General features: G+C 51.1%; 1 protein-coding gene and 1 long non-coding RNA gene across 3 annotated transcripts; one reads left to right on the forward strand and one right to left on the reverse strand.

The window, feature by feature from the left end:
* Positions 1-5,525: 5,525 nt before the first annotated feature.
* Positions 5,526-36,878, reverse strand: VIPR1 (vasoactive intestinal peptide receptor 1). Of its 2 annotated transcripts, none has more exons than XM_019727544.2 (13): positions 36,667-36,878; positions 25,916-26,024; positions 21,006-21,104; positions 16,698-16,804; positions 15,362-15,465; positions 14,766-14,898; positions 12,253-12,406; positions 11,657-11,717; positions 11,381-11,450; positions 10,908-10,999; positions 8,357-8,486; positions 8,075-8,116; positions 5,526-7,282 (listed from the first exon to the last, which is right to left on the reverse strand). In XM_019727544.2, exons 1-13 carry the CDS (start codon positions 36,742-36,744, stop codon positions 7,091-7,093), a joined length of 1,371 nt encoding a protein of 456 aa, XP_019583103.2. In that variant the 5' UTR covers positions 36,745-36,878; the 3' UTR covers positions 5,526-7,090. The 2 variants fall into 2 exon arrangements, with proteins under 2 accessions (XP_019583103.2, XP_019583101.2); XM_019727542.2 differs by having other exon boundaries at positions 15,362-15,468.
* Positions 36,879-44,977: 8,099 nt separating this feature from the next.
* On the forward strand, positions 44,978-48,202 carry LOC141567173 (uncharacterized). The gene is made up of 3 exons (XR_012489609.1): positions 44,978-45,137; positions 46,946-47,022; positions 48,063-48,202. It is a non-coding gene; the product is annotated as an uncharacterized LOC141567173 (long non-coding RNA).
* The last annotated feature ends 22,286 nt before the right edge of the window (positions 48,203-70,488 follow it).

The following is a 70,488-nucleotide window of genomic DNA, read 5'->3' on the forward strand; positions in this document are numbered from 1 at the left end:
GGTGACAGGCGGGGTCTCTGCTCCCACTCCTCACACAAGAATGCAGGATATGGCTAGGCCAAAAAGGAACACCCACGGAGCCATAGGTAGGGGAGTCACACCACTATAGTCTCACTGGCGGCTGGGTTGGAGACACAGGAAGCAGGAGCCGCACAATTCTCAACCCTCACTGTGCTGCTTGCAGGCTCAACCACCATCTTCTTGCTAGCCCCCATTTTCCACTAGCGAGGCCATGGCAGTTATATTAGTGCCCAATGTCTCACTGGTTACAGCTGATGGCCAACTAGCCACAGCTGATGGCCAGCCAATCACAGTTGATGGCCATTTACTACCTGAGCCAGCACTTTTCTATGTGAGGCCGAGAGCCTGGAAACTGCTTTCTGGGGCTCTGTCCCCACACTGCACCCCTACAGGCTCTCGCCTCACAATCTACGCGACAAGCGTCTTCCGCGAGGGGCCCTGTGCGAGGAGCCTGGAGGTGAATGCAATATCCTGGACACAGCCAAGCTCTCTGGGCACAGCCAGGGTTTCTCAGGGCACCACCAGTGCTTCTGGGCACAGCAAGACTTCCTGGGCTTCTTAGGGTACCACCAGTCTCCCCAGACACAGCCAGGGTTTCTCAGGGCACTGCCACTCTCTCTGGGCACAGCCAGACTTCCTGGACTCAGCCAGGGCTCTCAGGGCACTGCCACTCTCTCTGGGCCGCTCAGGGTACCCTGCTGGAACAACAGGGGCTCACAGTCAAGGTGCTTACATATTCTCAATGGAGGCTGGTCAAACCACAAGAGCAAACATCTGCCAGTTCCACTACATGGTGTACGTTCCCAACCAAACAGTCAAGAGGTCCATTAAATTAGGGATGGAAGGCAATTCCCCATTGTCCATAGTCATTTGCCAGGGCTGTCCTGGGGGTGAGGGACGACCTTGACCTCACCAGCATCTCCCACGGAGGACTCAGCAAGCGTTTCCTCCTGGGACTACAAGTCCTGCATCCGGGCTGCCTCAGCAAGCACTTCCCAGCCCACAGGGCCACAATGTCCTTGGCTTTCTCCGGCCTCTGCTGGTTGGGGAACCGTCCACGTCTTCCCACCCCTCCACGGGGGTCCAGCTCTCTGGCAGCTGCTCCTCCTGGTCTTCCTGAGACTGAGTGTTTATACACACAAACTGCTCCACCACCCTTTCGGAGAGCTTTGGCCGGCACCGTACCCTGCTCGCTGTGCCATTTGTCAGTGCAGGGTGACAGGCGGGGTCTTTGTTCCCGCTCCCCACACAAGAACGCAGGATATGGATAGGCCAAAAAGGAACACCCACGGGGCCATAGATGGGGGAGTTATACCACTATACTCTCGCTGGCGGCTGGGTTGGAGAAACAGGAAACAGGAGCCACACAATTCGCAACCCTCACTGAGCCGCTTGCAGGCTCAACCACCATCTTCTTGCTAGCCCCCATTTTTTCTGCTAGCGTAGCCACAGCAGTTATATTAGTGGCCAATGGCTCACTGGTTACAGCTGACAGCCAACTAGCCACAGCTGATGGCTATGCAATCACAGTTGATGGCCATTTACTACCTGAGCCAGGCACCTGTCTATGTGAGGCCGAGAGCCTGGAAACTGCTTTTTGGGGTTCTGTCCCCACATTCCACTCCTACAGGCTCTCGCCTCACAATCTACGCGACAAGCATCTTCCGCGAGGGGCCCTGTGCGAGGAGCCTGGAGGTGAATGCAATACCCTGGACACAGCTAGGCTCTCTGGGCACAGCCAGGGTTTCTCAGGGCACCACCAGTACTTCTGGGCACAGCCAGACTTCCTGGGCTTCTTAGGGTACCACCAGTCTCCCAGGACACAGCCAGCGTTTCTCAGGGCACTGCCACTCTCTTTCTGGGCTCAGCCAGACTTCCTGGACTCAGCAGGGTTCTCAGGGCATTGCCACTCTCTCTGGGAACAGCCCGACTTCCGGGGCACAGCCAGGGCATCTCAGGGCACAGCCAGACTTCCTGGACTCAGCCAGGGCTCTCAGGGCACTGCCACTCTCTCTGGGCCTCTCAGGGTACCGTGCTGGAACAACAGCGGCTCACAGTCAAGGTGCTTACATAGTCTCAATGGCGGCCGATCAAGACACAAAAGCAAATATCCCCAGTTCCACTACATTGTGGAGTGTTCCCAAGCAAACAGTCAAGAGGTCCATTAAATTAGGGATGGAAGGCAATTCCCCATAGTCCATAGTCATTCGCCAGGGCTGTCCTGGGGGTGAGGGACGACCTGGACCTCACCCTCATTTCCCATGGAGGACTCAGCAAGCGTTTCCTCCTGGGACTACAAGTCCTGCATCCGGGCTGCCTGAGCAGGAACTTCCCCGGCCCACAGGGCTGCAACCACCTTCGCTTTCTCCGGCCTCTGCTGGTTGGGGAACCGTCCACGTCTTCCCACCCCTCCACAGGGGTCCATCTCTCCAGCAGCTGCATGGCTTTTCCTGTGCTGGTGGGAGAACCGTCCATGTCCTACCACCCCTCCACGGGGGTCCAGCTCTCCGGCAGCTGCTCCTCCTGGTCTGCCTGAGACTGAGTGTTCATACGCACAAACTGCTCCACCGTCCTTCGGAGAGCCTTGTCCGGCACCATATCCTGCTCGCTGCGCCATGTGTCGTGCAGGAAGTCATGCGGGGTCTCTGCGACCGCTCCCCACATGAGAACGCAGGACATGGTGAGGCCAAAAAGGAACACCCACTGAGCCATAGGTAGGGGAGTCACACCACTATAGTCTCGCTGGCGGCTGGGTTGGAGACACAGGAAACAAGAGCCACACAATTCGCAACCCTCACTGCGCTGCTTGCAGGCTCAGCCACCATCTTCTTGCTAGGCCCCATTTACTGCTAGCGTAGCCACAGCAGTTATATTAGTGGCCAATGGCTCACTGGTTACAGCTGACGGCCAACTAGCCACAGCTGATGGCCAGCCAATCACAGTTGATGGCCATTTACTACCTGAGCCAGCACTTTTCTATGTGAGGCCGAGAGCCTGGAAACTGCTTTCTGGGGCTCTGTCCCCACACCCCCCACTCCACCGTTACTTCGTTGGAAGCCTGGGATGTCTGCCTATGGCCTCTGCCATCCTGAGACAGTGTTTCAGCTTCTCCCTATTCCTGAATACCCACCACTGGGCTTCTTACCTCCTGCCACCTCTCAGGGCAGGGTCTCACCTGTGTCTTCCCTTTTCTTGCCTCTATCTCGGGTCTGTGTTTCATTCACTTTCCACCCTCCTGGCTGCTGCTCTCCCCAGGGCTCTGCCCTTGCCCTGAAACAATGACTCACCAATGGTGGGATTTCAGGCCCTGTGGGATGCACTGGCTCCAGCTTAGTCTGGGGGCCCCTCCTGGTCTGTGCACCCTACAGGCAGCCTGTGGGATTCCTGATCTGGAGGGCGGGGTGCTGCCCTTTCCTCTGCAAACACTTTGCTTCTAGGATGTGTTGGCTCCTCCCATTGTTTTCCCTCCTCTTCCTCCAGCCTGAGCTCACCCCTCAGTTCTCTGACCTTGGTCTCCGCACAGCCCCCTCCTCTGTGTATCCCTTGGCCCCCAGACTGCTTGGAGCACCCCCTTTAGCTGCTCTCTTCCCCCTGAGCCCAGAGGACAGAGCCAGTGGCAGAGAGCTCTCTCTGGTCAGCCTCCCACGCCTTAGCCAGGAGTTAAGCTAAACCATTCAACACCCTCCCCTACTGTGCAAGTGGAGAAACTGAGGCCCAGAGAGGGGCAGGGACCTTTCTCCGAGAAAGTCTGAAGCAGAATTAGGACTAAAAGACTAGGGCTAGGTCTTCCCGATTTTACTGAGAAGTGTGGGGGTGGACAAGGTCTCTGGAGCCAGTGCAGGGGGACAGGCAGTAGGGAGAGGGAGTTAAGAAACCAAATGAGGGACGTGCTCCAGCTGAGTGAGAGGAGCCTGTCCCCCCCCCTCATCCCCCAAGCCTTGTAGTAGAGACGTGAGAGTCTCAGGGAAGAACGGTGCTCCAAACGCCCAGTCCGGCTCTCCCCTACACGGCACTTCATTGGTGGTCACCCCTATTGGCCAAGGCAGGGGAAGAGGAGAAAGGCTGCAGAGAATTCTCTACCCAGCAGGCCAGGAGTACCTGACGTCAAAGCTCAGGGCATTACCTCCTCGTCTGTCCTACAACTGACCATGCACAGGGCGGGCATGGAGCGCGAATCTAGATGGAGGGAGGTTGCCCCTCCTGGAGATGCTGGACCACTGACCAAAGGGTACTTGCCTGGGGCTGCCCCAGCTCTAGGTTCACAGTCACTCTTTCTATCTTTCTTTTTTTCTTTCTTTCCTTTTTTTTTTTTTAATTGGGGAATATTGAGAAACAGTGTGTTCCTCCAGGGCCCATCAGTTCCAAATTGTTATTCTTCAATCTAGTTGTGGAGGGCGCAGCTCAGTTCCAAGCCCAGTTGCCGTTTTCAATCTTTAGTTGCAGGGGGCACAGCCCACCATCCCATGCGGGAATTGGGAATTGAACCGGCAACCTTGTGGTTAAGAGCTCGCGCTCTAACCAACTAAGCCACCCGGGCTTAGAGGCAGCTCGTTGTCTTCAATCTAGTTGTGGAGGGCGCAGCTCACTGGCCCATGGGGGAATCAAACCAGCAACCCTGTCGTTCAGAGCGTGTGCCCTAACCAACTGAGCCATCTGGACACCCTGACAGTCACTCCTATCCTGGCCTGACCACACCTGACTTGGGCCTCTGCAGGGTGCTGGGTTGGGCTCTCCTTGATGGGTCCTGGGGTGGTACTGAGTAGCACAAAACTTTGAAGGAGCCTTGCAGGCAGATCTGAGCCTTTGCCAGCCAATTCTGGCCTCTCGTTAGCAGTTTGGCACCCCTCTCCAGCTCCTGCAGCAAGACTGCCTCCTTGCAAATTTGCAGGAAGTGGAAGCCAAAGAGGTCCGCTCAGGCAATGGCTTTGGAGACATCTCTTGCTGACTGATGTCATCTACTTCACCGTACTTACTGCCTCTGTGTCTAAACCTATTAGTTGTATTGTCTTTGCTCGCTCACTTGTTTTGGTGACATTTGTTCTGCCCTTGATCGTCCTCCTCTTGGCTGAGCCCTGGCAATGGCAACACGTTCTCATCCCCATGTTCTCCTTGTCTGCAGGAATGACTGCGGCTTGTGAAATCCTTACACTTAACCATTTTTGGGACCGAGGGCAGCTCTGTCTGTTGTTTGTCTATTGATGCAAGAATAGAACTGTCTCTTCTTGGATGGATTTCGAGGGGGGGGGGCACAATAAGGACCTTGTGTAACTTCTTCACTCAGAAGAGAGAGGATACCCTTCAATGAGATGTCAGTTGAAGGCCTTTAGAATTGTGTGCTCGCCACATGGAAATGTAGGATTCCCACCCAAACCCAGAAGGGTGGTGGCATCTGGCTTCAGTGATAGTTTTGACCACCCCTCCTCCACATGGGAGGAGATGGCCGCAAGTGGGAAGCCAGTCTCCATTTTACGACATGTGGGACCATCAACCATTATGAAAATGAAGCCATTCCCACCCAACATTTATTGTTGCACACATGTGTTTGTAGTCTTGAGGGGAACTTCTGGCTGCAGTGTGGGCAGGAAGCCATATGGCCACAGGGGCGCAGGGCACACACAGGATGCCACAATGAGCAGGTTCTTGTCCAGACGACACATGGGCCAGATGACTCCTCAGCCACACTCCAGGGAGGGCCAGGTGGGAATGGTGGTGGTGGTGATAACAATATTAGTGGTGATACAAATAACCAGCATGTTACAAAATACAAAAGGCAGCAGTTAAGAGTCTGTGCTTTCCCTTCCCCATCAGTCAGACCTGAGTTCAAATCCTGCTGTGCAACAAGGCAAGGTGTTAGGTCTCTGAATGCTAGGTCTCAGAGACCTTGACAGACAGAGCCATGTCTGCAAGAAAACAAAATGTCTGTTGGCCTGCACCTGCAGACAGAGCCAAACTTGCGATAACAGAAAACACCACAAAACAGCTACTGGCTTGCAGACAGTAGCAACATTTTCTGTTCAAACAATGCTATCCCGTCAGCTCCTATAAAACCCTCCTCACCTCTTCTTCAGGGCTGCAAGTCTCCTTTAGGCGTGCAGCCCGGACTGTACTGGTCTTTGCTCAGTCTGATATACTTTTCTCTCTTACAATAAAAACTTTCTTAACTTGCCTGACTATGCGTGTTCCTATACCGCCGACCTATCACAAGGTACCTACTCTCAGTTTCCTTATCTGTGAAATAGGCACAGGAGTTCCCACCTTGCTGGGTTGATGAGTGTACATCTCATCATGAGTGTACATCTCTGAGCCTGTGGTTCTAACAGTTGGCACATAGGCGGGCAGCCAAGGGCAGCTCCCATAGCCCACAGGTGGGTGGGTAGGGCTGGTGGCAGTCTCCATTGAATTGCTCCAGCCATCCTGGGACCACTGCACTTCAGTGGGGACTATGACATAGCTGTGCTCCCCAGACTAGAACTCCATCTCACAAACGCATCTGCCTGAGGCAGACACTTACTCACCTTGAGGAGCTGGCAACTAAGAGGCAGATACTGGGGGAGGGGACTGCATCTTTAGAGAGATGCTTGAATGGCAATGCTTAACCCAAAGGATTTGACAGCAAGGGTGGGCCTTGAGGCACTGTCGAGGAGGTGGTGGCGGCGGGTGACCTTTCGGCATGACTTGTCAGTCAAGTTCCCAAAAGCTTTGCTGGGGGGGTGGGCGGTTACCTTCCTGATAGGTCACGAGAGGGGGCGGAGTCACTTGAAAGTAGGCGAATTCCTTGCCTTTGATTGGCGAAGGGGGCCTTTGGAGGAGGAGTCTGACGCCTGAACTCCACCCCGCACCTTCCAGGGTATGAGCTCTCAGGGGCTCCTTCTTGAGAAGCAGTGCCCGTCGGTCTATGCACGCTCCTCTCCCCACGCAGGCTCTAGAGCAGCGCTCTCCAGCGGGCGGGGAGCCCGAACAGCCTCTGAGCCCAGGGCCCGCGCTGGCCTCGCCCGGGCAGGCGTCTGCCCCCGGTGCCGCCCCGGCTGGGTGGGTGTGGACGGATGGGGCCGCCCTGGGTCCCTGGCAGTCAGACCAGGGAGTCTTCGGCCTGGAAGCTGGAGGAGCGACGCCCACTGGGGCTGCCGCGGGTCAGCATGGAGACCTGTGTGCTGTATGTGGCCCCGATGCTGCCTCCTGACGGGTTCTGGTATTTGCGGCCCCGGCCCAAGATGCCCTTCAGGTTCCAGCGCCGCCACTTCCGCCGCAGCTCTGCCTGCACCTGGGAGAAGGGAGTGTGGTCAAGCCTCCTCCATTGCTTATTGGGCTGCTCTCGATTTAGGGTGCTGAGCCTCGAGTCATATCCTGTTGGAGAGTCTAAATTGAGAGACTGGGATGCTCCCTTGGGGGGTGCAGAGTTGGGTGGGCACATGGGCCAGGGTCAAACCAAGGCCTTGGAGTAAGGGGAGGTGAGTGGCAGAGAGGATCTGAGAATGCAGTCCAGGGATGGGCAGGGATACCGCCGAGGGATGGCTGTAGTCCCATTTTTCTGATCCTTGCTCTCCAGCTCACTTGAACTCATCCAAGTGGATTTCTGTGCTTTGTCACCAGGCGTTCGCCATCACTCAACCTTCACTCGCTACCCCAGGCATCTGCACTCACTCTGCACACAGACACTTAACACAGGCTCTTCCCAAACTGATGGCCACATGAATCCTCTGTGGGGATTCTACGTCAGCAGCTTTGGGGTGGGCCCAGAAATCAGCATTTTTAACAAGGTCCTAGGTGCCACCACCAATTTACTAGTCTGAGGAGTAGAAAGGTATAACCCATCTTTTTTTTTTTTAATTTATTGGGGTGACAATTGTTAGTAAAATTACATAGATTTCAGGGGTACAATTGTGCATTACATCATCTATAAATCCCATTGTGCGTTCACCACCCAGAGTCAGTTCTCCTTCCATCACCAGGTTTAACCCATCCTTAATCTGCACATATCCCATCAGTGTTTCTGGATCCTGGGCCTACCATGTTCTGTTCCCTGGCCCCCATGGTCTGGGAGGGGCTTACCTACCTCACCATTGAGAAAGCAGTAGAGGATGGCCACCACAAAACCCTGGGGAGAAAGGGAGCAGGAGAGGTGAGGTAGACAGACCCCAGGAGCCCCCAGCCTTGTCCCACCCCTGGCCCGGGCACCTGTGTACCCCTGGTTAAGCAAAGGGCAAAGCACACAATACGTGCTTAATCAATACTTATTACAATAAAAGGACTGGAATCCAGTGGCAAGGGGCTAAGGCCCAAGGTTGAATTCCCTTAAATCCCAGAGAAGAATGCAGCTTAAGTCAAGAGTTCGTACCTGGAAAGACCCCACGACGAGCTCAAAGACGATTTTCACGTCATCCTTGAAGTTGTTGGGGAAGAAGGCAAACATGGTGTAGTGTATTCCAAACAGGGGGATCAGCAGAAGGGTGGACTTGGTCAGCCTCCTGGAGACAGGGAGGGGCAGGCCGTGGGTAGGTGTGTCTACATATGAGGACACAATAGGGCCTGGTACAGGGACGGCGGGGCACAAAAGACGGGGATGATGACCAAGACGTGTTAGTATGGACTGACTGTTGGCTCCTGCAACCAGATATTGCATCCATATCTGGTCCAGTTCCACGTCTGCAGTGCTTAGGCCCTCATGCCCCCTGCCCCTCTCAGAATAGAGGCCTCTCTATTCTCTCCCTTCTGGAGTAGAGAGTATAAAGGAGGCCAGTGCTGAAACCTGAGGATGATGCATAATCATGGTATTTCAGGCTCTGTGGCAGCTAATGGGAGATCTTCTCAGGCTGTTTCCCCTCTCCTGGTCTCAGTTTCCCCAATCTGTACAATGGGGGTAAATGTATATTCTACATGGTCAAATTACAGAAATTGGGCCCACTGTAAACTTAGAAATGCTTTGGGTGCTACAAAGTGCAATGCATCCACGAGAGACCAATTCTCTGCGGGGAATGAGGACATTTGGGTAGGAAGTCTTTGTAATTGGGGTCCTGACCACATATGCCCAAAGGCACTTGGGAGGATGGTGGGCACTCAAGTTTGTGCCTGGTCATCAGGGATGACCCAGGGTCAACTAGTACAATCCTCTGTCTTTGGCTTCTCTGCAGCACTCACTTCTTCAGGAGTTGCTACCTTTTCGGGGATTTCATCCCTCTCCGTCCCCACCAGCTCCCCACACCAATACACATACTTCCAACATGCTCCTCCATCAGCAGCCAGCCTTGTGTGCAGGGTCCACATTTACTCTGAACGCCTGGCCCTTTTCCTATGGAGCAGGGCTCATTCTGGTTCAGGCCTCCCAGCCACCTGACCTCATAGGTGGTCAAGGCAGTGTGAGCCCATGGTTCCCTGGCTGAGGGAGGTTGGAGGCATGAGCGGGGGGTGTCTCTGCCTTTATCAGTCCTGCCTTGGCAGTCAGTCCAGGGAACCCTAGCCCTGGGCCTGAGGTCCCACAGCAAACTGGGGGCAGGGAAACTGGACTTGCCCCACCCATTCCTTCCTGGACCTGGTTCCCCGCCATGCTAAGATCCTGAGAACTGCCCACCCCTCCTTGGCTGCCAACCTATTCCACGTGCCCGAGGCTGACAGATGGAAGCTTTCTTTAAATTGAAGGCTTATCGGGAGGTGGAGAGTGGGAGCTGACAGCCCCTCCTCGGGGAGCTCCATCTCCGACTCCCTACCCTCCACCCCTCTGCCTGCTGACAGCTGTTCAGTTTCCATCTCACCCACATGGACCTGGCAATGACCAGTTTTGTTTGCCTCAGATTCAAGCCCTTTTAAGCAGTCGTATGTTGGGAAAAATAAGGCCCCACAGGTAAAGTAGGGGGTCAGGGTGCAGAGGCCTGATGTGCTCCCCCTTGGCAGACCGCGGACCCTTGCAGGGACTTCCCTTCTGAAATTGGAAGGAAAGCTCTGCCTATACACCCAGCAGGAGAGAATGCCCTCATACCAGGAATGTGAGTCTTACTCCCATCAGAGGATCACAGGATTCTAGAATAGAATCCTAAATCCAGCAGCTCGTGACATTCTAGCCAGGAACCTTAAAACTGGAGAAGCTAGGCCAAGTAGAACATTCTAGAATCCCAGGACTAGAAGGCCCTTGTGGGATGCCCCAGGCTTGTCTTGTGCAGCACTACTAATCTCCAGTTCTTACATTCCCACAGCCACCTTTTTCCTGTTTCTTTTGTTCTATCTTCAAGCCTGCTATTCTCATGAGAACCTGTTTCTCCAGACCTCCCAAACACAGGAAACAGCCCTCACACCTTCCTAAGCCAGGAGCATGACTGCTGTCCCATGGACACTGTGCCCTCCTCATGCCACAGTGCCTTCCCTTGGAGGAAGGGAATGCATGTCAGTTTCATCACCTGTAAAATGGGGACAATTTATAGGGGACCGTGTGGATGAAATGAGACGATGCATGGAAACCCCTTAGCACATACCTGGCACATAAACTGCAGATGCTGTTATTATTATTGGGGTTTCCTAAATCCTGAACATGGCTGTCTTTTGGTAGACTAGGGGTTCCCTCAGGGCATTCATCTACTTTTCTGTGCCAGGCACATGCCAGGAACTGGGAACATGGTGTGAACACATTCTCTACTGTCTTCTCAAGCTCCCTGGCTTGGCAACAGGTGTGGACCTGGATCATTTACCCGGTAGGTAAGTAACCGCAGGAGAAGCAAACGTGGGACTCACGAGCCTGGGAAGGAGGGGCTGGGGCAGGGGACACTCTTGGACTGAGCCAGGCCATGAGGTGGAGGTGGGCAAGAACAAGACTGCTTTTCGGGAACTGGAGCGGGGCTTCCAGAGCATGTAGAATGACATGCGGTCCGGGGATAGGGTCAGGGCACTGGGCCCACACTCACGAATATGGGCTGCTGTTACTCTTCCCAACATCTGGGGGGCGCAGTTTCTGAACCAGGATTCGGATGATGCGAATAAACAGGACGAAGTTCACCTGGCAGGTGGGGGCCAAGGTCAGGCGGTCAGAGAGGGGAGGCCAGGGTGTCCAGCCCCCTGGGCTGATGGCCTGTCTTTTTCTCTAGGGCCCTGATGCTCCTCTATCTTACACCCCCCCCGCCCCCCAGCTCTTCCCCCTTTGGGCAAGTCATCCGGGAATTCTACTTCATAGCCCTAACGACGAGGCCTCCCAATCCATCATCTGGACTCTAGAGGAAGAACTGGTGGGGGAAGGGAGAGGGACGATCCCACGTTAGGCACTGGGAAACCGAGATTTCAGATCTGACCTACATACGCATTTCCTGTGTGACCTGAGATAAGTTGACTACCCAGTGTAGGCCTCAGTTTCCTCATCTCTAGTGGTGGGAGGAGGCCTTACCAAGATGGAGGTGAGGATGGGGGCCCTGAGGATCCACCACAGTAGTGAGGAGTTGATGATGTCCCAGCATCTGGGTAGGGTACAGTAGGGGAGAGAGAGAGGTTGCCCTCAGCCACAGAGAGGCAGCACTTCTCTAGTTGTCCCCAGCTCTGCCCCCAAGCCCTTTTAGAGAGCATGGGTCCCGAGTCTGTGTTGCTCCCAGGCCCCCCTCATCCCACTCAGGGGATCTGCCCCAAGTGATGGCAGCCAGGAGGAGGGGGCAGGGTGACGGCTCACCCATGATCCTCAAAATAGATCCTGATGATGGTCCACACCATAATGAATATGCTGGGCAACCCTGTCAGGGCCAAAGGAGAGAAGAAGAGAGGAGAGGGCATGGGAGGCAAGGAGAGAGGGCATGAGGGAGAGATTAAGGAGAAAGAATCAGACAGAGGGAGGGAGAGAGAAAAGGGCGGGTTACCAGTGCTGCCCCAAATGGTTGCATAGGTTGTTCATCGCTCCACTGAAGGGGTGAAACTATGCCTAAGGGGCTGTGTCCCCCAAAAGGGAGAGTTTTTTTCTAATTTTGGCAGAGGCAGTTTATAGACTAGCAGTGGCCCTGTGTGTTTCAAGGGCTGAAGGGGAAATACAAGGATGTTCATAGAATCTGTCGGTCCCACAGCTCAGCCCTGGTGCAGCTGCAGCCTGAGGGCACCTGTCCTGGGCCACACATTTGGGGGACTTTTATCAACCTTTGGCCGGGAAGCTTGCAGGCAAGACCTACAGCCCAGCAAGACCTAAGGCTACAGGCTGGGTTGGCATCCGCCCCCTGGTGAGCTCTCTGGGCCTTACTCCCTCTGTCCCCAGCCTAGTGGCCCTCCCAGGTACCATACCCCAGCCGATGAGTATGTACCCCCAGAAGTACTTCCGCTCGGAGAAGAAGGAGACCACCAGCAGGGTGTGTAGGTAGAGGCCTTCCACCAGCAGCCAGAAGAAGTTGGCCATGACACAGTACTGGAATAAGACCACGGCTGCCTTACAGCCCACCTGCAGGGGGAGGACGAGAGAGGGGGCTCACTGGGGCTAGCAGGGGTCCCTGCCCACCCACTTCTCTGTCTGGGGTGACAAACACAGCAGCTGTACAGCCAGCTTAATCTGTGTTACTTTTGCATTATCTCCTTAAAAATGTATTCAGTGGGTTTTTAATTATCCCTGATTTTACATCATCTAATGTTTTGGAATAAGCTTGTGATTTTAATTATCCATCCATCAATTTATCATTTATTCATCTTCCTGTATACATATCTATCCACCCACCTACCCATCCAACCATCCACCTACCTACCTACCCATTTATCCATTTATTTACCCATCCACCCACTAGACATCTATCCATATCATCCATCATCTATTCATCTTCCCATCTATCAATCCACACACTTACCTATCTGTCTCTCCACCCATCTATCTGTCCACCTACTAGACATCCACTAGCGACCCACACACCTAGCCATCTATCCATCCATTCATCGACCTGTCCATCCATCCATATACTTATCCATCCATCCACCCCCTACCCATTATCTATCCAATTTTTCTTACTTTATCCATCTATCCTTCCATGTACTCAGCCATCCATCTACCTACCCATCTACTTAAACCACCACCCCACTCCCACCACCTATTTATTCATCTTCTTCCAACTAGGATTGAAGGTGTCTGGAAGAGGTATGAGGCAGAAGTCTTGCTTGCATTTGCAAGAGTCCCTTTAATGTGTGGGCTGTGGGCTGTGGGCTGTGGACTGTGGAGTGGGGCCCAGATGGACGCGTTGAGGGGAGATGGGGACTGAGAAGAGGGAAGTAGGTGGGGAAAGGAGAAATGAAGAAAAAGAGGAGAGGGGAGGGATGGCCATTCCTCCTGGGGGCCAGAGGAGCTAGTGGAAGAATGGGTTCCCCAGGCAGGTGAGGACAAAGGAGGAGTCAAGGAGACCCCTGAGTAGGACAATCAGGGGCTATGGGTGGCCCACCTGGCATGATTAGGTCTTCTGGGATCTCTAGGTCCTCACTCAGAAACAGTGTCCCATTTCAAATCAAGCAGAGCTTAAAGCCACTTCCTCCAGGAAGCCCTCTAGCTTCCACTCCGCCCAGTACCCAGTTCCCACCCCTCTTTCCTGCATCCTTGGCTTTGAGACATCCTCAGAGAGCAGCCTATGGTTGAAAAGTTCTTCTTTAGGTCACTCTTCAGTCCCTCCTGCTCCAGGCTTGCCTGTTTCCCCCACCCTCCCACATTTGCTTTACAAGGAGAATAACTCAGCTATTTAATAGGACAATTATCTGTGCTTCTCCTAGCCTTCCAAAAGCTTCCCAGGGCTGGTAATGAACCGGGAAGCCAGTCTCCACAATTATCCTTAACGAGTGCTCTGGAGGCTGCAGGCTGCTCCCCAAGTTCTGCCACTCATCCTGCGTGTGTCTGCATCCTCTGAGGAGCTCTGGGAATGGCCGGGCTGGCTCCCTGGGTGTTCCCTTCTCCGTGTTGAGATTCCTGAGATTCTACCATTCTAAGTTCACTCTTCGGGGAGAAAGTACTACTGGCCCCTGAAATCATGCACTATCTCCACCATCACTCATGAAGCAATGAGGTACTGACCCCCAGGAATGGGTGGGAGCCAGGGCTAGCCTGGAGCTCTCTGTCCTAGCTCGGGGACACTCAGGGAAGGGGTCCTGAGCTCAGCATCACCTGGAGATGGACCCCTGAGTGACAGCAATGAATTCTTAGAGGCTTTCTTAATTTCCCTTCCTGAGGAAGTCCCAGAACTTACTGGTGGCTGGGGAACAGGAGGGCTGTGTGTGTTTGGACTGGCTCCAGATGGCAAGGGGGGAATAGGAAGGGTGACATGGTGAGCAGAGCCCTGGGTCTGCAGATGGCAGACAGCAGAGTTGCAAGGAAGCTTGGAAGTCCTTGCATAGCTGGGGAAACTGCGGCAGGGAATTTCCTAGGGTCACATGGGGACTTAGCAACAGAGGTGGGACGGGGGGCTGTCGGCTCTGGGCATGAAATGTCCCATTTCCCACCAAGGAGAGGCATTTCTCATTGGCAGGAGCAGGTGTGTGAACTCCCAGATGGCCAAGCACCATCTCCTGTTGTGGGGAGAGGAGTAGGATTCCAGGATCTGCCAGGCGGGGTCAGTTCGGGGGAGGGGGCTGGCCATCCTTGGAGAGAAGAAGAGAGAAAAGAGAGGGAGAGAAGAGGAGGGAAGGGGGAAGGAGGGAGAGTGGGGGAGAGAGAGGATGCGGAGGAGAAAAGAAGAAGAGGAGGAAAGTGGAGGGCATGGGGGGGCCAGAAGGAGAGGAGATTCGGTGAGAGAAGATGGAGAGCAGAGGGAGGTGGGCCTAGGCAGGGTCCTCACAGAGCCTTCAGAGCAGTTGTCCGACTCCGTGTCGTTAAAGAGGATCAAATCCTTGATGAAGACGGAGACAGCCCTCAGGATGAAGGACACGAAGAGGTGCATGTGGATGTAGTTCCGCGTGCAGTGCAGCTTCCTGTGTGAAGTGGGCAGAGCTAGGAGGTCAAAGGGGCCTCGGAGCCCCACCCCAACCAACAATGCCCAGTGCACTGAGTGAGCCCCAGGCAGACGGGCAGACGGGGCATGTGGCCTCTGAGGGCAGGCCCTGTCCCAAAGGGGGGCCCTGTCCCAGGTATCCCATCCCCAGGGGCAGCCTGGCCACCAAGTGCCTCAGCTTCCAGGTACACAGGCCCCACCCTCTGGTACCCCATCCCCAGGTGCAAGGCCATCTTGTGGGGGACTAGGCTATGGCAGGTGGAACACAGAGCCACCTACTGTCTCTAGGGGAGGCTGGCCTGGTAGGGGGGCTGGAGCAGGGACTGCACTCCCAGGGGGTGACAGAGCAGGTGGGCAGAGCATGCCTCAGTCAGACTGGGCTCAAGCATGGGAGTGACCTAGCTAGGTTTTCTCTGAGGCTTATTGCTGGGCCTGGACCTTACCTGAACAGGCTCAAGATGGCCATGGCGACCAGAAGGGTGGCGAGGGACAAACTGTAGCCAGTGGTGTAGCCCATCTTCACAGAACTGTAGAACATTTTCAGCTGCTGCTAGAGGGAGGTGGGTGAGGATGTTGGGTGGGTGTGGGGGGAACTCACCTACGGGTAGTGGCGGGGTGGGGTGCCCTACACACCTGCTTGCCCATCCCTGCCTTGGCAGATGAGGAGGCCGGGCTGCCGCCTTCAGGCCCCAGGCCCCCTGCCCCGCTAGTTTTTAAGACGAGACAGAACTGCTTCCCAGGATGGGGTTGAATCCCTTCCCTCTCTCTGCTCCTTCAGGGGAAATGTCAGTGAGGGAAAAGCAAAGACCTCACACGTTCCATTTGTCCATTCATTCTTCAATCATGTGTTTGTGGGGAGGGAGAAGGTAAAGAAGACACTGTGGGGTGCTTTCCCATTTTGGGGGATCTCGGGGCTGAGTCAGCAGCATAAGGGCAGGACAAGCTGGATCCCAAAGGCTTCTTGTTGGCACCCTCTTGATGCCCTCCCCAGGGAACACCATACACACACACACACACACACACACACACACACACACACACACACGCAGAGCCATAGTCACTGCACAGGCCCCTCCTTCCTCTTTGCCTGCCCTGCCCCCAACCCCCAGCAGAGGCAAGTGGTTAAGAGGGATTTAGGGGTTCAAATCCTGCCTGATGACCTGGTGAGCCTTGAAGGCCTCTGAGGAAATTGCTGCTCTCTTGGGAGGAGTGAAGGGTGCCTGGGGTGGGACAGGTATCATCACAGACAGATACACACATACACACACATGCGTTCACATACCAAAGCAGCGAGGGCTCCTCGCTGAGGACTCCACTACACTCTAGCCTCCCCATCAGGGTCCCTGCCTGGCTCCTGGCCCCACATCCTTCCAGTGACCACCTGTGTGTCACCTGCTCGGGGCACACCCCTGTCCTGGGCCTGAGAATGGTGGTTCTCTTCTGTCCCCGTTCCTGACTGGCTGGTGGGGATCTGAGGTGGGTTCCTTCCAGGATCTGCACCTCAGTTTCCCCTATGCACATGATAGGGGGGGATGGTATCTGCCTGCCTTGCCATCTCCAGGGCTGGAGCCAGGCTCCCATGAGGCAGTGGGGTGGCCTGGCTGGGGATGAGTCCCCAGAAATACAGGCCTGGAGAGGGAAGAGGAATGTGGAGGGCAGAACCCAGGAGGCCTGGCTCCCACACAGATGGCAGCCTCACCCCTGGGTGGGAGAGAGTGGAAGGAGTCTAGCAAGCCAAGGCACTCGGGTGGGGTGTGTGGGGGGTGCACTGAGGCCCACCTCATCCAAACCTGACTCCTTATCATCGAAGCCACAGGCGTCAGGGTAGGGGCCAGGCTCCAGGTGTGTCCAGCCTTCCTCAGTGCAGCTTCGGCTCACGTTGCGGTCTGGGTGGAGGGCAAGGGTGAAGTGGGGAGGTTGAGGCATGGAGTCTGGCTGTCTAGGCTCAGTCCGACACCCACCAACTCTGTTGTGTCAGGCTCTAGCTGCCCAACCTACACCCCGGGGGAACCTGGGGCAGGGAAAAGCCCCTCCAGGACTTCCAGGGGACCCTCTGACACAGGTGACAGTCACAGCAAACATTCCTGGGCTCAGCCCCCCTGTCCCTTGTCATGTCTGAACCTGAACCTGGGTGCCATGTAAACTCTGATCCTTGTCACAGATAGCTTGGATCCTTGGCTCAGAATGAACCCTGACCCTTTCCATGAGCTAAATGTGGGCCCTTGTCATGGCCACAGGAGCTGGTGTGGCAGATGGTTTCTTTGTCCTGAGGGTAAAGGCAGCAGTCCTCTGGCTGGGGTGAGGGGACCAGGCCTGCCCAGTCCTCCTGGGCCAGCCTGCCTGGGCCTCCCAGCCCGGGTTCTCTCCTACACCTGGTGGGGCTCAGATGTGCTGCTGGACAGGGACCAAAGGTGAGGCAGGAGGTGCATGGGGCTTGGAGGACACCTGAGTGCAGGTCTGTAATCCTCGTAAATGGAGAAGCAGGGAATTCCTGGCAGAGAAACCTGCCCAGGCAAAGGCATGTACAAGGGGACTCAAGCAGCACAGCGTTACAGGCTCTTGGGGCTGAACCACACTGAGGCTGGGGCTCCAGGGCACAGGACCATTGAGGGGGCATGTAAGGTCAGGGGTACCAGTGGGACTGCCCACTATGCAGCCCGGGGGAGGTGTCCTCTTCCCTGAGAGAGAGAGGTGGAGTTGAATAGAAAATGGGTGAGCCAGAGTAGACCTCCCCACCCCTACCATCCCGGGGATGCATGAAAGAGGCACTGAGCCCAGGGAAAAGCTGGCCTGTCAGGCTCGTTGGGATGAGAGGAAGGTGGGAGGGAGGAGAAGAAGAACAGAGGAGGGGAAGCAGGAGGAGGAGGGAAGGAGAATAGGTAGGACAGGGAGTGAGGGGATAGCGGAATAAGGAGGGGGAAGGAGAGAAAAGTAGGGGAAAAGCTGAGGCGATGAGGAAGATCTGAGGAAGAAGATGGGTCCTAATATCCTAGCCCTCTAGTTTCTTTCTCAGCAGCACCACCAGCACCACCAGCACCACCAGCAGCATCACTATCATCACCATCACCACCAGGACCATCGTCGCCACCATCAGCAGCATAATCAGCACCAGCATCATCGCCATTATCAGCTTCGTCACACGTTTTGAGAACTTTTCACATGTCAGTGCTGTATACAGCACTTTAGGCCCCGTATCTTACTGAATCCCCTCAACCGTCCGATAAGGAAGGGTCATCTTTAGGGCTGGGCGGCCTCTTTGAAGAGCCCTGGGACTGTGGCCCAGGCCTCAAAGGGAAGTGCTCTTCAAGAGATCTCAAAGGCAGTCACCATGGGAGCCCAAGAAGCAGCCAGGAGTCTCTCCCGATTCTCGATTCTCGGCCTGGGAACCAGCAGACCTCATGCGGGCAGGGAAGATATGGAGGGTGTGCGCCAGGGAGGGGTGAGGGACTTGAACCCCACATTCTACCAACCTTCTCCCGCTCACCATGGCTGAAAAAGAAGTCATGGCCACACCCTCCCCCCACCACCCCATTCTCCATGTGAAAAGCACCACTCAGGGACCAGAGGTAGAAATCGGGGAACCATATTCTCCCCACTCTCCCCTCTCTCCCCCTCTGGTCACCAGTCCTGTCCCAGCCTTTCTGTCCTCATCACCACCACCATCTCATCTCCCCTGATTTTAGGTAGGAACTTTCTGATGGGTCTCCCTGCTCTCCTGTCTCCTCCAACCTGCTCCCCACCCTGAGGTAGCTGGAGGGATTGTTCCAAAACCTGGACCTGATCATGGCGCTCTCCTGCTGAAATCCTGTCAGTGGCACCCCGTCCCGGCCTGCCAGGGCAGACGTCTTAGGCTGGCATCAAGATCTTCTATCTGGCTTCAGATGCAGGGGGCAGGGTGAGGGGAAGAGATGTCCTATAGACCCAGTTAACATAGACTGTTGAGTCTTCTCAACCAGAATAACTATCCTGTTTCTTGTTCTAAAAAAAGTCTCTTCAACTATTTGAAGGTAAAAACAGCGCAGATGAAAGACATGCAGACCACGAATCAAAAGACTAGGCCCTGCGAACCTTTTGGGGACTTGATGAGCAATCCCTCGTCAAGCTAACCCTGACCCCAGGTATTCTGACCCAGCCTGGGCAAACGACTTCTTTCAAACAGGTCACACAATCCTTACCTTCTACAAGGTTTCTTCAGCTTTCCCTGTAGAACCAGGTCCCTTCCAACCTTTCCAGGGAGAACACTCGTTCCCTAGCCCTGGTATCCAAGGAGCCGGGATTGGTATCACCTCTCCCCTGCACTTTCTTTGCTCGCAAACTTCCCTCTTTGGAGTTTAATGTCAGTTGCTCACACTTCATCTAGTTGCCCAGGAAAACACACCCTCTTTACATTTTCAGCCCCTAACCCAGTATCTTATTTCTCGCCATCATTTCCAGAGAGTAGGACCGCCAAGTAGAGTTGTGCAGGCTGTTCACTGCACAAGGGGATCTGGCTGATTGATGATGGGGGCTAAATTTTCTTTCATATTCAGCTTGCCACTAGTTGGGTCCTGGTGAGAGGCTGACTCCGCCTGAGGAAGGGCTGGCTGCCGGTTTCTTATCTACACAGACACTGTGTGGGCCCCATTGAGGCTGATCTCCTCAGGATTAGGCAGATGGTAGGCTGGAGTCCAGGTTCTCAAGTAAAGGAGCGGCCTTGACAATTCCAGCAGGACCAGAAGGAAGAGCCAGCGGGAGGAATGTAATTAGCAGAGCATCAGGGAGGGATGCAATTAGCAAGCACTTCAGGGATCCAAGAGAAGGCTGGTTGCTAGGTTCTGCTGGTGGGACTCTATGAGACCCAGCGGAGTAACTCATCTCCTGCCTGCCCAGGTGCTGGGTTCCCCTGGAGGAGTCCTGGGCTAGGTGGGCTCTAGACTGGAAAATGACACACCTGTGACTGCTCCCAGATTCCTCAGGCAGGGCATCAGGGTCTCTCCTTCACAGCTGAGCTCACAACAACCGAACACTGGGGGGCAACACTGGCCTGCCCCAAAGAAACCGTTTGGTCTACCTCCCGTGCCGTGCCCACTTTACAAACAGGGAAACTGAGGTCCAGAGAGGAAAAGGCCACCTGGAGTGCGAGATGCCCAAGAGTCGTTCTGCTCTCCCTCTGAATCCTCGTCTAGGTCCTGCCCTTCCCCCAGTCGTCCCCATTCCAGCTCTCCCCCTCCCCAGGATTCCCCATCCCAGCCTTGTTTCCACCTCAACCCTCCTCATCCCACAAGTGTTGATTGTCTCTTTCAATGATCCTCCGCCCCCACTCAGGATCTTTCGCAGTGGCTCTTTCCCCCACTCCAGGTCTCCAGCTGCCCATCTGCGAACACCTGCCTTACATTGCACCTCCCCACCCCTTCTCCCTCCCAGCACTGCTGACCATTTAGGACACGTGTGTCTGTTGTCTTGCTAAATGTCTCTCCAACTAGAATGTTAGCTCCCTGTGGGCAGACAGTGTGGCTGTTTTATCCCCCACCCCTGCTACCTGTGTTTGTCTAGCCCAGTGCCTGTCACACTAGTATGTATTGAATAAACATTCACTGAATGAAAATGGCTGACCACATTGTGCTGTAAGCCTCTTTAATTACTCAATAGCAAGAAAGCCCACTTCCTCAAGCGGCTCCCCCTTTACTTTTCCTTTTTGCCTTATATATGAACATTCATTTAAGCAGACATGACAAGGTGTGTAAGCAAAGCCATGCGGTGGCTTCCTGGAGCCCAAGAGGTCACCAGCCCTAGGCAGGGAAAGACTGAATCATGAGCAGGCCAAAACAACAAGAACAAGGGAACCATAATTTAATCAAGTATCTGTCAATCTATTATTAATTGCTAAGCAAATATTTAGTGAGCCCTTCCCACTTGCTTATCTTTATGTGAAGAGCTAACCAAATCCCACGAGTCCTTCAATGCTAGTGCATCCTCTTCCAGGAAGCCTCCCTGGTTCCCCTTTGACGACTTTTCTTTGCCTTTTCACTTTCTTGAGAGATGAATCCCCACTCTAGGTGGGGTGCCACTTGTGCCACCCAGCCCCCTCATTTCAAGCCAGGCTCTTACCTTGAATGGGGGAGAGGTTGAAGGGGCAGGCCAAGACGACCACCTGGCCCCGAGGGGTGGCCGGCCAGCAGGTGAGGTTGTCCCACATCTTGCTGCAGCCTGTGGGGTAAAGGCAGAGGACACATGGGTCAGCATGGTGCCTCCAGCCTCGGGGCCTGAGCTTCCAGGCATCCACTCTCTCCCTCCTCTGCGAGGGGAGGCATAGCCCTGCCCAGACTATACAGGGGCTGTCCTGACTGGGAGTGGGAAGAGGCCTAACTACAGCTCCAGGGTCCTCAGTGAGGACGGCGCACCCCCAGAAGTGTTTGAACAGCAGTGGGGGGTTCATTTGTTGGAGACTGGGGGCCTCACCCTGCATTTGACCAGCAGCAGGGGTCAGGTCCTGCATGGTCCCACACATTGATGAATTGTGCAGCTTCTGCAAGACTTTCAAATCAGCCAATGGCCTTTGTGTTGGTGAAAACCTTTGGTAACAACCAGAGCCTGGACTCTCACTCCATTTCATTTATAAACACAGGGCACTTATGGTACAGGTTTAACATCATACACAGAGTTTTCCCGGAGTGTAGCTACTGAGTAAAGGGAAAGAAGGCTGGGCTTTGTTCTGTTCTAAACTTTACCAAGAGTTGTTTAATGTTCTGGAAAATCACATAACCTACAGCAGTGCTGCCCGTGATATGCGAGTCAGTGATGCAACGTGTAGACCAATCTATATTTACAGCTCTCCATCCCCTGAATTTGTGACTATATCAACCTTCATATTATGTCTTCTTATCTTTTAGTGTGTTCGGGCCTGAGTAGGTAAAGAGTATTTTATTATAAATCACTTTCTTTTCCATTACAACTAGAACGTCGTTTTAAAAACAATGAATGCGTGTGTCCTGAATGCATGTTCATTTTATGACAGTAAAGGAGGTACGAGAAACCATATTTTATAAAAAGGAAGTGTTTACAGTGGGGTGGTGGATACACTGGGGTTCAGCTAGTTCTTGAAGAGTCTTCATAAAACTCACAAGGCAACACGCAAGCCCCCAACTCAGCCGAACTGTGAACTGTGATGGGCACTGTAGAGGTCAGGGGGTGAGTTTGAGAAAACCCTGCATCACCGGCTGTGTTCTCCATCACGTACCTACTAGCCTGAGGGCCTGGTGGGTGAAGGGTGCACAGTGGGTCTCTAGGGGTCTGCTTTAATAAGCAGATGCATAGGCCGTGGTTTTGTCAGTTCAGGATCTGGGTGCCCCTCAGGGACTAGGGTTCCTCTGGGTCCCCTCCCCTGAGGGAGGTTTAATTGTCTCTTTGCAACACTGCCAGTCCCATAGATTTGCTCGGAAAATCCAACCCCTGAGCCAAAGTCAACGACAGCTCTGCCAAGCCCAGCCCAGCCCAGGTCCGAAGGTTCATGAGTTCCCAAGAAGGGGGCCTGGGAAGCGGAGGTGGAAGATGTCCCCACTTGAGGAAGAGCTTCAGGACTCTGAATGCTGGAGGGGTCAGGCAGTGAGGAGGGGTACCTTCCATGACTGCAGCAGCCAGGTGGTACCTGCTGCTGAAGGCCAAGAACACCTGGATCCCTAGGGCTTGGCCGAAGAGCACAGCCCGCCTTCCTTGGGGATCCCTCACCCTGTCCTGAGGCTTCTGTGGCCTCGCTCTGGCTCCCTGTCCCTCCTCCATTTCTGTGCCAGCCTCTCTGGAGGCCACGGAAGGGCCCTTCAGGCCAGTCAAATCCTGCTAGTGGTTCAAGACTGTTAATAATACCAGCCAACACTTACATAGCTTTTTATGTGGGAGGCACTGTTTCACCCTCTTTCCGCAAATAACTTACTGAACACTTCCATTTTATAGATGCGTTCCTGAGCCATAGAGCAATTAGGTCACTAGTGCAGGGGTGAATGGTGCAGTCTGTTCACATGCCCCCTCTCCAGCAAAGCCAGCACTCCTGTTCTGAAGTGCTCAGTGCTGATTCCCTGGGGAGTTTGCTTTGCTGGGCTTTGTTTAGCCCTCTCTGACAGCCTTGGACACACCCTGCTTTGCAGGCCGGTAGTTGTGTCTGGGTCCTCGCCAGACTTTAGCTCTCTGGGTCTTTAGCTGCGACACAGGTCAGGGAGTAGATTTGGAGCTGGGTCTCTGGCCCTGAACTCAGCTTCTGAGCACAAAGGAGAGAGAGACCGAGCCCTGCCCTTGGGGAGGCCACACTTGGCCTCAAGGAATCACCAGGGCTGGACTGTGACCTGTGCCGGGGTACAGCGGGTAGGGCAGGGGAGTCAGGGAAGAGAGGCCAGCAGGGAATGTGGTCAGAGGAGCTTCCTGCAGGGGGCAGCGGGGTTGGGAAGTCAAGAAGGAGGTGACAGCCAAGAAATTGCTGGGCACCCGGAGGGCCTCTTGTCCTGGGCTGTGCCCTGGGAGTATTCTCCATGTGCCTGCCCCATGGAGACCTCACAGGTCCCACCACATGTGTTATCAGGCCCACGGAGACAAGGGCCCAGGCTGGCTGTGTGTGCCCCCGGGGGCTGCCCCCTCAACAGGAAAGAAAGCTCCACCTGGAGCCTGGGTGGGGGTAGTGAAGCAGAGTGGAAGCCTCTGCTGGGTCATTTTTATAGACGTGTGTGTCCAGAGAGAGACACACTCTGACAACCCTCCCAGGCAAATGGAACCCCAGACACACATGCAAACATACATACATGTATGCTTACTTGGACACGGAAAGACCAGACACAAGCAAACACAGGCACAGACAGATACACGCACAACTCATAGACACACATGCAGAGATATGACTGGGTGTATTGTAGATATTCACACTGACACACACACACACACACACACACCAAAACACAGAGACACAGCCTACCAGGCAGACCTATCCAGGCATGTTCGGGCTTACACAGACACACATCCCGACACACAGACAGTCAGACATGGAGCTGCGGACCCCAGGGGTACAGACACAGAACCAGACAGACATGGTGGGGCCAGGATCACCCACCTGGAAGTGCACGAACATGCACAGAGCCCCACACAAGTCCTGAGCAGACGGACTCACTGCCCCTGACTCATGCCTGCCCTCCTCTGGATCTCAGGCCAGCTGCCTGGTGACAAAGTGTTGGCACCTGACAGACAGCCTGTGCCAGCAATAACCTCATTGGGATCACGAGGGTGGCCTGCCCTGGGGTCCAGGGAGCGATGCAGTGCGGCCTAGAGTCTGGGGTTGGGGCCTCTCTGAGCAGCCTATGATCCCGGATGCCCCAGTTGGGACCTGTGGAGGCCTGTCTGCAGCCCGGTCCTGCCTCCCTGCCCTGGTGGGGTGGGGCGGGGAGCATAGGCAGTGGGCAGGTCCAGCTACCCTTCGACCCAGGCCTCAGCCTCAGTGCCCCAGGAGACAGGAGGCTGTCCCTCCTTGAGAGCTGGGGGAGGCGAGGCTACACACTCAGGTGCAGGAGGCAGAGAGCTGGGCACCAGAGCCAAGAAGGAAGGACCCAGGAGGGGTTACATAACTCAGCCTCAGAGGTGGCAGGGGCCTGGAGAGCCAGGAAGACGTTAAAGATGCTCCTTGCTCTTGAGCAAGGTTGTTATGTAACTTGAAGCTCGGCCTCAGGGAGGCGGCCTGGGAGGGAGCCCCAGAGCAGGCACCTCACTCTCCAGCCCTCCCCCTCCCTCTCAGTGATCCTGGAACCCCATACCCACCCCCCACTCCCCAGGGCAGTCTGTCTCTGTGCCTCCCACCTTCCCAGCTCTCTGCTTCTCCAAATCCTGCCCACCCTTCCCAATCTGGCTCGAGTGTCTCCTTTTGAAGGAAGCCCTTTGTATGTCCTCCCTTCTCAGCCCAGGGTGGCTGAGCCAAGTGCAGCGCATTGGGGGGGCGGGGGGAGGAGAGGGCGGAGTGAAGGGTAGAGGGTGCTGTCATCTGATCCAAAGGCCCTGCTGGGTGCTGGGTCTGGGCAGCTGCGCAGTGTCAACCTGAAGGTGCCCTTGGCACCACCCTTCACACTGCCAGGCTGGAGCTCCCTCAGACCCCCTGAGGAGGAGGAGCGGGGGCCCCATGTGTTCAGCCTCTGAGTCTGACCTTGACTCGCCTAATCAGCAAAATAATGAGCTGATGGTTCCTCTGACCTGCTGAGGGTGGGTTGGGATAGAGAAATCCGTGTGTGTGCCTAAGGGCCCGTGTGTGTGGTGTCACCTCTGGGTGTCAGAGCCTAGGGTTGAGAGGAAGAAGCTGGGCCTCAGTCCCCCCCAGCCCTGTGGTGAGTATTCCAAACCTGGGCAAACTAGCCTACTGCCCCTTCTTGCCCCAGACTGCCGAGGTGGCTTGGAGCCTCCATGTGGTCCCCAAATGTCTTCTGCTCTCCCTCTGAGATGCTAACAGTACAATGGCTTAATCCCAGAGTATGGTGTGCTGGGGCCACTTGTCCCCATCTCAGCTGCAACTCAGTCAGGGGCTGAGAAACCGGACCTAGGAGCGCTCCCAGCAGAGCTACCCCAACCCTTCTTTGGGCTGGGCCAGGAGGCCTCACTGTCAGAGGCCCCCACCATGTGCCCTGGGCCTCCGACCTTGGGTGGGCTGGCAGCCATGGACATCATCCCCCCCTTTCCTGGAGAAGAGGGGTAGGGACCCCCAAAGACAGACTTGGCTCCACTAAGTTTTGAGAACCCCAATTTAGAATGCCCTCCTCAGCTAACAGCTGGGAGCTCCCCAGACCTGGGGTGGACGATGGGAACGTGGAGGTGTGTTAGCGCCTTCCTTCTTCCATCTGGCTCCCCAACTTCTCCCAGCATCCTCTCCTCACCACCCAGAAGCAGCTTGGTGCTACCCCTCTCCAACAATGTGGACTGGATAGGATGTGGATGTGGGCTCACGACATGAGCGGTGGGACTCCTTGGGGGTCTGCAGCGCCCGTCTTCCCACCAGGGGGCCTCACCTTCTATCCCGTCCTCCAGCTGGGCATCCTCCAGGCACTGCTTACGCTCCGCCTCAATCATCCGCATGAAGTCGCACACCTCCCACTGCAGCTCGTACGCCCAGCCGCTCTGGGGACAGACAGGGAGGGGACCCATCAGCTTCGTCCATGACCCACCTCGTGTCCATAAACTCCAGGAACATGGGCCAAGCAAGGCCCGGTCGCTGGACTGCTCCAAGTTCCAGACTGAACCCCAATCGCAATCGCAAACTGAATCCCGAGCCTCACTCCAGACTGAAGTCTGACCTTGACCTGGATATGTCCCCCAAATGGGTCCACCACCCCCAAAGCTTGATCTGCTTGAGGATCCTGTCACGGCTTCTTGGTGGCTCCCCCAACCACGGCTGTAACAACTGCGGCTGTAACAACTTGGACTCTGTGGGTCACACGACCTGGACAGAGGAGAGAGGGTCTGTCTTGGAGCCCCGAGCTATCCATGGAGACTCTGCCATTCTCCAGCTGGGTGGGAGGGCTGGGAGTCCTCTGTCCCTGCTTTAGTCTCCATGGACGGGTGGGGCCCAGATATTGCTACCTCGTTACGGGAGGTGGACCCTGGCCTCCAGTGGCTAGGGCCAGGCCTGGGTGGAATACTGGAGTCCGGCTGCATCTTCCAGCCTCTGTCCCCTCTCTAGGTGCCTATGCTCACTCTCCTGGGTCACCAGCTGGGAAGGGCACACCGGCCCTCCTTGCCCAGACCTCAACGGTCTCCTTCTTAGCTTCTAAATAATTCAAGCTAAGTCAGATCTATTGAGGGGGGACATTTAAGGAAGTAAGAAAAGCCCTGCTAGGAATGGCTTGCCATCACGCTAGGCCTCTGTTTCTGGGAGGTGGGGAGAAGGGATGGGAAAACTCAAGCTTCTCCCCTCACCTCTCCTGCACCCATCAATGGTGGGGCAGACCTGTGTGTCAGGGGGACACTGGCTCTGGGGCCAACATGTGAGTGATGGATGAATGCCCAGTAGTGATCGATGCCCAGGAATAGCCAGAAAATTCATGTTTTGGGAGCCGTTGGGTGGGGAAGGGCAGGTGAAGGCCTCCATGGAGGAACTGCTGGGCTGGTGGCAGCTTCTGACTGTCACGTTGGTTTTAGGGAAATGGCTGTCACCCTTAGAAACTCCGTATCAGTTTCCTCATCTCTGCCTAGGGAGGAGAATGTCACAGTCCCCAACACGGCTGTGGGGAAGAGTCCAGCAAGATTACACCAGAATCAGAGATTCTCAGTGTCTCTTCCAATTTGTCCTTCCCACCATGGGACCTCACCTTTCCTGGACCTCAGTTTCCCTGTAGGCTAAATGGGTCTTAGTCACCTTCCCTGTTGACTTAATGGGTTTTAGCAGTGGGGGTGTGGGGAGACGTAGGTGGTCTAGTTTTCCCTCAGTTCCTTCCTTTGGGGGGGGGGGTCCCTCTCTGGCCTGTAGGCACCAAGGTGTGAGTCTGACCATTGTTCTCAGTGAGTTGACCCCACTGAGAAATAAGTGCCCAGGTACCAGTGAACTCTCCATTGCTATAGAGGGAGTTGGGGTTGGAGGTCCAAGCTGAAGCCGGACAACTCAGTGCCCGAGAAGCCACAGAGCTGAGTCCCTTTGTTGCAGGCTTTGATGGAGCCTCATTGTCACAGAGGTCCCCAGCTTTCCCAGCTAAGCACCACAGCTGACCAAGCCCAGGTCTGAGAGAAGGCCTCCTTGTCCAAAATGTCTTTCAGACTCTCCAGCACCCAGACCTCACTCACCTATGTGCCACGGGCCTGGAAGTCACTCAGTGAATGTGGTTTCCATCTTGGACCGTTAATTTTACCAGCCAATTGGGGTAAAGACATTAGCTGGCAAATCATGTAAAACTTGGCAGTAACATGGATCTATTTGGAGCAGGATGCAGTTATTTGTGTAACTGTTTAAAAGACAAGCTATAAGACTTCAAGGAAATGTGCTGTGGGCCCTCTTTGGGTCATGTCCTTCCTCTCTTGCCCATAAGGGTTCCCAAGAATGAAACACTTGACATCTCGGTCTTAAGGGACGTGGCCAGCTCTTTCTGCTCAGGCATGAGAAGAGGGGTGACCAGATGGGTCCCAGATGTGGCCTCTGGAAGAGGAACCTGGGGACTGGCCATGCCGGCTTGTGTCCCACCACCTCGCTTGCTTGGAGCCTGCTTCTCTCCGAGGTACCTTCTCAGCCCCGCTGTCCTTCAGCAACAGGGTTCAGTCAGCCTTCTGGCCCCGTCCCAGCCTCGCCTGCCTCTCCTGCCCATTCTAACCTCTTATCATCCCACAACACGAAAGCAGGATGGATGGCAGTGGACATTGGTTGTTGCTCCTTTCTACCATCCATTACCCTCCTCCAGTGCCACGTCCTCATCTCTACCTGGGAAACCACCTCCTTCCCCACTCCTAGTACATGAGTCCTGACAAACCCTCTTCTAGGGGATCAACATGTGACAGGCTTGAGCCAGTCAGAGCATCCCTGGCCACAGTGTGTGTCGGCACATGGCCCAAGTCAGGCTATTCAGAGCCAGGAGGCTCATTCCTGGGACTCTGGATTAAGCAATTAGGCAAGTGGATCTGTTCTTTCCCACTGGCCTCGAAATCTTAAGGGATTCAGGGGTTGGAGCTACTGCCGCCATCTTGTTGCCGAGTGGAACATAATGATAAGACCGCATAACTGACGGCAGAATAGAGAGATGGAGAATCTCTTGACATTATCTGAGCCCTGGCATGCAGCCATGCCTGACACCAGTCCTTCTTCCAGCAACATGACTCAATAGCTTTCTCTGTGGCTTGAGCTAGGTGAGTTTTCTGTCCCTGTAACCAGAAGAGTCCAGACTTGTGCTCTGAGGACAGGACAACGGATGTCCTCACTGGCTGGGCCCTCTTACGCCAGGGCTGTGGCCATGCTATTTGCCCAGAGGTATGTCTTTTCCAATCACGGAAGGCATCGCATGATTCATGACAACTTCTGCCTGCCACTCTTTGAGGATGGAAGGGTGTTGGGTCAACTTCTCTTGCCGGCTCTGCTCCCCCAGCAGCACAGCCATGGAGCCCTTCCCGAGAGGCAGTTTGCAGAGCTGGAAGCAAGAGTCCCCAGGATAACCCAGGATCCGGGGATATCTCTGAATAAAGTGGGGGTGGTATGGAAGATGAGCTCTGTCTTCACCACAATTTAGCTGAGTGTTGGGCCCCATCTGGAGAAGGGTAGAGGACATAGAAACCCAAAGAGAGGCCTGAGGTCATCCAGCAAATGCACATTCCCAGAACAAACTGAAGTCTCTGACTGCTAGTCTGGACACCATCAATCCTGCGCCACTGCCTTGCCTAGGGCCATCTGGTCAACCATTGCCCTTTGGGGGACGGGGCCAGGGCAGCTCCCTGTAGCCTTATCACTGAGGAATTCAGGCAGACTTCGGACTTCCTCTTCCACTTATTTCTCTGTTCTAAACATCCTCATTATCCCTCTGGACTCCAGACACACAAAGTTGGAAAACTCCCAGCCGGATACAGGCAAGCCTTCTGATCCATGGAAGGGTTCCAGGGTAGGATATAGCTGGGGTGTGGACTTCATAGAGAATGGATAGTAGAGGTGGGTGGACCTCGGAGGATGTGTAAGAGTTGGAAATTAGAGGTGGAGGAAGAGCATTCCAGAAAGCAGCGGTGTGTACAGAAGCATGGAGGCATGAAAATGCCTAATACAGTCAAGGTTGCAGGAAGTCTGGTATGGCTGCAGCCTGGGGCCCTGGAGCATCAGGAAACGAGCTGGGAGATACAGACAAGGGCCAGGCCTCATCAGTTCCTGGACTGGTGCAGCAGCTTTCAGCCCCACCACCTTCAGCTTGAGGGACCTTTGTACAGTGTGATCCCCACTCTCGTTCTCCTGCTTCAAATCTCTCAGGGTCCCCACGGCCTAGGAATCAAAGCCCACACTTCAAAATCAGCATTCAAGACCCTTCCTAATCTCACCACTGCTCACCGTCTCTCAACTTGTCTCCTGACGCCCCATGTGGAGAGGAAAAAGCAGGGCTTTCTTCCAAGGCCTCACCAATTTCTGTGCTGAGCTGAGCTCCAAGCGAGCCTAAAGTCAGCCTGAACTTCCAGTTGGTTTGAGGCTAGAGTTTCAGGACATACTGGGTCCCCAACACCTTCTGTATGACAGGAGATCCTGAATCCAGTAGAAGGGACCTAGGCCAGAGTGAAGATGTCTGCAGCATCTCTTTAATCCTGGTCCTCTGTGTCCCCTGCCGTGGTATTTGCCGGAGCAGGGAGGTGACCAGAAAGTGAGGTGGCAGGAGAATCCTGAGTTTCTGATTGGGGGCAGGGATTAACCAAAATTTGTTAATTCCACCTGCTCAGCTATGATCCCCAGTGTGAGGGGCTTGGGAGAAAGCCCTGCATTCTCCTCTCCACGTGGGGCTCCTGAGATTTGGGGCAAAGGCTGGGGTTGTGGGTGGGGAGAGTGAAGATGCTGGAACTTGAAGTGGTTAGATGTTAGGGTCTCAGAAATACAGGGTGGGCCCACGTCATGTGTTGTGGGCCATACCCAATCCCCTCAAGGGGAGCCTGAGACCACAGCTACTGGCCTCAAAGCAGAACCCCCAGCCTCATCCAGGGCCAGAGAACTCTGGCAGGTGGAACAGAGGGAGACAGAGCAGTGTGCTGGGGGCACAGGAGTCCCTCCCAGAGGCAGCTGGTCTCAGAGGCATCGAAAATGCAGCAGGCTGGATTAGGTGAGATAGGAGAAAGATCTCCCTGCCTGAAAATCACCAAGCACTGGGAGCCACCACAGGGGATTGGGCTTTTGAGGTTTGTCCAAAGAGAGCTCTTTTTTCCTGCCCAGGATGGTTGGAGGAGGCCAGGGATTGGGGAACAAAGGGAAGGGGGCTGAGAAGTAGTCCCACGCACCATTCCCCCATTACCATCTCATAGCTTATGATTTATCTAAGCCCTCCTCAATTGAAATCATGGGGCTGTGAAGAGTCACTGGGGGAAACTGAGGACCCAGAGAGAAAGCAGTGTGATCAAAGGCACACAGAACCACAACCCGGCTTCCCAGGCTCCCCCCTCACTTTGGCTTTTGTGTTGCAATTGGCAAGGACATGGAGAGCCTGCCTCAGAGGAGGCAGAGGGGAGAGGAGAGAAGGAGTAAGAGAAAAGGGCAGGGGACCAGGAAGGTAAGGTAGATCATGTAATCCAGAAGTCTCAGAAAAGAGGAGAAACATGCTTTGCAAAGGACAGGGAACCAAGTTGAAATGAGACCTCATCTTACTGGGAAGGGGCATAGGCAACACTTTGTGGGGGGAGGTCATTGGAATGTGTAATCGCTTGATCTAGGTAGTGGCTACATGGGTGTCGACATGTGTGACCATTTCCCGAGCTGTCACTTCATATTTATGGATTTAACTAGTTAAAAATTATCTCTAAATTCTCAGGGCAGCATGTGGCATGCCACAGCCACTTTGGAAGAAGCAGCTCTTCTTAGTGAGATGGCAGAGCCTAGTTAAGTCCACAGATTCTGGACGCAGACTGCCACTTCCTGAATGGGTGACCTTGGGCAAGTCACCCCACCTCATCTATAAAACAGGGACAATGACAGGAGCACCTACTTCTAGGGTTGTATCGAGGCTAACATGTAAAGCATACTAGGGGACTAGTAAGAAGTGTCAGCAGTAACTGCCAAAGCCAGCCCAACCCCTCATGCAGGCTGATCTAACTTTCACCACCGGACCAGCCCCAGCCTTAATACCCAGGCAGCTGTGCCCACCAGAGGAGAGGTCTCGAGACTCACAGTTCCCCTCGCCCCCTCCTACAGTCATTTCTCTGCACCGCCCTGTAGTTTTACATCCTGTCACCAATAATCCGAATCTTCCCGTCTGCAAATCCATATTTTGCCAACCACGCCATCCCTTGGGGAAGGCTGAGCTCTGGGAAGGAGAAGGGTGGAATGAGAATTTGTGTGTGTGGGGAGGGGGGCAGTGAGGCAGAGGGGGAGACAGGGAGGCAGGTATGGGTTTGGGGCAAGACAGAACTTTCCACAGCTCAGAGTGGTACCAGGACACGGGCTCCTGGTACTTGAAAACACAAGCAAAGAGACGTTCAGCTTGGGGTGGAGTCGGGTCTCATCTAAGGGCCCTTCTTGCAAGGTTTACTTAGGGACACAGAGTCTTTCAGGGTTTCTTTGCAGAGGCTCACGGTGGGAATGGCCAGTGAAGTGGGGACACCAGGGATTCAGGTTTAAATCCTGTCCCTTGATAGTCATCCTGGGCACCCCTGGGGAAAGAGGACTCAGGTTACAAACACGATGTCTGTGGGTGACGTTGGTGTTGGGGTCACCTATGGAGGCTGGGCGCCAGTACAGGGAACCATAAGACTGGGAGTCCTCCAGACACAGGGGTTGGTTGGTGACCACGTTCCTTTCTCTGGGAACCCATTGTGCAGGAAGAACTTGTTTTTAAGATAGCAAGAGGCACTTCCTGAGAGATATGGACCCTCATATCGTGAGCCACATCAGAGGGGGTGCATATAAATCCTGTCCAGGGCAGCTCAGCTCGATGCTCACGCACACTGCCCAAGGTCCCCGCGCTTCTCACCCAGCTAGCTCTACCGTCCCTTCACGACAGGCAGGAAAGTTCCTTGCAGTGAAACCAAAACCCCTGAAAATATCACCACGTGTCTTGTGATGCTTGATTCAAGGCTGCTTGGGGAGATTTGAATGCTAGATATTAAGGAACCTATTAATTTTGTTAGTTATCATAGTTATATAGGAAAATGTCCGTTGGTTTTAGAGATGCACCTTAAAATGATTTGGGATAAGAGGTCATGATGTCTGTAATTTATCTTAAAATACTTCAGCCAATAAAAGCAAATGAGGCAAATATTAATTGTTAAAGGCTGGTAAGTGTCAAACCGAGGAATTGGGAGGGATGAGTGCTAGAAATTCCTGTACTGCCATTTTGCTAATGTCACTCCAAGGAGTGGGTATTTCCATGTTCATTATACTAATCTCTACTTTGTTTTGCATGTCTGAAAAGTTTCAAAATAAAAGTTAAAAAAAAAAAGCAACCATCATGTGGTGGAGAGGTTAAACTGTGTCTCTTTTTCTGAAATATGCCTAAAATATGTGAGGGTTTGCATGCACTGCACACCTTCCCAGGTGCAGTGAGAACTGCTTTGTGTTGGGATGTCACACAAGGGAGGGTGGAGTCTGGGAGGTTGAGCAGAAGGAGCAAAGAGAAACGGAGGGGGCTTTGTCTGTCGCCTGGCCCCATTCCTGCATCCACAGCCAGAAGGGCCACAGTGAGGGGCCCGGGCGAGTGGCAGGCTCGGCCCAGGTTGGGTCGCCACTGACGCTGCCCGCTGTGACAGGGGGCACATTACCTCCCACCGGCCCTCCCTGAGTGGACCCATCGCCTACCTGGGCCTGGAGGCTCACCTACCCCCCAAGTTATCTGGCCACCTCATGAGGACAGCCCCTATCCCCAGGACTCCTGCCTGCCCCGGGGAGCCCTGGGCAGGTGGGGGCAAGAAAGGGCTGAGAAGGAGACCATGAGGCTCCCAAGCTGGGGATCAAGAGGAAGGAATGACCTGTCACACAGTTCACTCAGCAGTTTCATCTCTCAGGTCTCACAGAAGTCCTGACAGGCCACCAAGTCCGGTGCAGAGTTGTGAGGCTCAGGGGCAGATTAGGCCCCACTCGGTGTGGAGCTGCCTCTGGCCCAGGCCTCTTCCCGTTTCTCCCGCACATTGGGCCAAGGGGTTTCACCCTCCCTTTTGTGATGAGAAACTGAGGCCCTTCCAAAGAAATTAAACATGTTCTCAAGGTCAACTGGCCGTTGCTGTGGAGTGGGGTGAGGACGAGGTCTCCTGGCCCCAGTTCAGGCTCCTCATGGAAGCTCCAGAAACATCAGGGAAGGCTGAGATTCAAACCACCAGGGTGGGAGGGTGGAAACCTCCAATGGGAGCTCGCTCTTCCAGAATAGTCCCCTAGAAGCCGTGCTCGGGCTTTACTGAGGTTGTCACTTCACTGGAGGAGGCCTGACCCAGCTGCAGCCATGTTTCCTAAAGCTCACAGGGTGGCCTGCTGGGGGCCAAGAGGGCCTGGGCAACTGGACAGACAGTCTCCGGAGAGGCTGGAAGGAGATGGCTGAGGCAGGATGCCTATGGCAAGGTGAGGCCTTCAGGGGCAGGTGGCCAGCAACCCACTTCACAGAGGAGTTAGTGGAGCCATGCCTCCCCCACCCCCGGGCCACTAGCCTCTGCAGGGAGCTGGGGCTTCCTCTTCCTTCTGAGGTCAGGCCCATTGGTCCTACCAACAGAGGCTGTTTTATGGTCTCAGCTAGAAGGTTGCCCATTTGGTCAAATTCTTCAGGGCATTGCCCTGCCTCCTCCAAGGAGCCTTCCCTGACTGCTCCTCTCAGTGACTCAGTTCTGGGAGGCCACACCCCACAACCACCTGGGTTCTTCTTCCTGGGTAACTGGCTCTGCTCTTCCCCACCAGGCTGAGAAACTTCCCAGGGCAGGGCTTGGGTCTGTTCCTCCTCTGTGATACCCTTCCCCCCACCATTAGGTTGGGCATTCTCCTAATCAGTTTTGCTACCAGTGAGGAGCCTGTGCCTGCTGTCCAGGGGGTACAGGCAGTGGAGGGCTGGACGGGTGGCCTTGGGGAGGACTTCCTCTTTTGAGACACTAGAGGTTTTCTTTCCTTTTTTTTGCTTCCGTGTTCAGAGATTTCCCCTTCCCAGGCTGAGGTCAGGGCACCATAAACAGGAGTGATAAGGCCTTGGGCCTTCAAACTGAACTTTGCAGCTGCTATTTTATGGTTCTGATAACGTCCGCCCCCCCACCCCCTTCAAGTCCGGCTGGAGCAGGATTGCCTGATGTCCATTCAGTGCAGGAGCAAGTGGCTGGTGAGAAATAGAGAGGGAACTTGGGTCCTTCATTCCAACCTGCCCTCACCCAGTCCTTGCTGAGTCCCTTCTCCCTCTGTGAACTGGGCTATGGGGCACACAGGAGGGGAAGAGACCTCAGCCCTTGATCCCATGGGATGGTCAGAAAAGCCCAGGCTCGGAGGTGAGTAGGGCTGAAGGGTGGGGTCAGAGGTGGGAGGGCCAAGGGGAAAAGAACAATCAGGGAAGGCTGCCTGCAGGAGGAGCTAGAATTGGTTACAAAGTGAATTAGATGCATTTGGAGGAGCCAGACTTGGACTGTTGCAGAAGGTGAGGCAGATGTGACCTAGCATGAAGGGAAGCCTCACCAAAACCACTCCTCACCCGGGCTAGAGGCCTCCAGGGATGGGGGAATGGGGTGCCAGTGATGGTCCCAAGATCCCTGGCACATCCAAGGAGAATTTGAGAGGTCGGAAAGTAGGGTTGGGAGAGCCAGAGGATTGTTGTTGAGGCCTGGAAGCTCCATGACACTCAGGGCTGTAAGTGGTGCCAGAGCTGTGGCCTCAGGGCCCGAACTTCGTGAGGCTTTGAGTGCTCCAGAGGTGGGTCTCCTGGCTAGCAGTGGGATGAGGGGGAGCTCTTGTCAACTGACATAAGGTCTGCTCCCAGGACAGGCAATGAGTTCCCCATCCTCAAGGTGTGTAAGACATTAGGTACATGGAAACCTGCCCTGGTGGAAGTGAAAGTAAGGGAGGTAACATGGGACAGCCAATCTGGAGCTGGTGCTGGATCTGGTACCCACTTGGGTTTTAGAACCCGCCGAAGCAGCAACCCCAGATTCCTTAAGTCCTGGGGTCAGGGCAGAGAGAAGAGCAACCTCAGTCCAAGTCTGATTGGTAGGAGACAGGAGTGGCTCTGGTGTTGTTAGGCCTCACTTTGCCCATCAGAAAATGGGCTTGGGTAGATTCAGTGTCTTGAGGTCTTCCCTGATCTTAGAGGGAGATGATCCACATGTCTCCTGCCTCAACCATGATTTGCCCTGTAGCCCAGGTGAGCCACCCACAGACACACACACACCCACACATGGGGCACACTGGCCCAGGTCTGGGGCATACACATACCCACGTGGGAATGAAGCAGAAGTGGGAGGAAGAGGGAGGACACTGCTTGTTGGCTGTTTGATCCCTGCTCAGCTTTCCCCATGCACATGGCTGGCTCTTGCTGATAAACACCACCCCCAACCCCTCACTGCCCACCACCTTCCACCTTGGGCTCCCTACCTTTCACCTCTGCTCCGTGAGAGGGCACAGGAAGGGTCTGCTTGTCACCCACCTAATCCCCAATATCCCTTTCCAAGTCCCGGGTCCCCAGCGCTGGATCTTTGGCTGAGCCGTCACTCCCCACGTAACACACAACGCCCCACAGACACCTCCAAACCGGCACAGCACGCAACGACGACCCACACAGGCTCCCTCCCACTGTCTGCCAGACCTTCCATTTCATTCGATCACAGTTCCCGACCCTGCATCCACTAATCTCCCCACCCCACGCACACCCGCAACCACAACATGGAAGGCAAGTGTGGAGCCCGCTCGCAACCGCAGCCCTTCCACCGGTGTCCTAGATCACAGCGCCGAGCGGGCTCCGAGCTGTTCAGGGAGGGACTACGCGCAACCGAGACCCCTCCCCTAGGGTCTATATCCGGTCCCAGGCGGAGCCCGGAGGCAAGACCCGGTGCTCTGTGCTCTTATTCCCCTCACGTAGACGTGCGCACAGACGGCTGAGCTCTCGCCGCCCCCACTCCACCCCCAGCAGCCGGGACTCTGGGTGGCCCGGCGGACACTCACCGCGGGGCGGAGGGCGCAGGCAAGGGCGCCGGCCAGCAGGCAGAGCCAGCGGGCAGGCGGCGGGCTCTGCGGGCTCATGGTCCGCCCTGAGCCCGCGCCGGCTGGTACCACGCCGGTAGTGGGCGGGCAGGCGGCACACTGCACGGTCGAAGGCGGGAAGCCTGGCAGAGTGGCGCTGTCGCGGTGGCCCCCGAGCTAAGAGGCGCCGTTCGGGGCTGGGGGCGGGCCCCGGGGGCTCGTCTGACCGACGGCAGGCACAGCCAATGGGTCTTCAGAGGCGGGGCCAAAGCGCAGGTGTAGGCGGGGCTGGGGGGCACCCGGTGAGTGGGGAGTCCCTGGGTTCCCTCCGCCCATCCCATGCGTCAGTCCTCAGCCTCCAGGCATTGAGAAGCCTTCGCGCCCTCGGACCGCATCCCGGGAGTCTCGACACCCTAACACGTCTCTTTCCTCCCTGCTTGGCTCACGACATTTCCAAGCGCCTGGCTTCCGTCTTCCACTCCCGCACGCCCCCTCAGCTCTGCCCCAGGGCGCTCTGCACGTCCACCTTCAGAGCCACCGTCTTCAGAAGGCCTCCCGGCCAGCCTTCCGATTTTTCACTTGTGCGCCTTGGAGGGCTGGTGAGGCCGGGCAGGACCACGAGACAGGATATGACACTTATCCCCCAGGCGGCGGGCTGCGGGCTAAGCCACCTGCATAGTGTCCTAGGCTGCAAGCGACCCGGACTAGGTGGGGCCCGTGTGCGCTCCATTTTCAGTCATCCCAACTAATCCCTTGTGCTGGACAGGCCGGGCGAGGGCAAGCAAGGGCGCGCGTGGGTCCCAACTCTAGGTTCCTCGGTGCCTCACCTGGGCCCAGGAACGTGGCGTGGCGCCCTCGGCACCGGCTGGGCTCCCTGATCCTTCACGACCTGGAGGGTCATGCTCCAGGGAGGATTTGAGTCCGCGCCCTGTCGCATCTCTGCTGGGGCACCTCCGGGAGGGAGGCTGGGCCGAAGTTCCAGCGCCCTCACGCGGAGAGGGGAGGTCTGTTCTCAGCGCGCCGCCCAAGCTCCGCGTTCCACCTAAAACCAGGGCCCTCCCGCCTGCCCTATTTTACAGCCCGGGAAAATTGAGGTCCAGAGAAAGGTCCGGACCCGGGCCGCCTCTGGTGCCCCGCTTCCAAGGCTTGGCGGGTCGGCCGCAGGGTGACATCGGGCATAGGCCTTTCCCCAGATACGGGAACTGTGAGATCCCTCTGCCCTGGCCATTCTGAGGTTTGGACCCAATCCCCCAGGGAGGAAGTGTTTGAAGAATCACCAGCCACCTCCTCAGCTATCCCCACTGCTGGGGGCTAGGTTAAGCTCAGGAGCCGGGGGTCCTGGCTTCCCCTTGTGACTCTGACAATACTCCTCAGGCATCCATTCTCCAGCAGAGCAGTGGAATCATTCGGGAGTCACCTCTGCTGGCGCAGTATCCCAGCCGTCCTACATGTGAATGGCAGCTCCGTGGGCTTTGGCTCTCATAAACTCCTGCTCCTCTCCTCCTGCGTGCACTTGAGTGCACACACACACACACACACACACACACACACACACAGTACCTAGCCCCTTGCAGAATGCTGATGTCCCACCATTAGTACTTGGCCCCCTGTCCTGTAGAAGTTCTGCTCTCTCTGAGGACTGAGATCTGGGGTACTCGAGAGCTGGGGTGGGGGTGAGGACTGAGGAATAGGAGGGAGCCAGATCCCACTTTGCCACGTGACCCTCTGGGGGGGAGGGAATCTTAAGTCTCTCAGTGGGGGATGGGCTGCCTCTCCCCTTGTTACGGAGGGTGGTCCACAAGAAACCCCCTCCTTAGCTCAGGGCTGCATGGGTGGGCTGGAGGTACTGAGAATGACTGGCAGGGCCTCTTGATGCCCTTGCAGTCCCCAGGCTCCCAGGAAGGAAGTCGTGACCAAGGGAGAAGAGTTTTGGTGCAGATTCTTTGCAATGAAAATTGCTTCTTTGTTCTCCCAGAATTGTTCTCCTGGGGGACCCACCCTTCCTTACCTAGCAAAAGCCACAAAACAAATTCAGAAGTGAAAGGAGAGAAAAAAGAAAACAGCAAAAACAAACAAAACCCTACCAAAATTTAACCAAGGCTAAACTGGACCATGTTTCAACTAAGTGTCCAGTCCTGTGTTCGGAGGCGCTGGGGGGTCAGCCATGGCGCCCTCTCGGGGGGGTCCTGTGGGATCTGAGGAGGAAGCCGTCCTCTCACCTGTCTGAGGAGCTGGGAAGGCTTCTTGTGGGGGGAGGAATATAAGAAGCAGGACTTGGGGGAGCAGGCTGCCGAGGGGGTGGGCTGGGCTCTCTGTTCGCCACCCCTCCACCCTGTCCAAAGCCCGAGTCCTTCTGCTCTTGATTCCCTGTGTCCTCTTGCATGGATTCCCCCCAGAGCTATTCCGTTCTGAGGTCTCTCCTCCTGGATCCCTGGAACCTGTCTCTCGTCTCTGGCTCAAGCCCACCTCACTTCCGGATGCAGGAATCACAAGGGTGCAGAAGGTGGGGGGAAAGAGAGAGAGGCAGAGTCACTTGCCGTCCCCCATGAGGACAGGCACGACAAGCACAGTGGGGAGAGCATCTGTAGTTACTCATTTGGAGCCTGCCTGGCTTGCTGGCTGCCTGCCTCATTCCTGCAGTGGGTGCCACCCTTGCCTCCCCCAGTCTTTCACGCACCTCCCTGAGTCATGCACTCATTGCTTCAAGGCTCCCAGCTCAAGAACTCAATGGTGGCAGCCAGGTTCTTCGGGAGAGTAGGAAGAGTGTCTGGAGACCACAGTGTGGTCTTTGCCTACATGGCGGGGGCCAGGCAAAGGCACAGCTCCAGGATTTCCCTTCCAGAGCTATGCACATTGCTGGGTGGAGGCAGACAAGCTTTGCCCTCTGGGCCTCTGAGTTGAAGGGACCTACACCGTTAGGTTTTTATCCATCGAGTAGGGATGACAGCTCCAGGAATAGGAAGTGCTCACCGTCTCCCCAAGCTGCTTCTTCTTGGGAGCCAGTTTTTCCTGTGAGGAGACACATCTCAACTCCAAGCTTAGCGCCAAGGTTTGGTGGAGGACAGGAGAGGCCCAGGCAGGTAGTTTAAGAAGAAATGTTCCTTTCATCCCTCTGTAACAGCATGCAGTGAATAGCATTCCTTCATCCCTCATGTGTCACCACCTACACTGGCCTGGCCCTGTGATGGGTACTGGGGATGTCACAGTGACTTAGACATGGGCTACCCCTCCAGGGGAACCTCATACTGCTGGAGTGAGGGGGGCACTTGAGAGGGAGAATATCTTCTGGTCATGCTGCAGCTGCTCCTAGGAAGAAAACAGATGGGGAAAATAGGCCGAGGGACCAGCTCTAAAATGGCCTACACTATCCCTTGGTTCTGGAGGCTATAAGTTAGAGCTCTGGAGGGTGGGGGAGGAGGAGGGGGCAGTGCCAAGTCTAGGTGTGTCAGTTCAGGTCCACCAGTGAGCAGATGCTATGATAGAGTTAAGATTGCAGAAGTTTATCGGATGTTATGGGAGCCCTGTGAAAGATGAAGGAGGAGAAAGCAGGATGGGGCAGGGAGAACTCAGATTTGATGCAGCTCTGACAGAGCCTCTGCCAACCTGACAGTGAGCTCCAGACCCAAGATGGCACATAGACGCCTTAGGAAGTCTTTTGCGCTCAGTCAGTGGCTGGGGCTGTCGGACAGAGCAGGGCCTTGGCTCAAATGCTGTGTGAGTCCTGAAGGTGTTCCCACTAGAGGCTGTCAGCTCACTGCATTCCTCACTGCAGAGTGGCAAGTTCTTTCCTGAGGGGTGGTCCACGTGACGCATGCCTATGGCTACCACAGAGGGGAAACTGAGGCACGGAAAGTAAAGGGAGTGGGGGAGCTCCTGCTCCAGGAGACAGGAAGAAGAGACTAAGGTCCCGCCCTTGGGGAGCACCAATTCTGGGCACAGCGAGAGATGACTTGATAAGGAACTCCTTTCCTCAAAAGTCCAGGACTCAGTTCTGTCCTGGGGGTCAGAAGTCTGTCATTGTGCAGCTTGGTATAGGGGTCACGGTGCAGTGAGTCCTGGAGACTCTAGAGGGGAGGACCCTTCCCCCATTTATGCTCCAACAGCAGCCACAGTCTCTTGGTCAAGTGCTTATGGCAGCCTCTCTCTCTCTCTCTCTGTATAAGGGCATGTGGGTGTGTGTCCTTGTGTATGAGCATAAGTCAGTACAGACACATCTGCTTCCAGCTGGGGTCTGAGAGCCGGGCTTGGCCAATATGTGTTGGGAGGAAGTGAGTTAGGGGCAAGGTGCTGGGTGACCAGGGCCAGAGACAGGCTGCGTCTCAGAGAGGGTGGCCAGGACCACAGACAACACCAGCCATCTCTCAGAGCTCATTCCTGGGGCACTGGACTCCCGGGGGTGGGGGGGGAGGGTTGTGGGCCACTTCCCACCCAGGGAGAGCTCACACTAATGCCCTAGGAGATCTAAGTTCAAAAGCTCACCTCCTCAGCTCCCAGCCCTGGGTTTCTGTGCATCAGTGTGTACCTGACCCTGGGGAGAGATTCTGGCAAAGGACAATAATGGGGTGGGACAAAACAGACACAGAATTTAGGTAACATAATTGATGCCATCAGAGATTAGTATGTGTATTAAAAATGTAAGGCTATTAACTGGAAAAAAAAAGAAAGTCCCTATGTAACTCCCAAAAAACTAGAAGAAGGAAAAGTAAAACAAAAAAAACTCCAGCAATCCAATAAAAGACTGTTGTATGGGGGGGTGAGGGCATTAGAGACAACAATACATGATAAATAGAAACATAAAATCAGACATCAGGAACAATTACAAACATTAATCATTAAAGTCAATGTAAATGAAGGAGAATTTAAGGTGGGAAATTTAAGAGGAATAGTTCATATATTAGAACATTCATTCTGTCAAGAAGATGTAATAATCCCAAACATCTATGCATCTAATGAGATAGCCTCAAGATATTTAAAAAGGATATATATATATATATATATATATATATATATATATATAGAGAGAGAGAGAGAGAGAGAGAGAGAGAGAGAGACAGAGAGAGAGAGACAGAGAGAGACAGAGAGAGAGAGAGAGACAGAGAGACAGAGAGACAGAGACAGAGACAGAGAGACAGAGAGAGAGGAATTGTCAAATCTACAGTCACAGTGGAAGACTTGAACACCCTTCCCTCCGGAATTCCATTCAGCCATCAAAATAAACTAGAGTGACATCTCCCAGCAGCGATATTTAGCTCAACATATGGTATTGAGCAACCAAAGCAGGTTGCAAAATGATATGTAGAGTACACTTCTACCTATACGGAACTTAAAATCTGCAAACAATTTATGTATCTGATGGATACATAAATGTGTAGCAAAGTCTAAAAAATGTCCAGGAAGGATAAACACCCAAATCATGTTTTTTCTTCTGCAGAGAGTGAAGATGGAATAAGGGAAGTGTATTCGTTTTTTATTGCCATGTAAGAAATCACCACAAACACAGTGGCTTAAAACAACAACCATTTATCATCTCACACTTTCTGTAGGTCCAAAATCCAGACATGGGTTTGCCGGGTCCTCTGCTGAAATCAAGGTGTTGGCTGGGGCTGGGATCTCTTCCAAGTTCATCCAAATTATTGGTAGGATTCAATTCTTTGCAGCTGTAGGACTGAAGTCCCCATTTTTTCGCTGGCAATCGGCTGAGAGGTCACTCAGTTTCTAGAGCTGTCCTCAGGTCCTAGCCACATGAATCTCTCCATGGGCAGTTCACAACATAGATGTTTGCTTTATTTATTTATTTATTTTGGCCAGGCCATCAAGAGAGCATCTGCTGCAGCTTTGGACTTCTCTGACTTCTGTCTCTGAACTATAGACCCTTTTGAAAAAGGGCTCACCTGATTAGGTCGGGCCCACCCGCACTCAATGAGAGGGATTATACAGGGATTATACAGGGTGTGCACACAAGGGGCCAGGAATCTTGGGTGCCATTTTAGAATTCTGCCAACTGCAGGAGGGCCCTCAATTGCACTGAATATTTTATTTCTGTAAAAAAGTCTACAGGAAATATGGCATTATGTTAAGGTCTAATAAAACTGGGTGAGGTACAGATTGGGTTTGATTTTCTTATTCTTTTCTCCTGTATGTTTGGAAATATTTCACACACAATATACAATTAATAACAACCAAAAGCACCAAAAAGCACTCTTGTAAGTAACTGTTGTACTAAAGACATCACAATTGAAATTATAAATTATTCAGAAACAAACAACAATGAATACTAAAACCTGAGGGTTATAGACATTATAGTAATTAGATGAAACATTGTAGCTTTAGTTACATACAGTATGAACAAGAAAGACTGAAAATTAGTGAAATATATTTACAATTAAATATACTAGAAAAGAAACAACAAAATAAATCTAAAGAAAAAAGTAAGAAATTAGTAGAGATAAAAGCAGAAAGTAATGAACTAGAAATAAAATATTGAATTAGTGAATGAAATAAATAAACTTTCCCTCGAGCAGTAAATAAACAAAGGTTTAGCAAGCCTGATCAAGAATAGTGGAAACATATAAGACAAAGGACATAGTTCCAAGACTAGAGAATATTAAAAACTAAGATAATACTATATACCAATAAAGGTAATGATCTAGGTGAAATAGATGCTTTTCTAGAGAAATATAAATTACTATATTTATCCCTAATAAAAGATACCAGGCCTGGATAGTTTTATAGGAGAATGCTATTAATATAACCTTTAAGGGACAGAGAATTCCTATATAATCCAACTGCTCTAGAGTAGCAAAGACGGAATGTTTCCCAAGATATTCTATGAAGTATCATAATACTGATATTAAAACAAGGCAGGGAGAGCACAGGTAAAGAAAACTGTAATTCCATTTTATAATTCCATGGATATTAATAAATAAGTAATTTTAGGAAGTAATTTAATACACAATTTAATTTAATGTTTAATTCACGTTCATACACAAACATAGAAGGAAGAATTGAGACAAGGGAGACAAACCATGGCTGCTGTGGTGGGGAGGTTTGGGGCAGGTCTGTTATCAGCTGATTTGCCTCAGACAGGACGCCGCCAGGCACTGCCTGGTCACTTGAGCCCAGGAGATGTGTCTGCAGAGGCAGGTCTCACCTGCCAGGTGGGAGTTGAGACTGAAAGAGAGGACCCTGGCTGGTAACATGGAGGTTGCTCTTGATAAATCAGATATCCCAGAAAGGGACAGGCCCCAAGTCTGGGCTGCCACTGGCAGAGAAGGTGGAGCCCCGCCCAGCCCTGCGAAATGCCAGGTACAGCCATTATCCTCGACCTTACAGGGCAGGGCTGAGAGCATCCAGATGACTTCATTTTCCATATCAGCAGGACCTAAGATCTAATCTGGAGCCTTCGTAGTGGCCACTGTGTGACTTTCCAGAGTGGAAGATGGGCTCTAGGACTGACCTGGGCTTATGGCTTGAAGATTGGACAGAGAGCAAGAGACCTGGGCAAGACCCCTTCTAAGGGGACAGCCTATCTTTGGTCCGTCTTCTGATCCCTACCCCAGGCCTCTGGAGTCCTCTGGCCTGACTATCCACAGGCAGACAGCCACGCTCCTTAAATGCTTTATCACCTTTATTACTCTGTTTCTCAGAGTCCGTGCCCAGGCTCTGCTCGCTGATCTCTCTGAGCATGTGTCCACCTTCCCTGTGGAGACAGGTTAGTTCAGGGTCCTGAGGCCCTCCTGAGAGTGGCACAGACCCTGATGGCAGCCGTCTGCTGCAAAGCAGGCTGGTGTACCCCCACTGGCCAGGGACTGTGGTCTGTAATCTGGGGTTTGGTGCAGCCAGCCTCTGCCTCACTGGACCAGAAGCCCTCGGCTTCCTTCCCAGCCTTCCCTTTCACTTGGGTGGGAACCTTAGTTCCCAAACTCTCAGGTTCAAGAGATGTGGCTTGTCTTATCTTCTAGAATTAAAATTAATATTGACTTTTCACCGTCATTACACCAGATGGGCAGAAAATATAACTTCTGCCTTTCTTGGGCTCCTGGGTAGTTTGTGCTGGGAAAGTCTTAAGGACCCCCTTCCTTCTGTCCTCCCCTTGGTCTTTGGACCATATTGGTTGGTGCCAAGACCTTCATGAGCCCAGCCTGCACGGTGCTGAGAATGTTGGGGGCACTGGGGGCCTCATGTCCAGGGTCCTCCCAGTGTCTAGTCTATGAGACGGGGAACAGTTGGGAGCAGGCAAAGAATCTAACGCTGCTCAAGGAAGTCCTCCCTTCTCCCCCTGCAGGGTCAGCTGCCAGGCTTGACACTTAAAAACAAAGGCCTGGACAAGACAGTGGAGCCACTTCCGCTTCCCTCCTCGCTGCTACCCTCTGTGGTGAGAAATCACTGCCCAAGAGAGACATCATGTCCTGGGAGAAGAACAGCAAAGACCATCTCACGCTCTCATTGCCAACGTAGGCCCTACCAGCCACCCCACGGCCCACGCCCACCCCTCCTCCCTAGCTGGGGCAGAACCGCCCTAGGCTGAGGTGGTACCTGCTCTGAGGAGGAAGGGTGGCCCCCATAACACCTCGTTTTTGCCTTTGGAGGAAACTGGTGGGGGGGTGGGGGGTCGCTCTCAGCAAGGAAAGAGCAGGCCCAGGAGGCTGAGGGTGGGGGTGGGGAGCAGCGACTGGAGGAATCAAACTGGAGCTGCCTGGCAACCCAGTTGCAGAGAAAACCAGCTGGGTGGGACCACCTGCGCAGGGCTGGGAATCAGACCAGGAAGATGCCGGCTCTAAAGAAGAGAGGCGGGGGAAGACTGCTGAGGAAGGAGAGATGGAGGAGGAGGGACGAGGAAGGAAGGGAGGGTGGGTGGAAGAAGGAGAGTTGGGAGGGAGGAAAGGAACAGGCGAGACAGAAGGGGAAGGGACTGGAGGCAGGAGGAAACCAAATGCTGGGGCAAGGAGGGAGTCTTCTCCCCCCACCCCTTCTTCATCTCAGGTCGTCTTGAGCTTGTCCTTTACTGCTCACCTGCTCACCCCAGGGCTTCCTCATAAGCTCTGATTTCTCCCTGGCCCTCCAGTCTCCAATCTCAGCAGCTAGGTTGTGTACTAGTATTGTTTTTTAATGTATTAAGAAGAGCTTCAAGACATATAAAGTGGATAAAATAATACAATAAACTCCCATGTACCCATTGTTTAGTTTGTTTCCTGTGCCCCCACCCAACCGTGATCATTTTCAATCAAATCACAGATCTATCATTTTTATCTCTCTATTTCAGTAGGTATCTCTAAGGCAGGGGTGTCCAAACTTTTTTCAACGGTTTTCACCAAGGGCCATATGCGGTAAAATACACAAACAGCCAGGCCACTCACTCGAGGTGAAGCACGTATTGCCTCACCTGGGTTATTTAAGTGAACTAAATATATTTTTGGAATTTGCTGCGGGCCAATTAACAATGGATTGCGGACGGTATTTGGCCCGCGGGCCGCAGTTTGGACACCCCTGCTCTAAAGAATAAGGACTCAATAAAAATCCCCCACAATACTGTAATCGCGCATACCTTTTCTATACCTAAAAACACCCCCAAATTCCTCAATAGCATTAGTCAGTCATTATTTAATTCTCATTCTTTGCCTTATAGATGCTTTTATTTTATTTTTTACCAATTGTTTGTTTAAATAAGGTTCACACATTACAATTTAACATAGAGGCCTCCTCCCAGGCTTTTCCTTGCAAGTTCTCTTTTGAAGAAACTGAGTTGGTCCTGGCCACTAGCTTCCCACAGAGTTTACTGATTGCTCCCATGTAGTGTTATTTAACCTCTTTTTCCAAGACTGATTATTTTAAAACACATTGAAAGCATAAGTGAGATCCTGTGGTTCCTTAGTTGGAGTGCCTGCAGACCTGCGCAAGTCCCCATTGCCTTCCTTTGACCTCTCCTCTTGGCTTATCCACCTCTTATCTCCAGCCCCACTGACCCCTCTGCTCTTCCAAGAACTCATTCCTAGCCCCCTCTTGCTTGCAGGTCTTTGCACTGGCTGCTCCCTCTGCTTGGAAGACTCTTCCTCAGCTCTCCCCACCCTCCTTCCCCCTTTCTCCAATGCCCATTCTCCTTCTTGACCCTGCAAACTGCGCTCTCCTCTCCAGCTCCCGGGCCCCCTCACTCTGTCTACACTTTTTCCCTATTGCACGTGTCACCTTCTAAGATACCATTCACTGCTCCTTTAATTCGTTGTGAATTTACTTTGCTGCATGTATTATCTATCTCCCCTGCTAGAATGGAAGCTCCATGGGGGCTTTTCAGGTGTTTTGTTCCCAGCGCATCTCAGATCCTTCAAACGGTGCCGGCACAGGGTAAGTCCTCTTTTACATTTATTGAATGAACACAGGAATGACTGATTCTTCCTAAAACCCAGAGCTGATGCTGCCCGCCCTGGGTCCCCAGGTTTCTCATGCCTCCCCCTCAGCTGCTCTGTGGGAAAACCCTCCTGGCCCCTCTGTAACCTGACCTGGGAGGCTTCTCCGGCTCCCACCCAAGCCTGGGCTCTGCCTCACGAACACCAGCTCTTTCTGCCCCCGTGCCTTTGCCTGGGCTGTTCCCACTGCCAGGAATGCCGGCTCCACACATCTCTCAGGGGAGACTTTGAATCCTGCCTCTGGGGAGATTCTGGGGGTCTCTGCTAGGGATGATAGGCCCAGCGCGGGTGTCAGGGAAGGGTGGATAAACAAGAGAAATGGAGTTGCTCCAGGAGGCCTTTCCCTCTCTGACTCGAGGCTAAGTCTGACCCTGGACCAAAGGCTCGTCCCTAACCATGGTCCCTGGACTCTATCCAGGGTTACCCATGACCACAGGTGGATCCCTGACCCCTAACTCTGATCACGGGCTGCATCCAGACTAACCTCTGCTGCTGGTCATGGGCCTCAGCCTAGAGTGACCTGTGATCCCAGATGACACCTACCTCTGATCACAGACTGCGGCCCAGTCTGACGTCTGACCCCAGATGACCCCTGGTCCTGGTTCCAGCCCCAATATGCACTGCCTGCCATGGGGAGTGAGACAGTGTGTGGCTGGCTCCTGGCAGGCAGTCCGAGTCTCTTGAGGGAGCCAGGGCCTCAAGGCTGGGAGCCTCTGGGGCACCTGGAGGCACTTCTCACATCTGCCCTTCCTCTACCCATTTCTCCTTTCTGGCTCCCAACCCAGTGGGTGCTGCCAACCTGGTAAGAGACTTCGTGGCCAGGCACCAGGGGAGGAGAAGAACTGGCCAGACCAGCCCACACCTCTGTTTGCATAGGCCTGGGTAAAAATAGCCTCAGCTCTGCAAGCCTCTCTCACATCCTTCCTATCCTGGATCCTGCTCAGGCTGGAGTCACTTGCCAACTGTTCTTGCCCCTAGGCTCCTTCTGGCCTGAGATGGGACGGGGCCCAGCAAGATGGGGGCAGGGGCCCAGACAGCTTCACCAGCACTGCTGCCGCCCATGTGACTCCTGACCCTTGCTGCCGCCTCTGGGAAGCCATCCTGGATTTGCTGCTGGCTCTCTTGCCTCGTGGTGGCTCTAGTTATCTGCCGTTCCTGTGCTCAGGAATTTGAAAGCAACTTGGCAGGACAGTTCTGCCTTGAGATCTCTCCTGAGTTTGCAGTCAGATGTCAGCTGCAGTCAATGGAAGGCTTGGTTGCGGCTGGAGGATCCGTTTTCAAGGTGACTCACTTGAACATGAGTGGCGATTGGCAGGAGCCCTCAGTTGCTCTCCACCTAGACCCCTCCAAAAAGCTGCCTGAGTGTTCTTATAGCATGGTGCCTGGCTTCCCCCAGAGTAAGGGATCTAAGAGGCCAAGGTGGAAGTGTGATAAAACAAAATCTGACTGAGTAAATTTGGAGATCTAATTGGCTTTGTTAAGAGATTCACGAATTGGGCGACAATCCCACCTAGCAACTAGGAGGGTGGCTGTAAGGGGTTGTACAAAATGGAAGGTTTTTATAGGAAAAAGGGTGGGGCAAGGGAGCTATAACTAAAGAAAAGAGAGAATTATTTTTAGACCAGGCCATCTTTTTTGGGGGAAGGAAATGGCAAGAGTTTTTATAATGCAGATTGCCTCTTCTTTCTATGGGAGATGGAGAGGGCCTGCGTGACAGATTACCTTACTGATGGTGCTTGACCAGAAAATTCCAGATCAGTTGATTAAGATTATATTTCTAGGGAAGGTGGAAATAGCAATTAGGTTAGGTATTGCATCTAGGTTTAGTATCATGGGTTTTAGCACAAGTGACGCCATTTTGGGCCTGTGGTTTTTTCTTTAACAGAAACTACAGTGTCTTTTCTGACTAGTCTTGGAACTCACACACTGTCACTTTTCCCACTTATTGGACATACAGTCTCCTAACTCAGTGAGGGAGGAGGCTACACAATGGCGTGAATATGAGGAGGGGAAGATCTTTGTCCCCATGGCCCAAGGGGGCTCACACCACTTCTGCTTTCCAGTCAGTGGAAAGGGTAAAGGGGAAGGAGAAGGCACACTCCTTCCTGGTAATTAGGAAGTGCCTTGGAAGTTGCACAGTCACCTCTTTTCACATCCCACTTGCCAAAACTTAGTCACATGGCCATGCACAGCTAAATGTGCAGCTGGGAAATGCAGCCCATACCAGGGGTGATCAGGTGCCCCACTTAAACATTCTATTACTCTGTGTCTTTGTTTGGGTACCCCTGAGAAGAAGCTGGGAGAGGAACTTGGGTGCAGACAGTTTATTTGGGAGGTGATCCTAGTGGGTTGGAGGAAGGGGGCAGGGAGTGTGCTGTCAAAGTCTCTGCTTTAGGGGAGGAGGCTCAACTCAGCAAAGGCCTCCCGGAGTGGCCCTTGCTGGGGGTGGGAAGCTGGGGCATTTAGCCACAGGTCTCACCCTGGGAAATGAACTCCCATGCACTTCCTGTCTGCACCCCCACACCCCACCTGGCTCCTTAGGCAATGGGCTCAATCTAGTGCCTGCCCTGGGGTCCACTTCTCAACCCTATCTCACCAGCCCTTAGTGGCAGCCAACACGGGCCATCTCTAGGAAATCCCTGGAACTTGGTCTATATCACTCTCAGATCCCTAGCTGGGAAACTGAGGCCTGCCTGGTGGGCTGCTGACCACCACCTAGGAGCCCAGACCAGGAGGCCACAGGCCGGTGCCCCTCAGGCCTGCACTTGCCATCCCATTCTGCCAGGAACCCTCTCTGCCAAGTTCCATGCTGGGCGCAATGGAAATGTTCAGAAGTTGAAACATAAATACAAGTTTAAAAAAAAAAAAAAAGTAGAAAGAAGAGAAGAGATGGCTGCCCAGACCTGGCCCCAGCACACTCATTTCTGGGACTTCCTGGCCCAACTCTGCCAGGGGTTGACTGAGGACCCCTCCTGACTCGAGGTCACTCCTTTCCTCTTCTCTGGAGGTCTCTCCTTGGCAGAGGTTTGGACCTTTTTGCTTCCATGGACCTTCTGGTAAAGCCTGTGGATTCTGGTTAGGATGATGTTTTTAAATGCATAAAAAATACAGTGTAAAGGATTACCAAGGAAATCAATTGAAATACAGCTTTCAAAACGTTAAAACAAATTTGTGTCGTTGTGATGCATATACTTCTTAATTCATGTATCAAATAACAAGATCGAGTGGCAGTCTGAATAACTAGGGTGACTTTAAAGAAGTGATAAGAATAAATGACATTTTGAGACATCTCTACCAATGGGAATGTGAGATGAAACTAGCTAGGATTTCTGTTGGTGACAAAGTCACAGCTTCTGCTGACACCACTGTGTTTTGTTGCCTACTTTCATAGTGGAAGAAAATGCTAAACTTCAGTTAAAAGTTAATGGGAATAGGGACAGCTGGATGGCTCAGTTGGTTAGAGCGCAGGCTCTCAACTACAAGGTTGCTGGTTCAATTCCCACATGGGATGGTGGGCTGCACCCCCTGCAACTAAAGATTGAAAATGGCAACTGGACTTGGAGCTGAGCTGTGCCCTCCAAAACTGGATTGAGGGAACAATGACTTGGAACTGATGGGCCCTGGAGAAATACACTGTTCCCCAATAAAATTAAAAATAATAATAATACAAAAAACCTCATCCATCCTTCTTTCACATACTCCCCAGCTTCTAAGTTTCCCCACAGTCTGGCTCTCCACCCTACTGCCTTGTTGGAGAGAGAGGGCTTTCCAAAACACACAATGGATTGTGCCACTCCCCTGCCCCCCACCTTCAAGGGCTCCCATTGCCTGAAGAAGTTCCTTACACTGACATCCCAGTCACCGAGCACTTGAAGATGCAGCAAAATACTTTAAAATGGCAGCAACACAATCTGGCTTCTTGGCTTGAGTTCCAGCTCTACCTTTGAGTAGCTGTGTGACTTTGGGAAAGGTTCCTAACTTCTCTGCATCTCAACTTCCTCATCTGAAAAATAGGGATAATAACAGTCCCCCAATTCTGGGGTTTGTGGGAATCAAATGAGGTAGCACATGTAAAACACTTAGCATAGTGCTTGGCACATAGTAAGTGCTCAATAAAATGTGCCCATTAGTATCTGCTTCACCCCCCTCCACACACACACATCTACTGCTGCCCAATATTTTGTCATCTGACAGCCACTCTCAGCTATCTTAATGACCCAAATTTCTAGCAAGACTTCCCAGTACAGCCCTCTAATTAGTTACCTGTTGATGTATAACAAATGATCACATACTTAGCAGCTTATAACAATGAACCTTTCATATCTCACAGTTCCTGTGCGTCAGGAATCTGAGCAAGGGTTGGCTGGGTCTCTACTTCAGGGTCTCATGAAGTGCCAGCAAGTTGTCAGACAAGGCTGCAGTCTTTTCTGAGGCTCAAGGAGGGAAGGGTCTGCTCCAAACTCACCTAACAACCCAATTGTTGACAGAATTAAGTTCCTTGTAGCTGTTAAGGCTAAGGACCTCATTTTCTTGCTCACAGCTGGAGGCCCTTCGTGCTATTAGCTGGAGGCTGCCTGGTTCCTTGCTGTGTGGAGTTCTCCAACATGGCGGCTTGCTCCCTCAAAGTCAAGAAGGGAGAGCGACTGTAGCAAGACAGGCGCTACTACGGTGTTTCCCCGAAAATAAGACCTAGCCAGACCATCAGCTCTAATGTGTCTTTTGGAGCCAAAAGTAATATAAGACCAGGTCTTTAATTATATAGTATAATATAATATAATATAATATCGGGTCTTTCATTAATTTTTGCTCCAAAAGACGCATTAGAGCTGATTGTCTGGCTAGGTCTTATTTTTGGGGAAACACGGCATTTTATGTAACATGTGTACGTAATCATGTGTACATAGTCACACGTATCCCATCACCTTTGCCATATTCCGCTGGTTAGAAGCAAGTCACAGGTCCCACTCAAGGGGAGGGAATCATACAGGTGTAAACACCAGGAGGCAGGGACGTTGGGGACCACCTGTCCACTATAGGCCCCAAATCTCTGTCTCTGCTCATGCTTCTCCTTCTGTCTGGAAGGCTCTCTTTCTATGTCAAGGTCCAGCTTGTTCCCACCCTCCCCACGGTGTTTCCTGAGCACCCCCTCCATGCCAGCCCTGGGCTGGGTTCTGGGGCCACCAGATTGAATAGGACAGTCCTGCTCATGGGGTCTTCCCTTTCAAGAAGCTCCCCCTCACCACCCATACTTCTCAGCTCATACATGTGACGCTTGTTCCATTGTCGTGTATCATGTTGTAATTACACATTATTCATGTAAACACTCTGTCTTGCTGGGTTTGGATTTCTTCTGGGGTCTTGGCCTCTACAAGGTCAGGGCAGAGTCTGGGTTGGGATCAGGGCTTGGTCTCAGGCCAGGCGTGAGAAGAGAGCTCTGAGGATGTGCCAGAAAGGGGTTGGGCTTTGTTTTTTCCCCTCAGGTTGATCAACAAGAACTGATCGATTTGTTTTCAGAAACTAGTACAGATCTTTTCAGAGGCAGTAGTGCGTCTAAAGCTGTTGAGACCAGGTTCTGTTCATGAGATACAATGATGGCTAACTGTGCTGGGCACTGGAGATAACTGACAGCAGGAGCTTATTTTTCATACTTAGCAAAGCCTCTCTGCTTAGCTGGGGAATTGCTAGTTATCGGGCGCTGCTCAATCCCACTCTCTTTTTGGTTTACAAAAAGGAGTGCATGATTCCTGCTGGACCAGGCCTGCAGAGGTGAGGGCTGTGTCTGAGCATGAGTATCACTCCTTAAGATGGAATTCCAGGAACTCCCTGTGAGAAGGGGGCAGCTGGCCCAGTTTCCGCATGGCATGAGAATAAGTAGAGTGTGACTATGGCAGCTACACTCCAGGGCAGGGAGCAGAATAGAATAGGTGTTAAGGAGAGCCTGGGTCAGGCCCTGGGCTCTGTGTATGCATGTGCGTGCCCATTATATTGATGAGAAAGTTGAGGCCAGGACAGAGGAAGGGACCTGGGGAAGGTCACATAGTGAGTCAGGGCCCTGCCTTCACTGCTGCTCTGTGATGTCACGGTCCTTAGACGTTATGAGTGCACTTTGCTTTTTAGCACGTTCCTGGGGAAGTGAGATGTGGCTGAGAGATCCAGGTGGCCCCAGGACTGAGGAGCTCAGTTACCTTCTGGAAGTTTCAGAAGGCTTGGGGGAGGGCAGGAGGCTTTAGGCTCCAGGAAGCCACCTGGTGGTTTGGAATAGGGTTTGACCCCCTAACCCCTGCTCTATGGTGACACAGACAGAGCAGTAGATACTCAGGGAGCCAACAAATGACAGAGCTGTTAGAGCCAAGAGGCAGTTCCAGAGCTGGACAGCCCAAGAAATGGTCTGCCCACCTTGGAGGAAGCTAGAACACAGAAAGGACACAGAAGATCCCCAGGCTACACAGAGTGCAGCTGGGTTGAAATTGGGGTTCTTTTCCCACTTCTGGTGATCTCTCTGGAGGCCCAGGGACCCAGGACACGTCCAGAAGCCCCTGACTCCCACAGGAAGGCATTCCCTGGTGGCTGCTGAAGTTCTGGGTCATCGAATGTTTCAGTTAACAGAGAGCTATTGCTTACACCATAGGTGGATTTGAGCCCCACGAAATCCTGTTGCCCTGGAGGAGAGCTAAACCCTTTCCATGGAGGTGGCCAGGCCCCCCAGCACCTGGAGCACCACCGTCTCCTGCCCTGGTGAGGCGTGGCAGGGCGCTGACGTGTTGGGAGTCACCAGCTCCTGTCCTCTTAGGGCTATGGATATTGGCCTGGAGTGTCCACGGTGAGCAAAAGGCACCGCCTCAGGGGGCGGTGGTGACCAGTCCCATCCACTTCACACCCACAGGAAACCCAAAGGTGCATAACTGCTTTTCTGTGGAGCCAGAGGGAGCTGGCTGGAAGCAGCAGGAGTGATTTATGTGTATCACGGGGTGATGTGTAATTTTTGCTGCCACAGACCCATCCGGAAGGGATGAGAGGCAAACCCACCTCCCAGGAACCTGGTTCCAAGGCCTAGGTGCTACTCACTGCCAGGGAAGAATCAAGAGTCTCTTTGTCTTCCAGAGTGGGAGGTGCCTGCAAGGGAGGGGTTACCCTTCAGGTCCCTCTAACCAGACTGGGGAGGGGGAGGGGCGGAAACTGGGTGAGACCATTCTTCAGGAACAGGGAGACTTTGCTTTGAGGGTCAGAGTGAGGTGGGGGAACGAAGTGTTGAATTCCTGGGGTCTGAGAACAGGTTGAGGAAGTGGGTTGGCCCCGGGGCACAAGGCCAGTGGGTATATGTGAAGATCAGAAGAGAACACCTCAGGCTTCAGTTTTTCCCTCATCCAATGAACTTGGGGGTCCCAGGGATTTGGTGATTCAAGGGGGAGGGACCTTGGAAATCGCTGACTAGTGCCCACCCAGATCACCTTCATCCGGTGGAGCAGCCGTGTCAGCGGCGGTAAGTGTGATTCTGAGAGCTCACAGCTTCCCCCTTCCCTGGAGAATTACCTTCCACCAGTGGGAGCCACATCACTCAGGGGGTTACAGCCCCCACCCCAGGACCAACCACACAGGGCTAAAACAAGCCTGGCTCCTTGCATTAAAGTGGCACTGAATGTGGTGCAATTTCTGCTCCCGAGCTCCCGTGGGATCAGGCTGAGCTGGGTGCCCCCGCCCCCCTGCTCACCCCACAAGATCCCATCCTTACGTAGCTCCTCCCTTGCCCATCCGCCCCGCCCCCTTCTCCTGAGTCCCTCTCGCAGTAGGCCTCAGGCTCTGCTTCCGGGGAATCTGACCTGACACTGACCAGTATAAAACTTCTCAACCATCTTAGGGTGAGTTTGAGTCAGAAAACTAGTGAGTGTGAATTAAAAAAAAAAAAAAAAAAAGCTGTGAAATTGTCAGCATGTCATGGAGCAATTTATGGCTGTATCAAATGGTAGGGGGAGTGCCAGAGGCTACTTTCCAACCCGAGGGCAGTCTGGTTGATCATGGAGATGGTGACTAGTTCTTGGGGTAGGGGAGTTGAGATCCTTAAAAAGGAGGCTTTCCAGTGTGTTCTTCACCCCTGGGCATAGAGTGGGGCACTGCAGGTCACAGGCTGCAGGGGACCACAGGCCGTGCCCCATGGATGACCATGCAAAATAGCCCAGATGTTAACTCCCAGAACTGGAAAGTGGTCACACCAAGGCTCCCTTTGCTGGAATTGACATTTCAACAGGCAAAAATAAGGAGATATTTGCCCTTCTACTCACAACATGGATATTCCAAATATCAAGAGACGTGATTACCAAACACAGTAAACGAAAACAAAAACAAAAATCCCTCACAAATTACAAGGTGAATAAAGGTAACCTTTTGGGATCTTTCTCATGCAGAATAATTCCCTGGAGATTCGTCCAAATTGTTGAGTGTACCAAGGTTCTTTTTTTTTTTTTTTTAAATCGCTGAGTAGTATTTGAAAGTATGTATGTGCCCCTGTTTATTTATTTATTTGTTGAAGAATATTAGGATTGTTTCCAGTTTGGGGCAATTATGAATAAAGCATTTATGTACAAGCTTTTCTGTGAACATAAAATTTCATTTCTCTGGGGTAAATGTCCAATGCTGCAATTGTTGGGTCTTCCAATAGTTGAAGGTTTAGTGTCATAGGAAGCTGCCAAACTGTTTCCCAGTGTGACCATGCCCTTTTGCATCCCCACCAGCAATGTAGGAGTGATCCAGTTTCTCTGTATTTGGTGTTGTGACATTTATTATTTCAGTCCCTTTCTTGCCTGTGGATGTCCAATTGCTCCAGCATCATTTGTTGAAATGATTTGTTTGTTCCTTTTCTCTGTTGAATTGCTTTTGCACCTTTGTCAAAAATTGGTTGGACATAAGTGTGTGTGTCTATTTCTGGATTCTCTGTTCTGTTCCTTTGATCTATGTGGCCATCCGTCTCAATGCCACACTGTCTTGATTACTGTACTAAGCCTTGCCATTGGGTAGAGTGATTCCTTCCCCATATAGTCTTCTTTTTCAAAATTATTTTAGCTATTCTAGGTCCTGTACCTTTCTATATGAATTTTAGAATAAGCTTGTCTATGTCTTATGATAAAACACTTGCTGGGAATTTTGATAGGAATTACATGAAACCTATTTTTACTATGTTGAATTTTCCATTTCTGAACTCCATATGTCTCTCCATTTATTTTGGTTTTCTTTAATGTCTTTCATCAGCATTTACAAAATTTTCAGGATACATCCAGTGCATGTTTTGTTAGAGCTATACCTACATATTTTGTTTTCTTTGGAATGACTCTAAACGGTATTGTAATTTTAATTTCAGTTTCTACATGCTCATTGTTAGGCTATAGAAATACAATTGGTTTTTTTTTTAAATTTATCTCATGTCCTATGATCCTGCTTAACTCACTTGTTAGTTCAAGGAGTTTTATTGCAGATTGCTTGGGATTTTATGCTTACCGTGTTTCCCTGAAAATAAGACCTAACCAGAAAATAAGCCCTACCATGATTTTTCAGGATGCTCGTAATATAAAATAAGCCCTGCTGTATTTCCCCGAAAATAAGACCGGGTCTTATATTAATTTTTGCTCCAAAAAAATGCATTAGGGCTTATTTTATATTACAAGCATCCTGAAAAATCATGCTAGTGCTTATTTTCCGATTAGGTCTTATTTTCGGGGAAACACGGTAGATAATGCCATTTCATTGTAAACAGGGGCAGTTTTATTTCTTTCTTTCCAATCAGTATACTTTTATTTGTTATTCTTCCCTTATTGCAATGGCTAGAGACATCCTTATCTAGGTCCTAATCTTAGAGAGGAAGCATTCAGTCTTTCACCTTTAAGTCTAAAGTTAGTTTTTTGTGGGCATTCTTTATCAAGTTGAGGAAGTTCTCTCTCCTTGATTTCTAGTTTTCAGCAAGTTTTATCATGATTGGGTATTGGATTTTGTCAAAAACCTTTTCTGTGTCAATTGTTATATGATTTTTTTTCTTTAGCTGATTAATCTGATGGATTACATTGTTTATGAATGTGGAAACCATTTTGCATACTTGGGATAAATCACAGTTGATCTTGGTGGATAATGATTTCTGTGCATTGCTGAATTAAATTTGCTAATATTTTGTTGAGGATTTTTATGCTTATGAGAGACATCGGTTTGTAATTTTCTTTTCTCATGATATCTTTTCTAATAAGGTAATACCAGCTTCACAAGATGAATTGGAAAGTATTCCCTCCTCTTCTGTATTCTGGAGAGATTGTGTAAAATTGGTGTTAATTAAAAAAAGTACTTGGTAGAATTCTCCAGTGAAATCATGTGGGCCTGGATGTTTCTTTTTCAGGAGCTCATAAATTACAAATTCAATTTCTTTAATGGTTAGGGCTATTTGAATTATCCACTTCATCTTGGTTGTGTTTTGGTAATTTGTGGTTTTTAAGGAATTTGTCCATTTCTTCTAAGTAATTGAATTTAAGAGGATAAAGTTGTTTTTAATATTTCATTTCTGGTACTGGTGATTTGTGTCTTCTCTCTTTTTATCTTTGTCAGTTTTGTTAGAGGTTTATCTTAAAATGTTTTTTTCAGACAACCAGCTTTTTGTTTGATTTTTCTCTAGTTTTCTTTCCTTCAATTGATTTCTGTTCTTATCTTTATTATTCCCTCCTGCTTGCTTTGAGTTTATCTTGCTTTTTTTCTTCTTTTTTTTTTAAGTTTCTTCAGATGGGGGCTTAGATTACTGAATTGAGACTTTTTCTTTTTTTCTAACGTAAGCATTTAGTATTATGTTTCCCTCTCATTTCTGTTTTAGCTGAATCCTACATATTTTAATTGTATTTTCAGTGTAATTCAGTTCTCTATATATATTGAAAATCGTCCTTTGAGATATCCTATTTGACCCATGGACTGTTTAGAAGTGTGTTGTTTACTTTCCAAGTGTTTGGAGAGTTTCCTGTTATCTTTCTGCTATTGATTTCTAGTTCGATTTTATTATGATCAGCAAACATGATTGCTAGGATTGTAATTCTTTTAAATTTGTTAAGGTTTGTTCTATGGCCCAGGATATCATCATCCTTCTTGGTGAAGGTACCACGGGTGCTTACGAATAATGTATATTCTGCTATTAAGTAGGGTGTTCTGTGTATGTCAATTAGATTCTGTTGGTTGTTTGTGTTGTTCATTTCTTTTATATCCTTGCTGATTTTCTGCTGAGTAGTTTTATCAATTGCTGCGACTGGGTTGCTGAATCTCCTAACTCTGCTTATGGATTTTTCCATTTCTCATTTCAGCTATCTCAGTTTTTCTGTATTTTGAGGCTCTGTTATTTGGTGTGTATACATTCAGGATTGTTATGTATCCCTGATGGATTGACCCTTTTATCATTACATAATGTCCCTCTTTATCTTTAGTAACTTTTTTGCCTTGAAGTCTACCTTATTTGATATTAATGTAGCCACTCCGGATGTTTTTGGATCAATGTTTGTGCTGTGTATCTTTTTCTACCCGTATACTTTTAACCTACCCATGTCTTTGTATCTGAAGTGAGTTTCTTGCAGATAGCATATTTTTGTATCATCTTTTTAATCTACTCTGTCAGTCTCTCTCTTTTTATTTCTGTATTTGTATTCATCAATGATTTACTATTTTATTATGTTTTCTTTATTTCTCATTATTTTTTTCTTAGCTTCTTATGGGTTATTTGAACATTTTTAAGGATCCCATCTTTATTTATTTACCATGTTTTTGAATATATTGCTTTGCCTAGTTTTCTTAGTGGTTGCTCTAGATACAATTTTCTTTCAGTACTTGAAAAATGTTATGCTACTTCCACCGTATAGCTGTGGTTCCAAATGAGAAGTCTGCTGTCATTTGATTTGGTGTTCTTCCAAAAGTAATGTATTGTTTCTCTCTGGCTCCTTTTAAGATTTTTCTTTTGTCTTCAGCTTTCAGAGGATTAATTGTAATGTATCTTGGCATAGATTTGTTTGGATTGATCCCAGTTAGAGTATGTTGACTCTGTAAGTTTACATCTTTCACTAACTTTGGGAAGTCTTCAGCCATTATTTATTCAAATACTTTTTCAGTCCCCCTGTCCCCCACTCAATATTATGAATGTTATGCCTTTTGTTATTGTCCCATAGGTACCTTTCTTTCCTCTAGTTTGTGCTTTCTGTCTTGTTAGGATTGGGTAAATTCTACTGATCTATCCTCCATTTCACTCATTCTGTTTTCTTTCATCCACTCCACTATTGAGCCCCTTCAGCAAATGTTTCCAGTTATTGTATTTTTTTCAGTTCTGTAATTTTCAGTTGTTTAAAAAATTAACTTCTATTTCTTTGAGGAGATTTTTACTTTTTCTTTTGTTTCAAGAGCATTCACAATAACAAATTGAAGCATTTTTTAAAATGATGGCTGCACTAAAATCCTTGCTAGATAATTCTGATTTGTCTCAATGTTGGCATGTTTATTGTGTTTCTCATTCATGTGATTTTCTTGGTTGCTAGTATGATGATTGATTTTCAATTGTATCTTGGATATTTTGGAGATTATATCATGAGAGTCTGGATTTTTAAAAAAATTAAAAATAAAAATTTTATTTTTTCAGCAGTTCCTCTGTGTAGTTGTAGCACAAGGGAGAGCTGGGTGTTATGTTCTGTTTCCTACTGGGCCTGGACAACATCATCCTGGCAAAAGTGGGGTACCGACTCGCTGCCGATAGATGGGGTGGAAGTTCAGTTTCCCCTCAGCCCCACTGACATCTAAGTAAAAGTGAGGCACCAACTCGTACTGCCTTGTTGCCTCTGAGTAGGGGTTTAGATAGACTCCAGCTCCCCACGGGGCCTCACTGTTACTAGGGATTGGGGAAGAGGGGTCTGACCTGCACCACTTTATTGCCGCAAGGTGGCTGTGGAAGCTCAGCTCCCCACTGGGCCCTGATGGCACCTGGGATGGTGGTGCAGGAGTGCTGACTGCATTGCACTGACTCATCCAGTCTCATTGCTGCTGGGTGCAGGTGGGGTTCAGCTCCTACCAGGCCTCAATGACACCAGAAATAGAGGGAAAGTGGAGTGATGACCAACCTCAACTTGCAGTGCCTTGTTGGGTTTCACTGATTCCGGGGGGGAGGGGGGCGGGCGGGGGGGGGCGGTGGACGCTGAGTTCAGTGCTGGACCTGGCTGACACCACCTTTTGGTGGGGAGGATTGGGGTACTGCCAGCGTCTGCCAGGCCTGAAATGGAACTCACCAACGCTACTGGCAGGAAAATGTGTTTCGCTTACTTGAGTGAGGGCGGTGGGTAGATCACTTCCCCCCACCCACCCCACATGGCTTTGCTCAAATTTCCAGGGATGGGATATGGTTTTCCCTTTGGTATTTGGCTGCAGTAGGAAAAGCATTACCCAAGGTTTCTGTTGTGAGACCACCCTTTTTTCGGTCTTTTGGCTGGAGAGAATAGGTTTTTCTTGGAGCTTTTATGTCTGTGCCTATTCGTAGTCTGGGTTGGAACCATTGGCAATACCCCGTCCAGGATACGTGGGAGGCCAGGAGGAACCCAGGTGGCTCACCAGGGTTTCCCTCAAGTCCAGGCGTCTCCAGGCCATCTGTGCTCTTCTTTCCACCTTTCAGAATCTTCTTAGGCTGGTCGGTTGTATTATGTCCTGGGATTTTCAGTCGTAAGGCAGAGGACCAGGGAGAATAGAGCAAGTCCATCTTGGTGAAACTGGAAAACTGCATGGTTGTCTGGTTAGTGCAAACGAGCTCAGTCTGAGACACTCTTCTCCAAGGTAACTTCTTATTGCTTGCTAAAATAATCTGTGAGGGATGTCAGCGTCACTTGAGCAAAACTGGAAAAACACACACTTCTCTCAACTACACTGATGGCTCTCAGCAGTATATGTGAGAACAGGCTCTGAGTCATACATTACTCTGAAAAGGAACCTCTTATTTAGGGTTAGAACAAGATAAAGCCACGTAGTGTTTGTGAAAACTAGAACCAAGTCACACAGTGTTCTCAAAAGCATTCAAATTCTTACTCTATCATCCACCTCCGCTTCTTCAGCTTTAAAGTGGGGAGACAACAGCAGCTTCTCCTGGCATTGTTGAGATGTATTCATTTAATTACAAATAATTTTTTTGAGTACTTGCTCTATGCCAGGGACTGTTCTAGGAGCTGAGTAATAGAGTAGTGAACAGAATGGATGACACCTCCTCTACACAGGAGACAATGAAAGGAAAACCCATCACACAGAGTCCAGTTCACCGTTACTATGAGAAGTAAAACCAGAGATCCCGACATTCTGTTAAAGGATAATTTCCAAAGACTGGTAAAATCATGACTCTCCTACAGATATAAAAATGATTCTATTTTAAAGATTAAAGATTTTAAAGCTCGTTAATAAGAAAACTGGTACAAATGTCACAACTAGCTGAAAGGAGAATCCAAAGAACAGACCCATTTATAGATAGGTTAGGAATATTGAAATAAATGTACAAATGGATGCAAAACTGACTTTTCCAATAGAGAGAGGAAGGTCTATGCAGCATTTCCTTAAATGTCCCTAGGCCAGAATGAGTTTGCATTGTTATCAGTTGGCGACAGTTTACAGAGTTGCAAATTAGTTCCCAATAAAATCAGGATTAGGTAACTGGAAACTAGTAGGCTGTAAACAATGCCTAGTTTTTCACTGACACTCAAATTGTTCAGTGTTAGTGGCCGAGAGGATTTCCCATATAAAGTCAAAGGACTTCTTTCACTGTAAACCAAAAGATGCGTGACGGGAAGGAGCAGGAGTCAGCAAGGAGGTGGCCTGACCCAGGACTGGTGGAGGGCCTTTTGGGAAGTAAGTCCACTGCAAAGTGTGTACCTCATGGCTGTTGTCTGGTGGAGGGGGACTCTCTGTGGCCACAGGTGACTTCCCAGAGAAGAGGTAGCTTTGGAATGTTAGCAGCCCACAGGGCACTGGGGGTTGGGTGCACCCACCCTGACCAAGGGAATCTGGCCAGGGCACCGTAGCATGCATCTGAGGCTGCCACATACACTTTTCTTTGTAGATATCCCAGCCAATGTGAGTTTGGAATCTTTTATATCAGTTTCATATTTTGAGAATGGGAGCTGCCTGATTCATGCTATTGGATTTTGGAGCCCACACCAGACCAATCAACTACGGCCTGGAGGCCAGGTCAGGGTCACAAGATGGCTGAGTCCATTATACTTATGCAGATGGTAGTGGGAGTGGCAAGCATTCTGCCAAGTTGCACAAGCCCTCAGAGGCACCATTCATGTTCTAATCCACGGAGTTGTGCCCCAGAGATGCCATTCGCACAGAATACAACGTGTAAGGTACTCGTGGAGTATGTGTTGCTGAGGCTTTAGTGTGAGGGAGTGGAGGGGTTCCAGAACCTGCCATCCCAAAATATGCCTCTTTGGCATATGGATTATTTTGAGCTAAAGGCCATTGAGAACCAGCAGATGCAGGAAAAACTCTAGGAACAGGGCATAAGTTCTCCTTTTGTAAAGGAAATTTACATTTATTGTTAAGGGAATTTCCATTTGTAGAGATGTCTCCCCCTCCCCTACCAGGAAGTGGACTCTTAATAAGTCTTATCAATGAGAAGGTACAACTTCAATCTGCATAGCAACCCTTGTTACCAGACTCTCCCTGGTCCCCTACCCATAACGTGCCTCCTCCACCCAGAAGCCCCCAGCCTTTAGCCTTTAGCCTAAGGTGGTACATAAGCCCGAGTTCTAAACACCCCTTTGAGTTACTCATCTCTGGCTGCTCCCATGTGCTCCATGCTCCATGCACATGTGAATACACTTCTGTTCATTTTCCTGTTGTTAATCTGTCACTTGTTACATAGCCCCAGCTGAAGATCCAGAAGGGTAGAGGGAAAAAGACTTTTTTCTTCCCCTATGGGGATGAAGGGCATTTCCCAGAAAGTGGGTCTGTGGGGAGCAGCTGAAGGGATAACTATCCACCCAAAGCGTGGACCTGCCCGAGGGTGTGAAGTGGGGCCGGGGACAGAAGGCTGGACTCGTCACAGAATCCAGGGCACAGAGGGCTTTGTAGTTCTCATTCAGAATTTTCACCCACCTACTTTCATCCAAGTGGAGGAGTTGGCTATGAAAAGCGAAATGGGGACACAATGATAAAGGGGCTCTTACTTCAGTGCCTCCACCCAAATCTGACCTCTCGGGTGAGGCCCATTCTTCAAGTCCTTCTGAATTACGTCTTCCCCCTCAAAACTTGCCTGTCCTGTGTCCCACTCTCTTGACTCTTCTGTCTTCTGCACAAGAGCTGGCTAGCTTGGTAAAGAATCAACACAGTGATTTTTCAATAATGCGTGGAAACCTTGGCAAGCATTTGTCTCAAAGTGCCTTTTCTAGAAGGAGAGATTCTAATCGTGAGTCCCGAGTGTTTTGGGGACAAGGTTTCCAGAGAGACTTTGGGAACCTGTTGCTTTCCATTGGTTGGGCTGGCGGGGTGATCCTCTGTTCTGAGGATGGCTCCTTCATCCTTGTCAGTTGTCTTTAGTGGAAACCCCAGTCATGTGTCATGTGGCAGCATCACCAGCAGGTGGCAGTAGCACCATGTTCCTATGACCTCAGGACATTTACACCCCCTCAGCCCAGTCAGTTTACTCACGGTAAATAAAAGGAGGGGTGTATAAGGCATGGAACCTGGGCTTTGGAGCCATCCAGATAAAAATGGGAATTACTGCTCTGCCACCTAGCAGCTTCAGACCTTGGGGAAGGGGCTGGATTTGTGCTTCAGTTTACTCCCTGAGAGAACTAATTGTGTCACTGAAACAGCTTTTAAACAAAGCCCCAAATCTTCCAGAATCATAATTTATTAAGGGCTTATTACGTTTCAGGCATGCTTTAAGATCTTTACATAAATTAACTAGTTTACTCTTTAGAAAAGCCTATGGAGCACATGCTGTTATTGTCCTCATGTTCTGAATGAGAAAACTGAGGCACAGAGAGGTTCAGTAACTTGTCTAATGTCACACAGCACCACTAGGACTTGAACCCAGGTAGACTGGCTTCAGAGCCCTAACTACTATACTATACCACCTCTAACACCAACATGCATTATCATCAACTTCCGTGTTACTGTCAGTAGCCACAGCTTGTGGCAGAGACTAAGTGTTGGGAAGGCAGTAAAATTAGAAGGAATACAAAGAGAGATGCTTCTTGATCAGGTCACCAAAATCTTTATCAATTTTTCGAGTTCGTTTCCTATGGACTAAAACTGTTGGGAAAGTCTTCCACAGACATTAATGTATATTGCATCTGGGAGAAACAGCTCTTACCGCCCTCTGCAAATTCCTCCTACACTGAATAGAGGGGTCCCTGCATCCTGGCTTCTTAGAGTGTGTGGAGATTATGCAAGGAAGACATTGCTGGTTCTCTTCTGGGTCCATTACTCCCTTTGGTGCCCATCCCGAGTGTCTAAAACTCATCTCCTAATCCCACCTGCCAGCCAGCTGACTCGGGGATACTCACCTACCTTCTTTGTCTCTCTTCCCTCATCAGGAAAATGGAGATAAAAGTGCCTGCTTCATGAGGCTGTTGCAACGATTAGAGGAGTTGACAAACGGAAGTGTAATGCATTTAGGAAGTCTTAAGCATAAAGTTCTGTGAACAGTTCCTGATCCATAGCAAGGGCTTGATAAGAGTGGGCTTTTATTGTTTTTGTGCAGAGCACACTGTGTGTGTGTAATCTGGTCTGGGTGACACCATCAGTGCTTTCTGAGGAGAATGCTCCCTGCAGGTGGCAGTGGTGTCCTCCTCATCTGACTTCTGAAACCTTAGCCAGAGGCGGTCTCTAAGCTTCCCTCGGATGCCCAGCAAACATTTTCCTTCTGCTGCCACTGACTGCAGGGTGGCAATGCTCCCCCGCTGTCCCAGGCTCTGGGGCCGGTAGCCTTCCTTGCTTCTGTCTTCCCTGTCATGCTCACAGCCTTTTGTTTCACCCCCAAGAAGTGAGGTGCAATTAGGGCTGCCAGATTTACGAAATAAAAATACAGGACACCTAGTTAAATTTGAATTTCGGGTAAACGATGAGCGGTTGTTAGTATAAATATGACCTGAGTATTGTATTTTAACTCCCTTGGGCCCCCACGCCTGTCTGAGATCTCTGTCATATTCCTCATCTCCCGGCAGGTTCCACTGGTGGGTGGGTCGAGGAGCAGGGCCATTTCCAGGGAACCCCCCAGGGGCCACCTCTCTTGCTGTCCATGTGACTTCCAGCGGTGCTCCCTTCCTCCGTTCTGGGAACTTCCTCTCCTTTGGAGCAGGGAAAGCTGGCTCTGACCTATCGCAGGTCTGTGAAGTTTCCAGGTTATCTGTAAATTTTATACCAAGTCCTTCAGTTTCTTACAACTCAAAATTGACTTTTGACATTTGAAAGCTAAGCCAAGGTTTTGACTCTCATGTCCTTCCATTCCGTCCCCACGGGAGGTCGTAGCCGTTGGGGCTGAGAAAGTAACAGGACGCGTGAGGAAATGCAGCCCACATTTCCTCCTGTTCCCCAGCAACATCCCGAAGGTTTCATTGAAATCTCCCCACCGTCTTGTCGCTATTCCTGTCCCTAACCCTGTTCTTTGTTTCCATGGCCACTGGCCGGAGGTGCGGTCATTGTACCAGTTGTCAAGCTCTTCAGGGACGGGTGTACCTGGTCCATTCCTATCCTCCTACTTGTCACCTGTCAGGAAATACAGCTATCAGCTATTGGTGCTGCTTCCCAGAGGGGACTGTCATTGTATCTGTTCTGTCAGCCGATGCCACATGCATCGCATCAGAGAATCTCAGCCCATCCCTGCTGTGTGCTTGGGACCAAGATGCGAAGACGGGAAGAGGCTGCAGAGATATTTGTAAACCGAGAAATGCTTCACTGCACCTTCTGGCAGATATAGTTCCATGTCCCCGAGTCGGCCCAACCGAGCACCGCTGCTGAGGAAGCTGGGACCGTGCATAGCCTGGTCTCTCCAGATGTGTTCAGGAGACAGAAGGGACCTGACCTGAGGTTACCTGCATGGCACAAGGAACCTGCAAGACAGAGGCAAATGGGAGTTTAATTCTGGCAAGTGTTTTTCCTCAGCCGTCAGGCTAAAAATGTACCCATTTGTGTAAGACACAGGCCTTAGTCACCGAAGAAAATGTGACGAAGAGAAGTGTCCTATACTTGCCAAACTTGCTTCGAATTCACACTTCCTGAATCAAAGCCACTGACATTTTCGGAAGAGCCAAATTTAATCAAGGCGTTTTTTAAAGATCTAAACTGAATCAGAAAGACATGAGGCCCTATTGGCAGCATGAATCTTGATGACTAGTTGGAATTGCATTTGCTGCAAAGCATCGTTTTCACTGAAAATGATGCAAAATTCAATTTTGTAAGAATTGAAGAAAGAGGGCCTATTTTCATTTGTATTATTAGGATCCAATCTGGAAAGAACACGTGCTTCTGAGATGCCACGTTTGCCCCAAGATGGAGCTTGGAATGTCTTGGGAATAAAGTGGGTCAAAGTTTGGCCCTCTTGAGGATTGTAGCATTCTTAGCCTTGAGGACCGTGGTTCAAAGGAAACCTCATTTAAAGGCCAATATGCAAAACCTGAAAGTGAGCTGCTCTGAGGAGGCAGCCGGGAGGCCCCTGTCATCCGTCCCTATCTGAGACTTGCCATGTCTGTTTGTTTCTCATTATTTCTTCCCTCACTAGAGTGTGAGTCCACAAGAGCAGGATGTGTGTGTGTGTGTGACTTGTTCACTACGATGTCTGCTGTGTCTTAAACATTGTCAGACCAGGGTAGCCCTCGGCAAGGATTCATTCAATGAATGAACGAATGAATGAAAAGACCCCTGAGGTGACGCAAGACAAATCCTTTATTACTTTTATTAATGTTACTATTAGCATCCATTTACTGAATGTGCTCTATCCTGTGTCCTAATAGCGTAGTAAGCAGGCCATACACAGGTCTTGTTCAATCCTCACAGTAAGCCTGTAGGACGGTAGTTTTATGGCTAAGGAAATTGAAGGTTCCAGAGGTTAAATAACTTAGCAAAGCCACACAGCCAGTAAGTGGTGAAGCTGGTATTCAACACAGGCCTGCTTGGCTCAATGACTCTGCAGGACTGCACTGATTCTCTCTCTCTCTCTCTCTCTCTCTCTCTCTCTCTCTCTCTCTCTCTTATTTTTATTTATTTATTTATTTAAATATTTTCTTTTTCAATTATAGCTGACATACAATATTATATTAGTTTCAGGTGTACAACACAGTGATTAGACATTTATAGAACTTACGAAGTGACCACCCTGATAAATCCAGTCCCCATCTGACACCATACAGAGTTATTACAATGCTACTGACTATACTCCCCCCATGGTATACTCTACATCCCCATAACTGTTTTGTAACTACCAGTTAGTACCTCTTAATTCCCTCCTCCTTTCACCCATTCTCCCCAACTCCCCCAATCTGACCGCCATCAAAATGTTCTCTGTATCTATAAACTTCTGTTTTGTTTGTTCGTGTATTTTGTCCTTAGATTCCACATATCAGTGAAATCATATGACATTTGCCTTTCTCTGTCTGATTTACTCCACTCAGATACCCTATCCAGGTCTATCCAGGTTGTTGCTGATGGCAAGGTTTCATTCTTTTTATGGCTGAGCAATATTCCATTGTAGATATGAACCACTTCTTCTTTATCCATTCTTCCATCGACAGACACCCAGGCGGCCTCCACATCTTGACCATTGCAAACAGTGCTGCAGTGAACATACGGATGCACATGTCCCTTCAAAGTAGTGTTTGGGTTTCTTTGGATAAACACCCAGACGTGGGATTACTGGGTCCTTCTTTGTGTCTTGTTATAGCCTTTGTTTTAAAGTCTGTTTTGGCTGGTGTAAGTATTGCTATCCCAGCCTTTTCATTTATTTGTTTCTATTTTCATGAAATTTGTTTTTCCATCCCTTTACTTTCAGTCTGTATGTGTCTTCTAATCTGAAGTGAGTCTCTTGTAGGCAACATATGTAAGGGTCTTGTTTTCTTATCCATTCAGCCATCCAGCACTTGACAATCACTAATCTACTTTCTGTCTCTCTACATTTGCCTATTCTGGGCATTTCACGTAAACGAAATGATACAATATGAGGCCTAGGTGACTGCTTCTTTTACTTAACATGATGTTTTCAAGGTTCATCCATGTCGTAGCACTTCTTCCTGCTGTATCAGTACTTCCTCCCTTTTTATGGCTGAATAATATTCCATTGGATTCCATCTAATATGCATGGATAGAGTACATTGTGCTTATCCATTCCTCAGTTGATGGACATTTGGGCTGATTCTGCCTTGTGGCTATTATGATTCTACCTTGTGCTGCTATGAACATTCATGTAACAGATTGTTGTGGATGTATGTTTTCTTTCTCTTGGCTGTGTATGTACCTAGGAGTGGATTTTCTCACCATGGTGAGCCTTTTGAGAAACTGCCAGACTGTTTTCCAAAGTACTTGCCCCTCACCAGAATGCGTCTTCGTCTTTCAGGGCTTTCTGGAATCCTTCTTCACACTTCCAGTGACAACGCCAGGCAAAAATTAACGTCTGCTCTCAGATTTGACTGCTTTTATTTTTCTCAAAATATTCAGGTTGAACAGGCAGCACAGTGATCAGGCAGAGGGAGAAAGGGGACACCGGAGCAAGAGTCTTCATTATCCCACTGAGGGTGGGAGATGGTTATGGGCTCTGGATTGGTTGGTTTGCACATGAAAGGTGTTTTCTCATTCAATTCTAAGAACTCATCAGCCCGTGAGGGATAATCCTCCCAGAGTTAGCAAGGCCTCAAGATATCAAAGCACCAAAACTACAGAATAAAAAGACATGATTAATACATCACTCTTAGGTAAGACTTCTTTTTATGCGATAGCCTGAGGGCCTGTGCTTGGCAGCTGTCTCCCTCAGAGAAGGAGTGGCTTCTGCTTTCCGCTCACCCATCTCTCCATCCGTTTGCAAGGTGTTGTTTGCGAGGCCTCTGAGGTTAGGTGGATGGAGCTAGGATAGTAGGAGTGGACTTGGAGTGCCACCGGCAGTGTGCCCAGTTTCCCAGCGTTCACCCCGGGAGGCCCTGTGCCCTCCCAACTGTCCCCTTCAGCTGGACTTAACATGGCCCACATCTGGTCCACAGGTGACACCCGCACACCCTTGATTTCCTGGGCAGGAGTATGACTCTAGGCCATCGTGCCCCCCAACTGCAGAGAACCCAATAAGAAGCCCTGCGGATGTTCCCACTGAAGCCCCCCATCTCTCGATGGTTAGCAATTGAAGCCAGGAGTTCTGTTTTCACATCCTACTACACAGGCACCGAGACCATACAACTGCTCAGGGTTTCCTTTCTTCCTACTGCCTCCGTATTGGGAGCTTCCTGATTCATGGAGCAGAGTTCCACTTTAGAGCAGAGCAGAATCACAAGTAGCAAGATGCTATTTTCCATGAATTTATGGAGAGATGTTACTTTCAGAGCCTGTTAACACTCTGGTCTGAATAGAACTACCTGGAGAGGGGCCAGAGCTGCTCAGGTGATGATTCCCTCTTCCTCTTCCCTTAATGTATTTACTAAAAAAAACTTACACTCAAGGAAAGCCCCAGAGGGATGGCGGTGCTGGCCAGGTGGAGGGCCGATGGTTGGACAGATCTCTGGGATCATGAATCTTAGATGGAACTGAGGATTTTTACTCTGAGATTGTATCTATTTATCCCCAAGAATCACTAACATCCATTTGGTTTCTCGGTTGGAAGTCTGCATTTAAACTCCCGAAAGCAGAGCTTCCTGTGTCTTTCTACCCAAGAGTTGTAGGGAGGAAAAATGAGCAGGGATTTGGAATAGGTGTTTCAAAGACTGGTTGTCCTTGATAAGATGTATTCCCAAATAGTCAGTTCTCTACTTTCCCAAACATTTTATGACTTTTCCTACACACACACACACACACACACACACACACACACACACACATGCAGGCATTTGATGTTTCTGAAGCCCAGCCCAGAGCAGAACCTTAAACACATCTCAAGTTGTGATCACAGTAGCAGCGGGCTCCCACTGGGGTTGAGGTTGTGCAGGGCATTTCATGATAAATGTATCAAAGCCACAGGAGCCAGATCTTTATAAATAATTCTGGCTCCTTCATTACGCATTATTTGCCGTCAGCCCATCGGGAGCAATTAGTTTCCATAGAAAGGAAAGGCTTCCCATTTAGATAGTTGCATTCACAGCACTTTCGTTTTTATGAACCCTTCATTTTCTCAATCTCCAGATTAATTTTTGCAATGTTGGAGATATTTTATTTATGAAAACCCTGTAAACCAGCTGTGCTTGCCGCTGAA

Source organism: Rhinolophus sinicus, linkage group LG10 (genome assembly GCF_036562045.2).
Source record: "Rhinolophus sinicus isolate RSC01 linkage group LG10, ASM3656204v1, whole genome shotgun sequence".
Lineage (NCBI taxonomy): Eukaryota > Metazoa > Chordata > Mammalia > Chiroptera > Rhinolophidae > Rhinolophus > Rhinolophus sinicus.

Excerpts from the sequence above, each read along its gene's own strand:
- VIPR1 (XM_019727542.2), bottom strand. The coding sequence starts at position 36,744 with ATGAGCCCGCAGAGCCCGCCGCCTGCCCGCTGGCTCTGCCTGCTGGCC. Across the intron at positions 11,718-12,252 it reads GTACATACTCATCGGCTGGG|GGTTGCCCAGCATATTCATT; the intron begins GTATGGTACCTG and ends TGGCCCTGACAG. Across the intron at positions 11,451-11,656 it reads ATCTATTTTGAGGATCATGG|ATGCTGGGACATCATCAACT; the intron begins GTGAGCCGTCAC and ends TACCCTACCCAG.